Source organism: Aegilops tauschii, chromosome 5 (assembly GCF_002575655.3).
Source record: "Aegilops tauschii subsp. strangulata cultivar AL8/78 chromosome 5, Aet v6.0, whole genome shotgun sequence".
In the NCBI taxonomy this organism is placed as follows: Eukaryota; Viridiplantae; Streptophyta; class Magnoliopsida; order Poales; family Poaceae; genus Aegilops; species Aegilops tauschii.
The window spans coordinates 259,795,746-259,867,834 of NC_053039.3; positions in this window are offsets into that span (position 1 = coordinate 259,795,746).

Consider the following 72,089-nt stretch of genomic DNA (forward strand, 5'->3'; position numbering starts at 1 on the left):
AGGAGAGTCCCATCCGGACACGGGAAGAAGTCTTCTGTCTTGTATCTTCATAGCCCATTAGTCCGGCCCATGTTACATAGTTCGGACGCCCGAGGACCCCTTAATCCAGGACTCCCTCAGTAGCCCCTGAACCAGGCTTCAATGACGATGTGTCCGGCACGCAGTTTGTCTTCGGCATTGCAAGGCGGTTTCCTCCTCCGAATACTCCAAAATAGCCCTCGAACACAAAAAACGTGTCCGGCTCTACAAAACAAGTACCATACACACATGCAGAGAGTAATATTTCACGAGTCCAATCGACTGACAACTTTTGTAGCGTGACATCACAGCCCTGCCCGATCAATATTTCGAACCGTTTTTACCTCCCGCTCCATGTTTCAAGATGTGGTTTTATTGGAACGTCTTGTCGAAGCAGAGATCGTGTCCCCTTATTGCGGGATTCTCATCAATACGGGCGTGGGTAATCCAACCGCCCTATTGGCATGATTCCTTGGGAATAGGCAAGTGTAAGTGCATCTAGTGTCACCCCTAGTTGGTTTGGGAGTATTGACGACAAACCTGGTTGAGGGACTAATGTGTTTGTGAGAATTGCAAGATAACACAGGTAGTAGTCCCTAAAAATGTATGAAGACACTGAAGACAATGGTGGTATGGGAAGACAATCACATTGAAGATTATGACTCGAGAACACATTCACGTGAAGACTATGTAGTGCGAAGACATAGTTGTTTCGTAGTTTCCTTTTCTTCTTTGTTGAGTCATAGGAACCACCGTACTGTTAAGTGGGGTCCAAGTGAACAAAGTCAGAGTGACTGAAGTGATGCTCAACCAAATCCTATGTCTTCGAGCGAAGACAATGAGAGCAAATCTTATCCAAAGCTAGATGAGTCAGCTTTACTTGTAGCCCAAGTCAAGCTGCCGCGTGTGTTTGAAATCTGACCATTGGAACACGTGTCAGTTCCTTAGTGACCCAGGGTCATTTCGGACAAATCAGGTCGGGTTGCCTAGTGGCTATAAATAGCCCACCCCCTACACCATAAATTGGTGGTTGCTCAGAGTTAGTGGACGGCTTTGGTCGTTTGAGAGCAACCCACCTCAAAGCCTTTGAGAGAGAGAAATCCTTGCGAGGACAAAGCCCAAAACACCCAGAGCCAAAGAGTGTTAGGCATCACTAAAGTCTTTCTGTCTGCGTTGCCTAAAGACTTGTTACACTTGAGGACTATGAATCCTCCAGCCGGTTAGGCATCGCGTTCTGAGCATCCAAGAGTCATTGTGGATCGCCAGTGAATGAAGTCTGTGAAGGTTTGGAAGTCTACCTTGAAGACATACCACAGTGATTGGGCTGGGACTAAGTGTCCTTAGCTCAAGGGGAATAAGGTGAAGACGCAGTCTTCTGAGTTGAATCTCAGTCTCCCTAACCAGACGTACAGTTGTCACAACAACTGGAACTGGTCCAACAAATCATTGTCCTCACCCAGCAACTGGTTCTATCTCTTCCCTCACTTATTTACAGTTTGTCTTCGTGAAGTCATTTGCATGCTTGCCTGATCTGTTTGACTTCACTGTGTGACGATTATTGTGTTTGGCTTCATACTATCTTCCATCTTGATCCATACTACCTAGCTACCGATAGTCTTCGTGCTTTAGCTTCATTACTAGCTTGACTATGGCTTGTATAGTGTAGTCTACCTTTCGCTGCATATCAATAGGTTCATTTCTACTGTTTGTCTATGAAACTCTCATGTTTTTAAGACTTCCCTAAAAATCGCCTATTCACCCCCCCTCTAGTCGATAACTAGCACTTTCAATTGGTATCAGAGCGAGGTACTCCCTTGTTCTATGTGATTCGGTTTAACCACCTGGAGTTTTAGCTATGTCGACTGCAGGGATAATCAAAGTCTCCTCTGCGTGCCTTGTCTTCGATGGCACTGATTACCCCTACTGAAAGAATAAGATGCGCATGCATCTTGCAGCCATTGATGTCGACCTTTGGTATGTCGTCAAGAACGGCGTTCTCAAAGGCGGTGAAGGTGTCACCCCTGCTGATGTCAAGAAGTCCATTCAACTGGATTCTATTGCGAAGAACATCATCTGCGGTCATCTGACCAAAGGACAGTATTGCCATGTGAGTGCTCTGGAAACTTCAAAGCTAGTCTGGGACTGGCTCTCCAAGGTCAACGAAGGCGTCTCAACCCAGAGAGATCAGAGGATCAGTGTCCTTCGCAACCTCTTCAACTGCTTCAAGAGAAATGACAATGAGAATGTCCAGCTCACGTTTGATCGCCTCACTGATATCACCAATGAGCTTCATGCACTCGGCGCTACTGAGATCACCAAGCATGAAATCGTCAAGACACTCTTGAGATCCCTTGACAGCTCATTTGATACACTAGCCCTGATGATACAAGAACGCCCTGACTTCAAGACACTCGATCTGTCTGACATACTTGAGAGGCTCAACACACATGAGTTCGAACTATCTAAGAAAAGAGATATCTATGGTCCCAACTATGGACGTACTCGCTCTTTGAAGGCAAAAGCTGCTTCCTCATTTGAAGAAGAATCTGACTGTAGTTTTGGGGATCCTGAAGACATTGGAAAGGAGCTTCCTATGCTTGTGAAGAAGTTTCATAAATTCACCAAGAAGAAAGGCTTCATAAAGTCTTCAAGATCCAGCTCAAGAAATGATGAAGCTTCCACTCATGACCACAAGAAGAGAACATGCCACAAGTGCAAGAAACCTGGTCACTACATCTCTGAGTGCCCTCAATGGGACAATGAGAACAAGAAGGAGAAAAAGAGCAAGGAATATGATTCTGATGACAAGAAGAAGAAGAAATCCTCAAAGTATTCTTCCAAGTCCTCGTCCAAGTCTTCATCACATCAGTAGAGCTCATCTGGCTAGGCTCATGCTTTTGTTGGCAAGGAGATGGATTCAGAGGAGGAGCCTACTTCTAAGGAGGCAGAGGTGGAGTCTGAGGAGGAGTCTGACTCTGGTGTTGCAAGTCTGGCTCTAGCCACAGCCTACGTTGCCAAGTCCATCTTCAACACTGAAGACAATGGCACGTGGTGCCAAGGTAAACTCTTGTGATGCTTACTTTCAAACATCAAGTGAAGATGACTCTGACCGTGAATCGAAACCGAGCTACAAAACGCTTGCTAAAATTGTAACTGAACAACAGAAAGCTATGGAACATATTCAAAAACTGCTAGTCAAAAGCGATGACCTGTTGGACGCGGAAATGACCCGATCTCAGTCCTTAATTGAAGACATAAAAAATCTTCATGTTAAGTACGAGGAACTTGAAAGTCGTCATGAAACGCTCTCAACAACTCATGAAAAGCTTTCCTATGATTATCTTCAAAGGAAGCAAGAACTTGAGAAATTGAGAGCAGTTCATGAAGATCTTCAAAAAGAGAACGAGTCACTTTGCGCTCAACAGATCAGTTCCGCTCAGGAAGGATTTGAACCACCATGTCTAAAATGCCCTAAGCATGATAACGCTACTTCTGTTGCTGAATGTTCTACTGCTGCTACAGTCACAATATCTTCAACTGTTGATGCGGTAACTAACCCCTCTGCTGAGGATGCCACTAGTATTGCTCATGAAAATGCTAGGTTGAAGACATTGCTTGAGACTGGGATGTATAAAAGTCTCAAAGGGCATCAGACACTATGTGATGTCCTCAAAAAGCAGATTCTGAACTGAAACCCTAGAAAAGAGGGTGTTGGGTTCGAGATGAAAATGAATGTTGATGGTTCTTACTGGAAGCCTGAGCAGTACCCCAAAACCACATGGGTTGCTGCAAAGGGACCTTCAGTGGATCCATCCACATTATCTAGCTTCACTTGTGCTAACCCTATTATCATTGATGAATCCTTTGATGCAAACTATAAACTGTTTAAGAAACAGAATGGTGAAGTGTTTGCCAGGTATATTGGTACTAACTGCAGGAATGGACCACCTATGAAGAAGATCTGGGTGCCCAAAAGGTGTCTTGAGAATCTTCCTGTGAATGTCATCATGACACCACAAGGGAAGAAGACAAACCCCGAACCAAAGGCTTCTTATGGTCCAAAGGCTTCATACAGACAGAGGACTCAAAAGATTCACCCTAACGCCAATGTTTTGCAGGGAAATCATACTCAAACTTATGAATATGAGTGTGTATCCTCAAACCACTATGTTCATAAGACTAAGAACTACTCTGCCTATTCATATGAGTACTATCCACCTCCTGCAAGGCTATTTGCTAGGGTCCAAAGCCGAAGTAATCAGATGTTGCATTTAGACTCATTGCTTCTACGCCACCCCTGAAGATGTGGGTGGTTAAGAAAAATTAATTTTCTTTTGCAGGGAAAGGTCTCCAGCCAGAAATCAAAGGCGTCCGATGCTTATGCTGGGGACCTAAAACATCTTGTGGGGCGCAAGATAAAATGCTCAAATGCTAATACTATGTATTTTGTTCCTGTATCGCTTGCCAATCATCCTATCAATACTCACCTTGATCTGAGCTTTGATAATCCTCTTGTCCATCAAATGTTTATGCTTCACAATACTCTTGGTGAAGCCTATCCCCCTAACTGTACTGTAGGGTATGACACCTCATGCTTCAGAATGGATTATGGACAGTGCATGCACTAATCACATGACTGGTGATCGAAGTTACCTAATGGACTCAACCTTACGTCCATCTGACAAGAGTCACATCACATTTGCTGACACTGGTAAAAGCAAGGTATTGGGTCTAGGTAGAGTTGCAATCTCAAAGGATCAGCACATGGACAAAGTGATGCTTGTTGAATCCCTTGGTTTCAACTTAATGTCCGTTTCGATGCTTTGTGATTTAAACATGATTGTGATATTTGGGAAATATCGTTGCCTTGTTTTGATGGAATCTGACAAGTCTCTAGTATTTGAAGGATATCGGAAAGACGATCTGTATATGGTAGATTTCTCAGCAGGACCACAGTTGGCCGTATGTCTTCTAGCAAAAGCTTCAGAGTGCTGGCTCTGGCATCGGAGGCTAGGGCATGCTGGCATGAGGAACATGTACACTCTCGCGAAGAAGAAACATGTTGTAGGCATCGAGGGCGTCAAGTTCAAAAAAGATCATCTGTGTGGTGCCTGCGAAGCTGGGAAGATGACTAGGGCCAAGCATCCCTCGAAGACAATCATGACGACATCTCAACCCTTCGAGCTGCTACACATGGACTTATTTGGCCCTACTCACTACTCTACTCTTACTATCACTGCTTGCCTCTATGGCTTCGTCATTGTTGATGATTATTCTAGATATACATGGGTGCATATAATCCTCTACAAGAATGAAGTGCAGGATGTCTTCAGACGCTTCGCAAATCGTGCCATGACGAACTATGGCATCAAGATCAAGCACATTAGAAGTGAAAACGGCACAGAGTTCAAGAACACAGGCCTTGACACTTATCTTGATATGCTGGGTATCACTCATGAGTTCTCTGCTCCATAACACCTCAGCAGAATGGCATTGTGGAGCGCAAGAACAGGACACTCATTGAGATGGCTCGGACGATGCTTGATGAATACAAGACACCAAGGAAGTTCTGGCCTGAAGCCATTGATACTGCATGCCATGTCATCAACCGTGTTTATCTTCACAAGCTTCTGAAGAAGACATCCTATGAGCTCCTAAATGGTAAGAAGCCAAACGTCAGTTACTTCAGAGTATTTGGTGCTAGGTGCTGGATCAAGGATCCACATCACACTTCAAAGTTTGTACCGAAAGCACATGAAGGTTTTATGCTTGGTTACGGAAAGGATTCACACTCCTACAGAGTCTTCAACCTCTTTCACTATAAAGTGGTTGAAACTGTGGATGTGCGGTTCGATAAGACTAACGGCTCGCAAAGAGAGCACCTGCCAAATGTGTTAGATGAAGTTCCACGCAGTGAATCAATCAAGCTCATGGGAACTGGAGAAATTATACCGTCTGAAGCACATACTGAAGAGGAACTTATCATTTCTGCACCTAATCAACTTGAAGACAATGCTCAGCCTGAAGACAATGCTCAAAATGAAGAAAATAATCAGCAAGAGCAAAATCTTCATCCAGCTCATCCTCGTGTTGGAAATGAAGTACAGATTGAGAAGATCATTGATAGCATCAATGCACCTGGTCCACTCACTCGTTCAAGAGCCACGCAACTAGCAAATTTCTATGGGCAGTTTGCATTTGTCTCAATATCTGAACCCAAGAGAGTTGTTGAAGCCTTCATGGAACCTGAATGGATTCAAGCTATGCAAGAAGAGATTCAACAGTTCAAGCTGAACAATGTATGGGAATTGGTCAAGCGTCCTGATCCTCGTAAGCACAATATCATTGGCACGAAATGGATATATCGCAACAAACAAGATGAGCATGGTCAAGTTGTCAGAGACAAGCCTCGTCTTGTTGCTCAAGGATACACTCAAGTTGAAGGAATTGACTTCGATGAAACATTTGCTCCCGTGGCTAGGCTTGAAGCCATTCGCATACTCCTAGCCTATGCAAATCATCACAACATCCTTCTGTATCAAATGGATGTGAAAAGTGCTTTTCTCAATGGCAAGATTGAAGAAGTGTATGTTGCACAACCAACTGGCTTTGAAGATCCAAAACATCCTGATATGGTATACAAGCTAAACAAGGCACTGTATGGCCTCAAACAAGCCCCTCGCGCTTGGTATGACACACTCAAAGACTTCCTGAAGAGCAAAGGCTTCAAACCTGGTGTCGGTGTACAAAAGAAGGGGCGCACCTTTGTACCCCTTTACCTGTGCACGGACAGTCGGAGCCGCGCCCACGGCCGCACCAAGCAGAACAGGGGAGGTGAACCAAGGTAAAACTAAAGTACAAGACAGCCAAGGCAACGCCAAGGCCAAGAACACAAAGAAGCAGAAGGACGAAGCAGGCTCCCCCGGCAAGACCCTTGCCGGGGCAGCCTCAGCAGCCCCGACAAGACCCTTGCCGGGGTGGCTCGCCCACACCAGCGGAGTGAGCCACCCTCGAGCCCACGGGTTCCAACTCAACCAACCACGTTGGAACCAGGGCTCGGGAGGCACCTCCATGGTGGCATGCAGATCTTTGTCAAGACCAAGGAATATACATGATCAGATGAGGATTAAAAGACAACGGTCCTCGGCAAGATCCTTGCCGAGGAGAGCCGGAAGACCCCCGGCAAGATCCTTGCCGGGGACGACAGCGCGCCATGACAAGACCCTTGCTGGGCCACCCGGCAAGGCCCTCACCAAGGACGCCAGCAGGGCCACTGCCAGGCCCGCACCAGCCAAGTCTCCACCGCCGTTTGCATGCAGCTGCCAGCCCAACCAGCTGGGCTAGCACCTACGTGGCAACATGCAGCTTCCAGGCCAGACTGGCAAGCGCCTGCGTGGCGGCATCCAGATCTTCGTGAAGACCCTACCACCGTGCCACCTCAGCTGCCTGCCTGCCTACATGGCGCCGCACGCAGCACTGGCCAGGGTGCGTGTCGAAGCGAGGAGGAGCGGCGACGGACGGGACGGGCCTCGCTCCCGTCCCCGATAAAGCTAGGGGACACCTCAGCGGCGCATTAAATGCGCCTTGCCCTGTAATACGAGCAATAAGCTCGCGGCACTGTACGCCTTTCCACCTCCTGTGTGCCACTGTGGCAGCCCCTTTCGACTATAAAAGGAGGCCCGTGGCGTACTGGAGATGGATTCGGCTCTTTGGAACCACGCACCCACCATAGCTAGTTCAAGAGCTCAAGAACTCTCTGAAATACATCCACCAAAGCAGGACTAGGGTTTTACGCATCCTCGCGGCCCGAATCTGGGTAAACGATCCTTGTGCTGATTACTAATCCTGCTCTTCTCCCAACCCTGCGCCCCGGCAACCGTAGTAGGGATTCTTGTGATCCTATAGGTGTCGTTCCACACCGACATCTTTGGCGCGCCGGGTAGGGGAGCGCAATTGTGAGAATCTGGTCTAGTAGTTAGCCTAGCGTTTCTTCATCGCCATGGCTCCCAAGAAGAAGACGGACAGGAGAAAACGGCGCCGCGCGCGCGCACGAAGGGCGCCAGTGCGGCAACATAAAAGCTAAGTCATTCAGAGCCTTGAGTTATTTCCTCTTTTTTATATAAGGTTATCGTCCTCGGAGATCCTGCCTATGTATGGGAAACCTGCACGTAAAGGACCCCTCCCGCGATTGGCAACGCCCTTGTTCTGTTTCAGTCCGCTCAACAGCTCAAGCGGCCGCGTCGAGAGTGGCGGGGTAGCCTTCCGCACCTGGCAACGCTCTCGATTCTGACTCGAGTGAAGCTCGACAGTTCGGGCGGCCGCGTTAAGGGCGGTAAGGTGGTTCGCCCGGCAGCAAGCACACCCGGCAGGCCAATGGGGACCCGTCCTCAAGATGCCGCCCTGGGTTTATGCGCCGGCGAGCCTACCCGATAAACGTAGGGTGGACATACAGAGAAAGCTCGAACAGGAAAATAACATGCATGATATCAAAGTACTGCAGAGTTATGTTACATCAAATTGTTGCTGTGGTTCTAACTAAAGATAGAAATTGTCTTGGCCATGAACCTGCAGCGACGATAAGAAACGGGGTGCCTAATCCCGGCGCTGGCCCTCCACCCTCAGAATTCCGCCGACACCGCTGGTGATGGGCTTGATGCGCTCCCTGAGCGGCACGAGGGCAGTATCCTCCGGCAAGCTTTCCAGCGCGGCATCGAAGTCGAGGTACCAGTATGACACCTTGGTCATGGTGCCCTGGCAAAGCCTCCGGGCCTCGTCGGCCAGCGAGGCCGCCCGGTTGGCATGAAGCTACTCCAGGGCCCCAAGAACACACTTGAAGAACAGGGTCAGCTTGGCGTTGTTGGTCCCGATGTGCTCTGGGGCGTACCTCACGTTTGGCATCCCCATGGCGGCTAGCTGCGCGGTGATCCTGCCGGCGACGTCCTCGAGACGGCTGATCTAGCGGTTCACGCCCTCTGCGAAATCCTTGTGCTCGGCGGCCTCGTTCTTCCGCAGCTGCTTCTCGGTCTCCAGCTCTTTGGCCAGGGTCCCTTCCCGGGCCTTAGCCTCTGTGAGCATTCCCTCAAGGCCCTCCAGCTTCAGCTTGAGGTCCTTGATGGATTTGTTGGCCTCGGAGAGTTCCCCGGCCCTGCTGACGGCCGCGCCCTGCACCTCCGTCAGGGCGCCGTTGAGCGTGTCCTTCTCCTGGGTCAGCTTCAGGTCCTGGTCTCTCAGCCCTTCCCGCTCCACCTCCAGCTCCTTCACCTTGCCGGCGTGAACTAGACCTTGGGCATCGAGCGCCTCCCTGTGCCTCTGCACCAGCTCTTGGGTCTGCTGCTTGACAAGCTTCTCCACCTCCCTATCCTTGGCGCGGAGTTTGGCGTCGAGGTCCACCTCGCGCTTGGCGAGGTCCTCCTCCTGGGAGTTCAGCGTGGCCTGGTGCTGGGTCCAGGCGGCCTCGGCTGCTGCGGCCAAGCCCTCCGCCGTCTCCTGGGCCTTCTCGATGTCGGCCAGCTTCATGGTGAGCTCCACATCGCGCTTGGCCAGCTCACCCTGGGCGGTCTTCAACTCCTCGTGAGCCTGGCGGAACCAGTCCTGCGTCTCGGTGACGCGCTTCTGGAGGTCCGCCTCCGCCTTCTCTGCCACCGCCATCCTGGACTTAGCCTTGTCTAGGCGGGCGCGGTGGAGCGCCTGGAGCTTCCGGAAGCTGGCGTCCATGGCGTGGAGGAGCCACCCTTCCTGGGAGCCGTCGCCACCAGCGCTCGGCTCGTCAACGATCTCAAGCCCGGCGGCGGCGAGCACCTCGTCGTCAAACACCTCCCCCTCAACGGGAGCCCTGGTGCTCGACGCGCCTGGGAGGTGGACGAAGAGATCGTCGCTCACCTTCAGGTACCTGCCGGAGCCAGAGGCAATGGAGGAGGAAGGCCGGTCATCAACGACCTCCTCGGCAGCGGCCTTCCCAGCCTCTCCGGCAGGCCCCTTGCCGGCTTCCTCGGCGGTAGCCTTGCCGGCCTCCCCGGCAGGCCCTTTGGCGGCGTCCTCCGCTGCGCCCCTGGCGGCCTCCTCCGCGGCGATCTTCTCGGCCGCCGCCGCCGCGGCATCCTTGGCCACGTCCTCGATGACGGTGTCCAGGTCCTCCCGGTCCGCCGAGAGAGGATCTGGATATCAAGAAGAGAGTGGGGTAGAGCCAAGATCAAAGATTCAAAAAAAGGAGAAAAAGCAGGGACAAAAGGCCAGTGACTTACCATTTCTGGGCTGGGAAGCAGAAGTCCCCTCCCCGCCAGCATCTGGCACCAAGGTGAAGCCACCAGCACCCAAGTTCTCCTCCTCCTCCTCCATGTGCGTGGGCTCGGTGCTTGGCACCCTTGCCAGGGACGCCCCTCGGGGTGATGTGGTTGATGGGGGCGGCATGGTGGGAGTAGCCCTCTGTGGCTCCTCCCGCTGCTGCTCTCCTCCTGCATACGGGACAAGGTCAGCGCCAAAGTATCATACCCCTAACACATGTCGACAAGGAGTGAGCGGTGAACTTATGCTGGGGGCTGCGCCGGGGGCTGCTGTCCGGGCTGCTCAACACCACCAGTGGCGCCATTGAAGTACCAGCCGGGGGATGGCCGCCCGCCAAGGTCTTGGCCCTCTTCACCCTCTGGGCCAGTGTCTCCGCGTCCCTGCAAAGATGAAAACGAGTCAAGACAAGCGACACAGATTGAGGAGACAGAGATGACGGGAAAGAGCCAGATACTCACTCGTCGTCCACCCCCTCCTCTGTTGTTTTCCTCCTCGGGCTGAGGGATCCGAAGTCGAAGGTGACCCCCATGTTGGTGTCCGCTGGAGGAGGGGAGGAGGGCAGAGTCTGGGCGCGCTTGGGCGAAGAGGAGGCAGATGCTATCTTCTTCGCCGCCGCGGCCTTCACCACTTTCTTCGCCGCCGCGGACCTCGTCTGACGCGCGGACTCCTCCGGAGACTTTGGCCGCCGTGCGGCCCTGACGGGCCGTACCGGCTCGCCAGAAGTGGCCCGGCACAGGACTTGCCCTCTCCCCATGGCCGGAGGGTCAACAGCCCCGGCCTCCTCCTTCGACGACTCGTCGGCCGCATCCTCAACCAGAGGAGGCTCGGTGCCGGTGCTGCTGGCTTCCCCGGCGGCCGCCGCCCACCGGGCGAGCTCCTCCTCCTCCGCGGCCGTCGCGGCCTTGTCCTCCACACCACCAGCGCTGCCGGCCTCTTTGGCAAGCTGCGCCTCCCACGCCCTGGCGGCGATGTAGTCCAGTTCCGCCTGGGAGGTGTCCTGGACGAGCAGCCGCTCGGCGTCGGCGTTGATGTATCCCTCGTGCAGAGTGTCGAAGAACTGTTGCACCTGGATGTCCTCCGGCTCGACCCAGCTCGGGTCAGGGCCATGCGCGTTGCAGTCCGGCATCATGGCGATGATGTTGGTCCGGCGCGAATTATTGCACAGCAGGACCACTCCTGCCGGCAGCTTGAACAACGGCCCCTTGACGACCTTGCCGGCCTTCGCGGCAGCCCTCGCGACCTTGCCGGTCCGCTCGACCTCGCCGTCGCGGCCCACATCGAGCTGGAAGAGTCACTAGCAGAAATGGGCATGCCCCATCACTGTGAAATTGTGGTCGAGGCTAGGGCGAAGCCGCATGATGTCGGCGGGGTTCGTGAAGAGCCAGGCTGGCCCCCCCTTGTTGCGCAGTGGAGCGATCCGGCGGCGGATGAAGTCCGCCCCGATCATCTCAAGGGTGAGCCCGGCCTCGGTGAGCCGAAGGATCCTGGTGGTGGCAATCGAGAGCTTCTCGTCGTCGGCATCGACGTCGCTCCAATCGCTTCTGCGGATCGGCGGCGCCCGACGAACTTCGCAGAACGCCGGTGGGTCCTTCTCTTCGATCCAGCACCACCGGCTCCGCCACTCTTCTCACCTCTCCTTCATGGCGCCATCCGAGTACGCTCCCTTGGATCTTGGGATCTAGGTGACGCAACCGGAGATGGCGCCCCCCGTTTGGATCCAAGGGAGGAAGTAGTGGCGGAAAAGCGCCGTGTTGGGGTGCACCCCGGCGAAACCTTCGGAGAGGTGCGCGAAAAGGGCCATGCACGCCACCGCATTTGGGGTAAAATCCAAGAGGCGGAAGCCAAAGGTATGCATAATGTCACTAAAGAAATCGGAGAAGGGAGGACAAAGCCCGCAGGAGAAATAGTCGACAAAGAAAGGGTACCGATTCGGGGCAGCCTCGGCGCAGTTGGCGGGGATGACGCGTGTGGCTGGGTGCCCCGTCTTCTCTCCCCCCGTCCTCTCTCCCCCCGTCTTCACCCCCACAGGGGCTTGAAGGCTTCCCGGAGCTCGAACACATCAACCGTCGAGGGGAAGTAGGCGGACTGCGTCCGCTGCACCGCCAGTGTACTCTCCGGCGGCTCCGTCGCTCCGGCATCCTTGGCCACTCCCTTGCCCTTGGTGGATTTTGGCGCCATGGCGGCTGGGGGAAGGGGGCAAGAGGCAGAGGACGGTGGGAACGCGGCAGCGGCGAACAAGAGCGAAGCTTAGGGAAGAAGAGGAAGAAGAATGGAGGTTTCTGAGATTGGGATTGCGCGGAGGGTAAAAGGAACAGTGCGCTCGTGGTTATCCCTTTTTATGGGGAAGGTGCGGGTCGCGCTGCCCATTTACTGCAATGTGATGCATGCGTGTGGGAACCGCCCCACGCATGCCGCCCACGTCACGCGCACCCCTCCACGTCGCGCATTCAACGCGGGTCATGGGAAGCACTGCGCGCGAAAAGTTTTACCACGGTAAAAACCGCCCCTCCTGCCCGCGCACTGTTTTGGGCCTGGCCCAACAACGTGTCACGCTTATGTGTGGCCCAGCCCCGGGGGCTCCTGTCGGTGTACAAAAGAAGGGGCGCACCTCTGTACCCCTTTACCTGTGCACGGACAGTCGGAGCCGCGCCCACGGCCGCACCAAGCAGAACAGGGGAGGTGAACCAAGGTAAAACCAAAGTACAAGACAGCCAAGGCAACGCCAAGGCCAAGAACACAAAGAAGCAGAAGGACGAAGCAGGCTCCCCCGGCAAGACCCTTGTTGGGGCAGCCTCAGCAGCCCTGACAAGACCCTTGCCGGGGCGGCTCGCCCACACCAGCGGAGTGAGCCCCCCTCGAGCCCACGGGTTCCAACTCAACCAACCACGTTGGAACTAGGGCTCGGGAGGCACCTCCATGGTGGCATGCAGATCTTTGTCAAGACCAAGGAATATTCAAGATCAGATGAGGATTAAAAGACAACGGTCATCGGCAAGATCCTTGCCGAGGAGAGCCGCAAGACCCCCGGCAAGATCCTTGCCGGGGACGACAGCGCGCCACGGCAAGACCCTTGCCGGGCCACCCGGCAAGGCCCTCACCGAGAATGCCAGCAGGGCCACAGCAGGCCCGCACCAGCCAAGTCTCCACCGCCGCTCGCATGTAGCTGCCAGCCCAACCAGCTGGGCTGGCACCTGCGTGGCAACATGCAGCTTCCAGGCCAGACTAGCAAGCGCCTGCGTGGCGGCATCCAGATCTTCGTGAAGATCCTACCACCGCGCCACCTCAGCTGCCTGCCTGCCTACATGGCGCCGCACGCATCGCTGGCCAGGGCGCGTGTCGAAGCGATGAGGAGCGGCGACGGACGGGACGGGCCTCGCTCCCGTCCCCGATAAAGCTAGGGGACACCTCAGCGGCGCATTAAATGCACCTTGTCCTGTAATACGAGTGATAAACTCACGACACGGTACGGCTTTCCACCTCCTGTGTGCCACTGTGGCAGCCCCTTTCGACTATAAAAGGAGGCCCATGGCGTACTGGAGATGGATTCGGCTCTTTGGAACCACGCACCCACCATAGCTAGTTCGAGAGCTCAAGAACTCTCTGAAATACATCCACCAAAGCAGGACTAGGGTTTTACGCATCCTCGCGGTCCGAACCTGGGCAAACGATCCTTGTGCTGATTACTAACCCTGCTCTTCTCGCAACCCTGCGCCCCGGCAACCGTAGTAGGGATTCTTGTGATCCCATAGGTGTCGTTCCACACTGACACCTGGTTCCCTGGATCCCACACACTTCACGAAGACATATGATGGTGAACTGTTTGTGTGCCAAATCTATGTGGATGACATTATCTTCGGCTGCACTAACAAGAAATACAGTGATGAGTTTGGACACATGATGCAAGAGCAATATCAGATGTCCATGATGGGTGAGCTGAAGTTCTTTCTAGGTCTTCAAATTCGTCAGCAAAGCAACAGCATCTTCATATCTCAAGAGAAATACCTCAAAGACTGCCTGAAGAAGTTTGGAATGCAAGATTGCAAAGGTTACACGACGCCAATGCCAACCAAAAGTCATCTGGGTCCTGACGCCAATGGTAAAGAGTTTGATCAAAAAGTATATGTCAGGACCCCGATTCCAAGTCACATCGATCTAGCCGGTAACACCTCATGTCACTTTGCGGCCTCACGCACGGTATTCCCACGGGTGTCGCCTTACCATGGCCCGGGACCGTTTGCGTCTTTTGGCTCACGTATATGATAGTGTCGCTAGCATCCATATGACAGAGAACCCGGGCCGACATGACTAGTCGTGAACCCAAAGTGGCACTAACTTACGGGGACAGGCATACATGAATCAACATCGAGCATGTCGGTCAGCAGCGTGCGAATCCAGGCTGTAGCACTGGGCTAACAGGACTCCGGTGAACCGGGCTGTAGCAGGCTAGGCAGGACTCCGGATGTCACCGCGTGACATTTCCCCGAAGGGACAGACACAGGAACGAAGTGAATCACATGCCGGCCAGTCAAGTGTTCCGGAGCAGTAGTGCTGGGCTTGCAGGACTCCGGTGAACCGGGCTGTAGCGGACTACTATGGCTCATGGAAGCACAGGACTACATTTCCCCATAAGAGAGGCTACCAAGGATAAACAACTAGGTTGTCGGATCCCACACATACCAAGCATTTCAATCATACACACAATATGCTCGATATGTGCAAATACAACATGGCATCACAACAAGACTCTACGACTCAGAGTATTTATTCATTAGGCTCCGAAGAGCCAGATATTACAAACATGGGTCTCATGACCCAACATTCAGAGCATACAAGTCAAAGCACGTGCGGAAGCTTAACATGTCTGAGTACAGACATCTACAAATAAAAAAGGCTGAGAAGCCTGACTATCTACTAGATCCTGCCGAGGGCACAAGATCGTAGCTGAGGTATCAAGCTAAACGTCGAAGTCCACATGGAACTACTAGCGAGACTGACGTCTCTCTGCAAAACATAAAATAGGCAAACGTGAGTACAAATGTACCCAACAAGACTTACATCAGAACTAGCTACATATGCATCGGTATCAACAAAGGTGGTAGTGGAGTTTAACTGCAGCAAGCCAGCTTTGACTCAGTGGCTATCCTGAACTACGACTGCAAGTAACTCTTTTGAGGTGGCGCACATGAGTCCACATATTCACCATTCAATACACCACTATGGATCTGCTCCCGTCTACCTACGAGAACGCCATCCATAGCACTCACGCTTATCTTGCGAGTTTTAGAGTATCCACTTTCACTTGTCTATGAACTGTTATAGGCAACCCAGAAGTCCTTTACCGCGGACACGGCTATTCGAATAGATGATGTTAACCCTGCAGGGGTGTACTTCACACACGCTCTCGCCACTTACCACCATGTACACGTCGTGTATCTCGGCAACCTTCAAGCGGAAGCCTGGCGAGGGAGTCGGCCACGACCTGACTAACCACACAAGTCTCTAGTCTAGGTTTATCGCCTATTCGGGTTCCATCCGCAAGGAGATCCGGCCGGGGTGTCGCTCACGACCCCAAACGATGTGTACAGGGTTCCCATGCCCACCAAACGGGCGACGCTTGGTATACCCGGCCACGGTGCCTAGTCTGTCCCAAGCCCACCTGTACCGGGTGCCACTTGGTAGACTACTAACACTACCTACAAACACCAGAAACTAGTTGCAACTCCTGGACAAAGATCAGGTTGATTAATAAGTCGAGAGGGGCACTTAAGCATTCCAATGCGTGGTAGTAGCTGTTCATGGATCACAAACACAGAACTCGGTTCCTGAGGACGGTTTCAATGAGACAACCCACCATGTACTCCTACATGGCCTCTCACCGCTACCTTTACCAAATCATGTTCACACACTTAGCTCTCAACAGTAGGACATGTTCATCACCATTCCAACTCATCCCCGATGAATCAGACCCGACTCAACTCTAAGCAGTAGCAGGCATGACAAACAAGCATGAATGAGTAGGCACATCAGGGCTCAAACAACTCCTACTCATGCTAGTGGGTTTCATCTATTTACTGTGGCAATGACAGGTCATGCAGAGGAAAGGGGTTCAACTACCGCAGCATGTAACAGATGAATCGTTGTTGTCCTAATGCAATAAAAGAGAGCAGGAGCGAGAGAGTGGGATTGTATCGGAATGAACAAGGGGTTTTTGCTTGCCTGATGGAGTGGTAGTAGGATACTGCCCTTCAGTCAGATAATCGTGAATAACCTCGGAGGCAGAACCTACCACGAAGAATACATCGAAGCAAAATCAACACCAAGCATGTGCAACAATATGATGCATGCATGAGACATGGCAAAATGAATGTATTGGGCTAATGCAACTAAGACCAGATGGGTTTGGACCATTTTGAATCAAAGATTCAAATTCCAAGCTCATAAGTGGCTCTTATTAGTGCCTTGTCTAGTTCTGTACTAAACAGCAGGTTAATGTGCTTAAACATGCATGAAACCAGTGCAGATGGAAAGATTGGATTTTTTTGATTATTTTTCATATATAAATCTTTTCATTCTGAGCTATAGATTATTTTCTATGATTTTTTGAAGTTTGTGGTATTTTCTGGAATTTCCTGTATAAAAATAATTCTAGTAATTAAATTAATGCGTCAGCATTGCGTCAGGGTGACGTCAGCTGGTCAGCGGGGTCGTCTAGGTCAAACCTGACGTGTGGGGTCCACACGTTAGTGTCACTGTTAGGAAACTGACTAATTTAGAATTAATTAGAAGTTAATCCAGGTTAATTTGCAGGCGGGCCCCACTTGTCATTGACCTAGGGGAGTTCAAACCCCTGGTCAACTGGGCTGACGCGCCGGCGTTTAGCCGCCGGCGAGGCCAGACGCGGCGGTGGGGTGCGGGATCCGTGCTCTGGCGACCAAATGGGCGGCAGAGAGCATCTACACGCAGCTGGGAACGAGCTGCATCGATTGGTGGTGGTGGTGGAGCTCGGGGTCGCCGGAATCGACGCTGGCGACGAGCTATGCGGCTGCCGGGGTACGGGTGTAGTCGAACCCGTCGCTAGAGAGCACGGCGAGGGGCGTGCGATGGTGCTACGGGCTCCTGGAGATGCGGTGAAGCTAACGGCCATGGTGGTGCGACCGTTGGATGGCCGGAGCCTCGTCGGCGACGAGCTCGGCGGAGGCGCGTGCGGGTGAGCTACGTGCAGTTGCTACGGAGCTCGAGAGCGAGAACAAGAAGGGGGAGAAGGTAGTGGAGCTCACTGCGGTCACGTAGAAGCAAACAGCGCGGTCGGGGACGGGCTGACGACGTCGGGAGGTCGCCGGCGATCTCGGAGCAGAGGCGGCGAAGTCGAGGGTGCAGGGGGCGATGCAGGCCGTTCGGCGTTGCCTAACTCGGCTGAGAGGACGAGGGCGTCGACACGGAGCTGCTGGACAGCACGAGAAGGCGAGGGGAGCACGGTGGCTGCGAGGTTCACGCCGACGCGAGCTCAGCAGCGTCGGCCATGGCGGAGGCGAGGCGAGGGAGAGGTGCAGGGGGCGAATGGGGGTGTCGGGGCGGTCGAGCGGGCGACGGAGGTCGACCAGCGCATCCAGCGGCGCGGGCGGCAAGCAGGTGGCGCCGCGGCGAGCTCGCGCACGCCGGCGTCACCTCTCTGCCTGCTCTGGCAAGAGGAAGCAGCTGGCTGGCGCGAGCCAGCACAGTGCTGGGCCGGCCAGTGGGCTGCCAGGTAAGATTCTCTCCCTCTCTTTATTCTGTCTTGTTTTTCCTATTTTTTCTGTAACTGTGTGGCTTTATTAAAAATACTAAAACGTTTCCAAAAATCCTGCAAATAATTGTGGGCTTTGTTGGGATTATTCCTAACAGCCCTCACTTAAATCCAAAATTATTTGGGCATTTGAATTATTCTATAGCATTTAAATGCCCAAATGCAAATAGATAAAGAATTAATCTAGTGACCTTAGGATGTCCTAGAAATTTGTGCATCACTTTTGGCAGTGGTTTAAGACCAAGGCAGAGATGATGAACATTTTAGAAGGGCATTTCAGGTTCATTGAAATTATTTTTAGTAAACCCTAGTTGTTAACAGGGGGTGCTGGGGTTTCTGTCTTCCCCATTTCAAGTTTCTGGAAAAAAAGAAACATGATGCAACACTCTAATGCATGAACTAGCTAGGATGTGACAGTATACCGCTCCATGATTGGTTCTTTATTTTATTTATGTGCATCTAGGCCAGATATCATCCTTAGTGTTTGCATGTGTGCCCGATTCCAAGCGGCACCAAAGAAATCGCATCACTTAGCTGTGAAGCAAATTCTTCGATATTTGGCTTACACCCCAACACTAGGATTATGGTATCCAAAGGGCTCAGAGTTTGATCTAGTTGGATTCTCGGATGCTGATTATGCTGGTGATAAGGTGGATCGCAAGTCTACATCAGGGACATGTCACTTTCTAGGACGATCACTTGTCGGTTGGTCTTCAAAGAAGCAGAACTGTGTATCGCTCTCCACTGCTGAATCTGAATACATTGCTGCTGGATCTTGCTGCGCTCAACTTCTATGGATGAAGCAAACTCTCAAGGACTATGGCATCCATCTGAAGCAAGTACCACTCTACTGCGACAATGAAAGCGCCATCAAGATTGCCAACAACCCAGTTCAGCACTCGAAGACAAAGCACATTGAAATTTGTCATCACTTCCTCTGAGATCACGTTATGAAGGAAGATATTGACATCATTCATGTCAACACTGAAGAGCAATTGGTAGATATCTTCGCAAAGCCCATGGATGAGAAAAGGTTTTGCAAGTTGCGGTATGAGCTAAATATCTTGGAATCCTCAAATGTCCTGTGATTAGGCACACATCCTAACACTTATGCATATTGATGACTTAGATGTGCAACACACGAAGTAATGTATATCTTCAATCAATGAAGACATACACTCTAAGTATGAATACATTAATGCGGAATTTGACTTCGGAGCACCACGATAATTGTGCGCCGTGTCTGGGTCTAATACTTCCTATACGGTGGGTAACGCCACCACCAAACTTTTGTTTGAAGTGTTTCATTTGGCGTTACATTTGCTAAGTCTTCACATTTGATTTATCTTCAACATTGATTGTCTTCATGTTGATCTTCACTTTGATGATTTAGTCTTGCTCAAATAAATACATATATTTGTGTTCTATCCTCTACAGCATTCACTTATAGCTAAGTCTTCTCGTTTGAATCTTTTGGACTAAGTGAATTTGATCGGACCCTAACCTCTTCTATGCTTCTACCTCAAATTCTATCTATCCAAATCATATGCATTCTATTGAAACCGTCGAATATCTTCTCTGCATCCTTGTCAGCAGAAGATATAGAGACAAACATTGAATCTGTTTTAAATGCTAAATCCTTATTGCCTGAAACCCGGAGAAGCCGGAATAACCACCCAACAGTCCAGGCATGCGTGGGAACATGGAACAACTTCCAATGTGTTGCATGTTCGCCACGCGTCCCTCAGATGTGAACCGCCAGGGGCACCTGCATAATTGCGCTGTGTTGTCCCTTTCCTTATAAATACACATCTCATCGCGGTCAAAATACTTCTTCCACCTCTCCACCTCGCACAAACCCTAGCGCCACCGCTAGCTCCCGACAACGCCGGTGACGAAGCGCTTAGCTGCCGCGACCTCACCGACGCCGTCCTCACGCCAGCCGCGGACCTCGTCTTCTCCGCCGCCGCCGTAGATGTCCTCCATCGCTGAGTTAGGGCACGGAAGATCGAACTGCTCGGCCTCCTCTCTACTCCGTCTAGCAGTTCTTCGTGTGGTAATTAAAGCTTACTTTTACTGCCTTTTTGATCCGATAGATTCATCCTTCTCCACCAAAAGTGGTTTCTGTGGCTACAAATTTAGATCTATCATGTTCTGCATCTCATAACATGCCTAGTATATTCACTTATGCTTCACACATAGTTAGATTCCTCACTTGTACCTAGTCTTGGATTCGTACAAATCTGGAACCAACTCCCAACATATAAGTGAATGTCTTCGCGCTATGAGGTCAATGTCTTCAAAACTGATTTATCTTCAAAATCTTCTGAGAATGCATATGACCTCTTTACATTCCCTCGCATCTCTAATGTTATCATAGGTACATGTCCGTGGGAGAATCCCTTGGTTCTCATAGTCTGCATTCATTTGCAGAGTGCTTACAACATCACATCAATTCTCCCGAAGCCAGTTCTTGTCTGACCAGCATACGAAAGCCTTTGCAAGTTTTGAAGCCATTCAGTTTGAACTACATGGCCCCAGAAAAGTCAGCAAGAAAGGGAGGCAGATAGCACCATGGGGGCACTTCAAGGGATTTGCCACCAGATCTCTATGAGCTGTACAAGACAGATCCTGAAGAGGATTACCATCAGCGCAAAACTCGAATCCAATGGATTCGGAGATATTGGGCCGAACAATGGTTCAAATACAGGTTCGTGACCCAGGAGTATGCTGAGAAAAATGCCATCAAGTGTCCGTGGGGTGATATTCTCTTTCGAAATCTTCAACCCAAGAACAGAGCGGAAGCTATTACTCAGGGTTTCTATCCCTGTATGGTGTGTGGACCACAACCTGCCAATGCCGACCCATCGTCGTTGCTATTGTGTCGAGACGACAATCTTTTCAAGTGAAACTTCCAAACTGCAAAGGCATCGGCCAAAGAGAACAAGAAGTCACTGGGATTAGACTTCAACCCTGGTCCATCTGCTCCTCGGGCCGATGGCACATGTGATGCTGAACCTAATGTCGTCGGGCCCTTCTACAACCTTGAAGGTCTCATCACACACATTGTTGTTCAGGGGGGCAGCCGTGGAGCACTCTGCAGACGACGCTGATTCTGATGAAGCGCCTGCTCCACCCAAGCCACAGAAGCAGAAGAAACCAAAGGCTTCAAAGCCCTCTGCTGCACCTAAAGCTTCGCGTGCGAAGCCTTTGGCCACTGCACCTCCTGAAGCCAGTGTGCAGTTTGAAGATCTATCTCGCATCTCCAAGAAGACCGAGAAGAAGAAGCACTGACCCCTGTTGCCGTTCTGAGGAACGAGACTGAAGCCATTGATCTGTCAAGTGACAAAGATCTTGGTGATGACGCTCTTGAGCTGCTGATAAAGAGCAAGTAGGAGGCGGAGATCTTTAACGATCTACCCATCTTTGATGTGGACATCTTGAACAACTTCATTGATGAGTGGTTTGACAATCCGAGCCTCAGCATCGATGATCTTCAGCTTCCAATTGGCATCAGTGTCTCCTTCCATGGAGCCATTGCTCATGAGCTGGCTCTGGCTCAGAAGATTGTCGAACTGAAGAACAAAATTGACTATGAAAAGGCTCAGTTCAAGAAGCACATGGCCAAGCTCAGCGTGGCTGATGTTCAAAAATTCAAACAAATGCTGCATGATCTCAAGGAGGCGTTTCACAAGAAACGGGAAGAAGCCAAAGGTTCAAGAGAGAGAATGAAACACCTCGCTGCCAAATGTGTTCAAGCTCACAATGAAGCAGAAAAGCGCAAGGCTCTTGGGCGTCCAGGCATTGACCCCAAGATGGCTGCCAAGAAGAAGAAGCCTGCTGTGGCCCCAGCTGAAGCATCCAGGCGGGAAGGACCTCGCATTGTCTTCCCCGCCAGCATGACAGGCGTGAAGCCTAAGGTCCCCACAGTAGCTTCGGAACTTAAGAAAACAAGGGCAGCCGAAGCCGAAGCCCGAAAGCGCAAGAACAAGAACACCACTGACGATGCTCCACCGACCAAGAAGAGGAAGACAAAGAAGAAAGATCGGGCTGCTACCACAGAGCCCCTTGTCGTCGAGCCAATCTCAGTTGCTCGTCCTGCGTCCGAACACCGAGAGCGTCAGTTAATAGTTCATGAGCCTGCTACTACAGAGGCTCCTGAAGCTGAAGACATTCCAGCTGTTGACCCCACCGCAGCTGAAGACATTGGTCCCCAAGACAATGTAAATGATGATGAAGTCCTTCCTCGGATTGAGCTCCAAACGGTATCATCACCTGTTCTCACGAACAACGAACTCATCAGCATTGGTCGTCCTCTGACGCCAATTGCTCAGGATGATTCATGGGCTAATCACCCTCAAGACTCCCCCCGTCAAGAAGAATCACCACGTACTCCCCCAACTCAAGTCACCACTCCGGTGCTTGATGATGATGACTATGTGGCCCAGCCAACTCCCTCTCCAAAAGCGTCGCCCGCATTTCGTAGGCTTCGCAAAGGACCAAGGCCACAAGTCGCTCTGTCGAGCGTTACAGAAGGAGATGAGCACAACAACTCAGTGGCACGACAGGTATTTCTTGACGCCTCTCCGACTGTGAACGTCTCTGAGTCTGAAGCGAAAGCTGCTCAAGACATTCCGGCTGCATCAGCCGATGATCAAGAAGAACCCCGCCAAGAAGAAGAGTGTGTTGCCACACCCCCTACCAACCAAGAAACTGTTCTCGAGGAGAACGTGTCCGACCCTCCAGCTACTCAAGTGGAGGTTGATAATACTAGGGCGGCCACCAACACCAATACTAAAGCCAATGACGTTGTCATTGCTGAAGCTAATGTGGCGCCTGAAGTGAATATGGTGCCTGAAGCCAATGTTGCACCTGAAACCATTGTGCAACTTCAAGCCAATATCAATGCCGACGCTCCTGTACCACCTCCAAGGCCTCACACAATTGAGCTGGCATTTGATCACGGCCAACCTGTCATGGTTCGTTGGCCTATTCTGGTTCCTCCTCCTGCTCCCGGACCTCAATTTGATTATCATGTGGAGCACAGACCTCAGGTCCAGAAACCAAAGCCCAGGCTGCCAAGGTTTCCAGGTACGGCAACTTCACCAGGATCGTTTAATGTGAATGGCTTCATAGCACACAACACCTTCTTTGACAGCGCCAAGAACCCATATTCCAAGCCAAGAATATCATCTGATAGGTTCTGGAGTTATCAGCAGCGCAGTTACTATTCCTGCATACTATACAATCAGGGGCGCATTTTTCCCATATGTGTCTAGACTGCGAAGCCATTGCTGGCCTGCCTTGCTTGGAAGAAGCCCTCGACTGTTTCAGAGATGCATGCCTTCTATAGTTCGTGACAGACAAAGAACATTGGAATGGAGAGCTTTTGTTGCAATTCTATGCCACCCTCCACATTCGCGGCTACAACAGGGATCCGAAGACTTGGATCCTTGAGTGGATGGCAGGCAATGTACATCACGAAGCCAAAGCTCTTGATATCATTGAGCTCACTGCCCTGCCCACTCCAGGTGAACTATATGAACCTGGTTGTCAGCTTCACCGCAATGCTTTGGAGAGCATCTTCCAGAAGCCAGAGCCAAACATGAGCCAAATGCTGTGCATGATGAAGCCACTGCCACAAGACACTGAATATCCAAAGGAGTTCTTTGTTGAAGACCTAGAGTATCTGCCCCGCACTATTTATCATATCATCAGGCGAACTCTATGGCCTGTCAAGGGTCATTCTTCTGCAGCGAAGCTATAAGGCGCAATGAAGACATTGGTCTTCTATATCTTCAATGGCATCAGTTTCAATGCTCAAGACTTCTTCATCAGGCAATTGGCTGCATCTGGCTCTGATCTTTTTGGACTGAAGTTTTATGCTCCGTGGGTCATGCGCCTCATCAAGCTTCATTCTGCTGTCAACTATCAGCCTTCTGCGCGCAATTATCTCATATTCTTGCCAGAGGTTGATCTGTCTGTCGAAGCCATCTACCCAGAGCCTGCCAAGGAGCCAATTTATCTTCACAACGCCGATCACCAAAGCTTCACTCAACCCATTGAAGGAGTTCTTGCTGCTACTCGTGTTTATCCTTTGGCTGTCAATACACGTGCACCTCATCGTGCCCATACTGAAGCCACTGAAATGCACAATTGCTCCAAGGCCTCAGAAGCAATCTCGTGTTCTCAATGACCGAGAGCTTCTTGTTGCCCCGCATCAAAAACAGGATAAGCATCATGACTGGCTGAAGCGTCAGATGCAAAGCCTATTGGTGGATGTTAATCGCATTCGCAACCTTGCCACCAAGAATGCCTTTGTCACTCATGAAACCTTTCGGCGGTAGTGGAAGAGTCAGACACTGCTGAGCTCTGAAGATGATCTTCAACAGGATGGATTCACAGAGAGATTCAAGTTTGATTCCACTCCTCCCAGGAATGTTGTCTTGCATCGGACTCCCTCACTAGAAGACTCTGACTATTCTTCTTCAGCTGCAACTGTCAATGCCAGAGTCATTGATGATGAAGATGATGCTACTTCACCAGCTACAACTTCGCCTCGTATCGACACTGCGCCAAGTTCTTCTGCACCACCGGACCTCAACGACGACCCTGCTGCTTCACCTACTCCTCGTGGGAACGAGTAGAAGCTCTATGTCTTTAAACCTTTTTGGTCCTTACTGACAAAAGGGGGAGAAGCATATGAGTTGATAGTCTTTAAACGGGTCCATATGGGTGGTTGCTCTACTTTTTGCCAAGTACTTACAACTCTCGCTTTTGATACATTTGGTTCTTTGAGTTGTAACACTTAAACTTGATGGTCGTCTGCTATCTTTTCTGTCAACTATGTGATGCGATGATAAATTCCGCATGTGCGGCGATAAATTCCGCACGAAGTCATTTTGCAGACGTCCATTTCTCATTATGCATGTCATTATCTTCGTTATATCTCTTCATGCATGATGAATTGTCTTCTTAAGTTGAAGAGGATCTCCACAAGTACAACCTGCCATGTGCATTTGCATTCCAAAAGCAAAATACTTGTATGCACATCTTCAGGGGGAGCCTTTTGCTACTTATGAAGACAATACCTTAATCCTTTACAACTTCACATACTTTTATCCCCGTTGAAAACTTCAACCAGTTTGTCATTAATCACCAAAAAGGGGGAGATTGTAAGTGCATCTAGTGCCACCCCTAGTTGGTTTTGGAGTATTGACGACAAACCTGGTTGAGGGACTAATGTGTTTGTGAGAATTGCAGGATAACACATGTAGTAGTCCCTCATTGATTAGGTTTACCTACTGGAGATGACCCCTAAAAATGTATGAAGACATTGAAGACAATGGTGGTATGTGAAGACAATCACATCGAAGATTATGACTCGAGAAGACATTCACGTGAAGACTATGGAGTGCGAAGACATAGTTGTTTCGTAGTTTCCTTTTCTTCTTTGTTGAGTCATAGGAACCACCGTACTGTTAAGTGGGGTCCAAGTGAACAAAGTCAGAGTGACTGAAGTGATGCTCAACCAAATCGTATGTATTCGGGCAAAGACAATGAGAGCAAATCTTATCCAGAGCTGGATGAGTCAGCTTTACTTGTAGCTCAAGTCAAGCTGCCACGTGTGTTTGAAACCTGACCGTTGGAACACGTGTCAGTTCCTTAGTGACCCAGGATCATTTCGGACAAATTAGGTCGGGTTGCCTAGTGGCTATAAATAGCCCACCCCCTACACCATAAATTGGTGGCTGCTCAGAGTTAGTGCACGGCTTTTGTCGTTTGAGAGCAACCCACCTCGAAGCCTTTGAGAGAGAAATCCTTGTGAGGACAAAGCCCAAAACACCCAGAGCCAAAGAGTGTTAGGCATCACTAAAGTCTTTCTGTCTGCGTGACCTGAAGACTTGTTACACTTGAGGATTGTGAATCCTCCAGCCGGTTAGGCATCGCGTTCTGAGCATCCAAGAGTCATTGTGGATCGCCGGTGAACGAAGTCTGTGAAGGTTTGGAAGTCTACCTTGAAGACTTACCAGAGTGATTGGGTTGGGACTAGGTGTCCTTAGCTCAAGGGGAATAAGGTGAACATGCGGTCTTCTGAGTTGAATCTCAGCCTCCCTAACCAGACATACAGTTGTCACAGCAACTGGAACTGGTCCAACAAATCCTTGTCCTCTCCAAGAGACTGGTTCTATCTTCTCCCTCTCTTTACTTATAGTTTGTCTTCGTGAAGTCATTGCCTACTTGCACTATCTGTTTGACTTCACTGTGTAACTACTTGTTCTGATTGGCTTCATACTATCTTCCATCCTGATCCATACTGCCTAGCTGCTAATAGTCTTCGTGCTTTCACTTCATTGAATACTTGACTATGGCTTGTCTAGTGTAGTCTACCTTCCGCTGCATATTAATAGGTTCATTTCTATCGTTTGTCTTCTAAACTCCCATGTTTTGAAGACTTTCATAAAAATCGCCTATTCACCCCCCCTCTAGTCGATCACTAGCACTTTCAATCGGCACGTCCATCTCGGTTGGCACTGGGTCCCGACCCTGTTCTGGTTTGATCGGTGGACAACAACTGGTTCTATCTATTCCCTCACTTATTTACAGTTTGTCTTCGTGAAGTCATTTGCATGCTTGCCTGATCTGTTTGACTTCACTGTGTGACGACTAGTGAGTTTGGCTTCATACTATCTTCCATCTTAATCCATACTACCTAGCTGCTGATAGTCTTCGTGCTTTAGCTTCATTACTAGCTTGACTATGGCTTGTCTAGTGTAGTCTACCTTCCGCTGCATATCAATAGGTTCATTTCTACTGTTTGTCTTTGAAACTCTCATGTTTTTAAGACTTTCATAAAAATCGCCTATTCAACCCCCACCCTCTAGTCGATAACTAGCACTTTCAGCAAGTTTTAAGGCCCAAGAGGAGGCGTTCGATATTCATCGCCTTTATAAAGGGGCACGGACCCGTCCTTCTCCTCTACGCCTACCTCTTCCTAAACTTTTCCAACCTCGAGCTCCAGCACCCAGGTTTCAACTTAATCGCTCCTAGCCTCCCAGTCATGTCCGGACCCTGCTCTCAAGGCCGGTGGGTGGCCTCCTCTGTCACGGAGGAGGATATCGCGAGGCTCCGGGCGGCAAGGTATCTGACCGCGGAAATTCTCCACAGGCTTCCTGCTAAAGGGGAGGTTATTCCTACACCCAGATCCGGTGAGAGGGTTGTATTCATCTCCCACTTCCTCCGGGGACTAGGGTTCGCTCTCCACCCCTTTGTTCGTGGCCTCATGTTCTATTACGGGCTAGATTTTCACGATCTAGCTCCGGATTCCTTTCTTCACATCTCGGCGTTCATTATCATGTACGAGGCCTTTCTCCGCATTCCCCCACACATCGGCTTATGGCTCAAGACCTTTAATGTGAAGCCGAAGGTAGTCGACGGGGAGCAAGTGGAGTGTGGCGGTGCTACGGTGAGCAAGCTCGCCAATACTTTTTGGCCAAAGGGCTCCTTCACGGAAACTTCCAACCTATGGCAGCGGGAGTGGTTTTATATCACTGAACCCTGCGGTACCAAGTGGACAGCTACACCTGCGTTCCGATCTGGCCCTCCATTACGACTTGCATCATGGATTAATAAGGGGCTGGACTGGGGATCAATTGACGAAGTGCAGATGCTACAAAGCCGTATCTGGAGCCTTCTTGAAAAGGGCACCGGCCTCATCGACATGATCCAGGTAATGCTAGTCCGCCGGGTCCTACCGTGTCAGCGGTGACCTCTCTGCATGTGGGAGTTCAATCCGGAAGGACCACGAACCCTTCAGCACTTCTTGGGCACAACGCACAAAGGGATGTGGAAGTTATTCTTTGGGACCTGAAAGCAGTGGCCGGACACAACCGAGGACATCGGCCTCGACTGCAACCATCCGGATACCTCAGTAAGCACTTGATTCCTGAACACAGCTTCGCTGATTATCCCGTACCAATATACTGAGAAACCTGTCTTCAACCAGGGATGGATAAAGAAAGCGGAACGAATTAGGTGTTCGGCTCCACTTCCCGAACACTCAGCTGATCCTGTGTTGGCAAGGATGCTGACCCCGGTGCCGTATCAGGTGCCGGTGAAGGAGGACAAAGAGGAGAGCAAAAAGGCCCAAGGTGGCCTCCACTCTAAAGGTACACCGAACGCTATGTCCGGGGAGTCCGGAACTCCCTCTTCTGAAGACGAAGGGGAAGAAAAAGCTAATATCCCTTCTCCCGACGAGAAGAAAAGGACCGCCTCCGAAGACTAGGAGGTGGAGGCTCCCAAGAGAGGGAAGATGTCCCTGTCAGATGGTTCGGGTTCGGAAGGCGACGTCGCCGCACAGTTCCTCCGTAAGGACAAGCCTTTCACCGAATCGTAAGTGAACAAGGGTATTCTAGATATATCCTGTTCTTTTCAGGTTACAAGGGTAACACCTTTAATATATGTTTGCAGTTCGGCCCGCAGCCTTCCTCAACAGTCCTCCTCCTCGAGTGACCTGCTTCCGGAGATGATGGAAAGCGAGACACCTCCACATGCTTCCTCGCCCCTTAGGGTGGACGACTTCGCGGTGTCGTCCCGGAGGGTCTCTCCCGATCATCAAGTGGTGCGAGGGGCAATGAAGGCAGCGCCCGAAGGTGATACTTCGGTCGTCAAGGGTCCGGCGTGTGCAGCCCCTACAGGAACCAACAATAAAGGCCCCGGACTATCCGGTTTACAGCCGAAGACGACTCTAGGGTCGAGTGAACATATCCCTTCGAAGGGAGTACGTACCGCAGCCGCTTCCAGGAATCCGGAGGCGCTGGATACGTTGATGGACATGCTGCAAAATGCGTCTATCTCAGAGGAACGTCATACCTTAATGGGTACGGTAGTTGAGAGGATTCTGTCCGCAAGAAGCGGATTGAATGAAGCCTTGACGGGCCTACTAAGAGGCTTTGAGGTATGTAATGCAATATCTTAACCATGCTTTACATGCATAATGCGCCTGTGTATAGATAGTAGTCCCTGAGACTCTGGTCGGCTTCCACAAGGAGGCGATCAGATGATCAAAAAGATATGCTCAGGAAATGACATAATTAACTTGAAAACAGTCTGTTACGTCAATGACGACTGCCCACGCTACGGAAGTTGCAGATTTAAAGCAGAAACTAGAGTCAGCGGATGAGGACATTACTCTTGTTAACAGGTGGCTCGACAAGGCACAAGGTATGTTTTGGGGCAGTCAGTTTATACATGTATAATAATATGAGCACGAAGCTGAGAATTATATACTGGGGCATGCATAATTGCAGATGGTGCTGCTCCAGTTGAGACCCTTCGGGCTGAACTTGCCCGGGCCAAGGAGCAAGCCAGAGTGAGCAATGCGGCTGTCAAGAAGGCAGCTGCTGAGTTAAAGGTCGAACAAGCCGCTCGGCGCCAGTGTGAGGAGAGAATATCTACCATGGAGCGAGAGCTGAAGGATGCCACTGGCCAATGTGAATTACTCGAGAAGGATAACAAAGCCAAGGTAGCCGAACTCAGCAAGGCTTTGCAAAAGGCACGAGAGGCATGGTTCGAGTCTAGAGCAGCTCGGGAGGAGCTCCAGCAAGCTGGGGAGATAGCGGCTGGTAAGCCCTTTCTATTACAGACTAAATTTGGCGACCCGAAGTATGCCCTGCTTAATCAACTGTGGAGTTCTCTAGACTCATTTTTGGACCTGCCGAAGAGTGCCGCCGATGCGGCGCAGTTTTACCAAGCGCAAGACGGACGTGCAGTGGAGAAGCTTTTCTGGTCACGGTTCAAAGTGCCAGAGCGTCCGTCGTTGCTGAACGAACAAATGGCCCAGTGGGCCGAGCTCCACAAGGTGTCTGGAGCTTCCATGAAGGAAGTCGTGGTCTGGCTGTGGCCAACTGAGCCAATTCCGAACAGTTATTTCGGTTTGGTGCAGCGACTTGTTGATGCGATGCCGCGTATCGACGCCGTTAAGCGGTCGGCGTGCATTGAAGGTGCACGGATGGCCTTTGCCCGCGTCAAGACGTACTGGGCAAAAATGAAGGCCGCCGATGTTGCAGCAAAGAGCCCACCCGGGGGCAAGGACCATCGCACGCTAGTGCAATATTTTGGGGATGTCCTAGAGGGCGCCCGCTTGATAGAGGGTCGGTGCTCGAAAGATATTATGTTCGAGTGAATGTATTGGAATTGTGATAACAATATTACGATATATTAAGGCTATGTTGTATTTATGCCTTTTGCCTGAAAGGTATTTCCTCCTGTGCGGCCGTTTATCTGTAATCTGAAAGTTTGCCAGTCGTCGGCTTCAGCCCCCTCGCATATAATGTGGGGGTGTTCGGAATAGCAACTGACTACACTTGACCCAACTTCTTGGTCCGTGAAGGAGGTGTCAGTGCGGCAAACTAGGCAATCGGACTATAGGGCTTTAACACCTTCACTTAGCCATAGGAGTTTGATGGTGGGTCTACGATATAGCCCCTTGTATGTGCACGTTTATCCGAATACTGCTGCGCTACATAGGTGACCGAAAAATGGTCCTTTGTGTTACACGGAAAAAATCGCAAAATATTTTAATAAGTTGCCGAGTGGTTGACCAGCTCTCGCCGCATCATGATAGTCAGTTTTTGGCTTTCTCTACTGAGGTGTTTAACCAGGTGAACCAGAAACACAATCGCAGTAGTTCTCCCTTTACTACCCTAGCCGATAGAGCAGAATGTAAGGTAGTAAGCACAGGAGCCGGGCAACCCAACTATTGACCAAAGACATGATTCGGAGCTGATGCATATAATGCCGAACTCGTGACGCCGAAGTATGTTGTAGAGCTGTTCGGACTTGTTAACAATTTTATATGTTGCCGTATCGAGCCCCTTGCGATTAGTGCTGAGGTGTGTATGTGAAACCACCGGTAGAGGTAAAATACAGTTCTATGAGGAAAAGTAAGTACTGAAGATGGATTATGTTCACTGGAATCTGATTGATACGTCAAACGCAATCTTACATATTATAACACCCCTACCCAGGTCATTTTACATGCCAGGGGTCGAAGACTGAGGGAAAGGGCTATATCCAGGTTTTAAATATAGTGTTTGGTCTAAGAAATCTTTTGGACCTCCTGTCGCACGTCTGCGCAGCCTTTGCCTTAGCGAAGAGGATTCCTTAAAAGGAGCAATCTCTGGTTGCCTGAAATTGGGCTCCAAAAGAGTCCTTACAGGTCCATAGGACGAACAGGTTTTGATTCATCTGTGACAAAAGATTAAAAAATAGTTAAAAGGAAAGGGGGAAAGCTGTAGGGGGACGAACCATGCTGTAGGCCCATCTGCATTGTGCCTCCGCCGATGACCACGGTATTTTAAGTGCATAATGATGCACGCGCGATGTGAACTTCGCGGGTATATGCGGCGAACGATGAAGGCGGAACTGTTAATCCAGCTATAAAATTGACCGGTCTTGTGTAGTAGAGGTCGGTGGCTTAATGGTCGATGAGGTATGCGGTTTAACGAGTCTGCTTTGTACTTCGGTTGTGATGGCCGTGGTATACTCCTCGGAACGGAGGGGGTGTTCCGTGTTTCCATTGATCGTTATGACGCTGCGTGGACCGGGCATCTTAAGCTTTAGATAGGCGTAGTGTGGGACCGCATTGAAACGAGCAAACGCGGTCCGCCCAAGCAGTACATGGTATCCACAGCAGAACGGAACAATATCAAAGATTAAGACTTCGCTTCGAAAGTTGTCCGGCGAACAGAAGACGACTTCCAATGTGATTGAGCCCGTACAATGAGCTTCTTCGCCAGGTATTACACCTTTGAAGGTAGTTGCGGTGGGTTTGATCCTTGAGGGATCAACACCCATTTTGCGAATAGTGTCTTGATAGAGCAAATTAAGGCTACTGCAGCTATCCAGAAGGACTCGTGTGAGATGGAATCCATCAATGATTGGGTCGAGGACCAGAGCTGCCGAACCTTTGTGACGGACACCTGTTGGGTGGTCATTGCGATCAAAAGTGATCGGACAGGCTGCCGATGGGTTAAATTTTGGTACGACCGGCTTTATGGCATAGTCGTCTCGTGGTGCGCGCTTGCACTCCCTTGTAGGGATGTACATCACAGACATCATGTTCACTATTTTTACTTTCGGGGGAAATTGCTTTTGACCCCCGGTGTTTGGCTGGTGAGTCTCCTCGTCTTTGCTGTCACTAGGCGGCCCCTTCCCTTTGTGTTCGGCGTTGAGCTTGCGTGCTTGTTTGAAAACCCAACAATTTCTGTTGGTATGGTTGGTGGGTTTGTCAGGGCTGCCATGAATTTGACAGGGCCGATCCAGTATCTTGTCTAAACTGGATGGACCATCTTTGTTTGCATTGAATGGCTTCTTCCGTTGACCGGGTTTGGAACCACTGAATCCGGCGTTGACCGCCGTGTCTTGGGTTCTGATACGTCTCCAACGTATCTATAATTTTTGATTGCTCCATGCTATATTATCTACTGTTTTGGACATTATTGGGCTTTATTATTCACTTTTATATTATTTTTGGGACTAACCTATTAACCGGAGGCCCAGCCCAGAATTGTTGTTTTTGCCTATTTCAGAGTTTCGCAGAAAAGGAATATCAAACGGAGTCCAAACGGAATGAATCCTTCGGGAACATGATTTTTAGGAAGAATATGATCCAGGAGACTTGGACCCTACGTCAACAAAACAAAGGAGGAGGCCACGAGGTAGGGGGGAGCGCCTACCCCCCAGGGCGCGCCCTCCACCCTCGTGGGCCCCTGTTGCTCCCCCGACGTACTCCTTCCTCCTATATATACCTACGTACCCCCAAACGATCAGATACGGAGCCAAAAACCTAATTCCACCGCCGCAACCTTCTATACCCACGAGATCCCATCTTGGGGCCTGTTCCGGAGCTCCGCCGGAGGGGGCATCCATCACGGTGGGCTTCTACATCAACACCATAGCCTCTCCGATGAAGTGTGAGTAGTTTACTTCAGACCTTCGGGTCCATAGTTAGTAGCTAGATGGCTTCTTCTCTCTTTTTGGATCTCAATACAATGTTCTCCCCCTCTCTCGTGGAGATCTATTCGATGTAATCTTATTTTGCGGTGTGTTTGTTGAGACCGATGAATTGTGGGTTTATGATCAAGTTTATCTATGAACAATATTTGAATCTTCTCTGGATTCTTTTGTGTATGATTGGTTATCTTTGCAAGTCTCTTCGAATTATCAGTTTGGTTTGGCCTACTAGATTGATCTTTCTTGCAATGGGAGAAGTGCTTAGCTTTGGGTTCAATCTTGCGGTGTCCTTTCCCAGTGACAGTAGGGGCAGCAAGGCACGTATTGTATTGTTTCCATCGAGGATAACAAGATGGGGTTTTTATCATATTGCATGAATTTATCCCTCTACATCATGTCATCTTGCTTAAGGCGTTATTCTGTTTTCATGAACTTAATACTCTAGATGCATGCTGGATAGCGGTCGATGAGTGGAGTAATAGTAGTAGATGGAGGCAGGAATCGGTCTACTTGTCTTGAACGTGATGCCTATATACATGATCATACCTAGATATTCTCATAACTATGCTCAATTCTGTCAATTGCTCAACAGTAATTCGTTCACCCACCGTAAAATACTTATGCTCTCGAGAGAAGCCACTAGTGAAACCTATGGCACCCAGGTCTATCTTCATCATATTAATCTTCCAACACTTAGTTATTTCCTTTTCTTTTACCTTGCTTTTATTTTACTTTGCATCTTTATCACAAAAATACCAAAAATATTATCCTATCATATCTATCAGATCTCACTCTCGTAAGTGACCGTGAAGGGATTGACAACCCCTTATCACGTTGGTTTCGAGGATTTATTTGTTTTGTGTAGGTGCGAGGGACTCGCGCGTAGCCTCCTACTGGATTGATACCTTGGTTCTCAAAAACTGAGGGAAATACTTACGCTACTTTGCTGCATCACCCTTTCCTCTTCAAGGGAAAACCAACGCAGTGCTCAAGAGGTAGCAAGAAGGATTTCTGGCGCCGTTGCCGGGGAGGTCTACGCAAAATTCAACATACCAAGTACCCATCACAATCCCTTATCTCCCGCATTACATTATTTCCCATTTGCCTCTCGTTTTCCTCTCCCCCACTTCACCCTTGCCGTTTTATCCGCCCTCTCTTTTCCGTTCGCCTTGTTCTTTTTTGCCCCTCGCTCTCTCTGTCGTTATGTCTAAAATTGGGGAAATTATTGCCGATATGGACAATAATAATATGATAGAAAATTCTGATGCTCCTGCTGAAGAACCCCCTACCTTGCATACAAAAAGATTTCGAATTGGTAGTGGTAATATTATTGGAAAAGGAGTTATTCAAGATTTTTTTACTTGTGTTGGTGCTTTGCCTTCTATGGGTGGTTCTATTCTTCATAGAACTAGTAGTCTTGCGGACGCTATTGCCATGCTTATAGTTGAACTTGAAAGGCAATTTATGCACATGCATCCTTGCATACAAAGAATTTTCCTAGAATTCTCTAATATTGAGCATTCTTCTGTTAAGCGTGCCGCCACTATCTTTTTGGCTCATGAGTTTAGATTCATAGTAAAAGAGGCCAAAGAAATTCTTTGCGCATTATAGGGTAGATGCTAGTCATCCTCCCATTGAAGCTATCCTTTTTAATCAAGAAGACATGATGCGTTTACAATCTTTGGATCATATTGCTTATAATGAAAATCTTAGGAAAAAGGTTCCAGCTGATATTCTAGTTGATAGAATTTCCGAGCTTAATGATGATTTTGATATTAAGAATAATGGAATAGGTTTTCCTCTTGAACAAAGGCTTGTGACTTTTTGCCAAAAGAATGCTTGTAATGATGAATTGGTTGTGCAATACAAAGGGCCTAGGGAGGAACCCATACCTCCCGAGATTGATCTTGGGGACTTTTGTCCCATTAAATTTAGCCCTTTTGATTATTTTTGCTTGCCTCAAAGAAAACTTGCTGCTGAACGTAGAGAATATGAGAAAAAATTTCATGACTTACCATACCACTATTATGGCAATACCTAGATCTATCCTTGCTTTTATGCCTAGCTAGGGGCGTTAAACGATAGCGCTTGTTGGGAGGCAACACAATTTTATTTTTATTTTTTTGCTTTTTATTCTGTTTAGGAATAAATATTTGTTCTAGCTTCTGGTTAGATGTGTTTTTATGTTTTAATTAGTGTTTGTGCCAAGTTAAACCTATAGGATCTTCTTGGATGATAGTTATTTGATCTTGCAGAAATTTCCAGAAACTTTCTGTTCACGAAAATAATTGTTAAAAATCACGAGAACGTCATAAAATAGTGATTCCAATTTCTGCTGATCAATAAACAAATTGTCTAGGTCGTCCTATTTTGGCTGATTTTTTGGAGTTCCATAAGTTTGCGTTAGTTACAGATTTCTACAGACTGTTCTGTTTTTGACAGATTCTGTTTTTCGTGTGTTGTTTGCTTATTTTGATGAATCTATGGCTAGTAAAATAGTTTATAAACCATAGAGAAGTTGGAATACAGTAGGTTTAACACCAATATAAATAAAGAATGAGTTCATTATAGTACGTTGAAGTGGTCTTTTGTTTTCTTTCGCTAACGGAGCTCACGAGATTTTCTGTTAAGTTTTGTGTTGTGAAGTTTTCAAGTTTTGGGTGAAAGATTTGATGGATTATGGAACAAGGAGTGGCAAGAGCCTAAGCTTGGGGATGCCCATGGCACCCCTAAGATAATCTAAGGACACCATAAAGCCAAAGCTTGGGGATTCCCCGTAAGGCATCCCCTCTTTCGTCTACTTCCATCGGTAACTTTACTTGGAGCTATATTTTTTATTCACCACATGATATGTGTTTTTCTTGGAGCGTCTTGTATGATTTGAGTCTTTGCTTTTTAGTTTACCACAATCATCCTTACTGTACACACCTTTTGAGAGAACCATACATGATTTGGAATTTGTTAGAATACTCTATGTGCTTCGCTTATATATCTTTTGAGTTATATAGTTTTGCTCTAGTGCTTCACTTATATATTTTAGAGCACGGTGGTGGATTTGTTTTATAGAAACTATTGATCTCTCATGCTTCACTTAGATTATTTTTAGAGTCTTGAATAGCATGGTAATTGCTTGAATAATCCTAATATGCTTGGTATTCAAGAATAGTAAAAATTCTTATGAGTGTGTTGAATACTATGAAAAGCTTGATGCTTGATAATTGTTTTGAGATATAAATATGGTGATATTAGAGTCATGCTAGTTGAGTATTTGTGAATATGAGAGATACTTGTGTTAAAGTTTGTGATTACCGCAGCATGCACGTATGGTGAACCGTTATGTGATGAAGTCGGAGCATGATTTATTTATTGATTGTCTTCCTTATGAGTGGCGGTCGGGGAAGAGCGATGGTCTTTTCCTACCAATCTATCCCCCTAGGAGCATGCGCGTAATACTTTGCTTTGATAAGTTATAGATTTTTGCAATAAGTATATGAGTTCTTTATGACTAATGTTGAGTCCATGGACTATACACACTCTTCTTCCTTCCACCATTGCTAGCCTCTCTAATACCGCGCACTTTTCACCGGTATCATACACCCACCATCAACCTTCCTCAAAACAGCCACCATACCTACCTATCATGTCATTTCCATAGCCATTCCAAGATATATTGCCATGCAACTTTCCACCATTCCGTTTATTATGACACGCTCCATCATTGTCATATTGCTTTGCATGATCATGTAGTTGACATCGTATTTGTGGCAACGCCACCATTCATAATTCTTTCATACATGTCACTCTTGATTCATTGCATATCCCGGTACACCGCCGGAGGCATTCATATAGAGTCATATTTTGTTCTAAGTATCGAGTTGTAATTGTTGAGTTGTAAGAAAATAAAAGTGTGATGATCATCATTTTTAGAGCATTGTCCCAAGTGAGGAAAGGATGATGGAGACTATGATTCCCCCACAAGTCGGGATGAGACTCCGGACGAAAAAAAGAGGCCATAAAAAATGAGAGAAAAACAGAGAAGGGACAATGTTACTATCCTTTTACCACACTTGTGCTTCAAAGTAGCACCATGATCTTCATGATAGAGAGTCTCTCATTTTGTCACTTTCATATACTAGTGGGAAATTTTCATTATAGAACTTGGCTTGTATATTCCAATGATGGGCTTCCTCAAAATGCCCTAGGTCTTTGTGAGCAAGCGAGTTGGATGCACACCCACTTAGTTTCTTTTGTTGAGCTTTCATATACTTATAGCTCTAGTGCATCCGTTGCATGGCAATCCCTACTCACTCACATTGATATCTATTGATGGGCATCTCCATAGCCCGTTGATACGCCTAGTTGATGTGATACTATCTTCTCCCTTTTTGTCTTCTCCACAACCACCATTCTATTCCACATATAGTGCTATGTCCATGGCTCACGCTCATGTATTGCGTGAAGACTGAAAAAGTTTGAGAACGTCAAAAGTATGAAACAATTGCTTGGCTTATCATCGGGGTTGTGCATGATTTAAATACTTTGTGTGGTGAAGATAGAGCATAGCCAGACTATATGATTTTGTAGGGATAACTTTCTTTGGCCATGTTATTTTGAGAAAACATGATTTCTTTGTTAGTATGCTTGAAGTATTATTATTTTTATGTCAATATTAAACTTTTGTCTTGAATCTTTCGGATCTGAATATTCATACCACAATTAAGAAGAATTACATTGCAATTATGCCAAGTAGCACTCCGCATCAAAAAATCTGTTTTTATCATTTACCTACTCGAGGACGAGCAGGAATTAAGCTTGGGGATGCTTGATATGCCTCCAACGTATCTATAATTTTTGATTGCTCCATGCTATATTATCTACTGTTTTGGACATTATTGGGCTTTATTATTCACTTTTATATTATTTTTGGGACTAACCTATTAACCGGAGGCCCAGCCCAGAATTGTTGTTTTTTGCCTATTTCAGAGTTTCGCAGAAAAGGAATATCAAACGGAGTCCAAACGGAATGAAACCTTCGGGAACATGATTTTTAGGACGAATATGATCCAGGAGACTTGGACCCTACGTCAAGAAACAAAGGAGGAGGCCACGAGGTAGGGGGGCGCGCCTACGCCCCCAGGGCGCACCCTCCACCCTTGTGGGGCCCCTGTTGCTCCACCGACATACTCCTTCCTCCTATATATACCTACGTACCCCCAAACGATCAGATACGGAGCCAAAAACCTAATTCCACCGCCGCAACCTTCTGTACCTACGAGATCCCATCTTGGGGCCTGTTCCGGAGCTCCGCCAGAGGGGGTATCCATCACGGAGGGCTTCTACATCAACACCATAGCCTCTCCGATGAAGTGTGAGTAGTTTACTTCAGACCTTCAGGTCCATAGTTAGTAGCTAGATGGCTTCTTCTCTCTTTTTGGATCTCAATACAATGTTCTCCCCCTCTCTCATGGAGATCTATTCGATGTAATCTTCTTTTGTGGTGTGTTTGTTGAGACTGATGAATTGTGGGTTTATGATCAAGTCTATCTATGAACAATATTTGAATCTTCTCTGAATTCTTTTGTGTATGATTGGTTATCTTTGCAAGTCTCTTCGAATTATCAGTTTGGTTTGGCCTACTAGATTGATCTTTCTTGCAATGGGAGAAGTGCTTAGCTTTGGGTTCAATCTTGCGGTGTCCTTTCCCAGTGACAGTAGGGGCAGCAAGGCACATATTGTATTGTTGCCATCGAGGATAACAAGATGGGGTTTTTATCATATTGCATGAATTTATCCCTCTACATCATGTCATCTTGCTTAAGGCGTTACTCTGTTTTCATGAACTTAATACTCTAGATGCATGCTGGATAGCCGTCGATGAGTGGAGTAATAGTAGTAGATGCAGGCAGGAGTCGGTCTACTTGTCTTGGACGTGATGCCTATATACATGATCATACCTAGATATTCTCATAACTATGCTCAATTCTGTCAATTGCTCAACAGTAATTCGTTCACCCACCGTAAAATACTTATGCTCTCGAGAGAAGCCACTAGTGAAACCTATGGCCCCCGGGTCTATCTTCATCGTATTAATCTTCCAACACTTAGTTATTTCCTTTGCTTTTACTTTGCTTTTATTTTACTTTGCATCTTTATCACAAAAATACCAAAATTTTATCCTATCATATCTATCAGATCTCACTCTCGTAAGTGACCGTGAAGGGATTGACAACCCCTTATCGTGTTGGTTGCGAGGATTTATTTGTTTTGTGTAGGTGCGAGGGACTCGCGCATAGCCTCCTACTGGATTGATACCTTGGTTCTAAAAAACTGAGGGAAATACTTACGCTACTTTGTTGCATCACCCTTTCCTCTTCAAGGGAAAACCAACGCAGTGCTCAAGAGGTAGCATGTTCCTACATTGTTGTTTAGACGCTTGTTTTTATTGCGTCGAGGCTTGCCATTGCCGTCCCTGACCTCAGAGGTGCCAGGATTGCTGGTGCTATTATTTCGTCGAGCCAGCCAACTATCTTCTCCCGCGCAGAAGCGGGTCATCAGTGCAGTAAGAGCTGCCATAGACTTTGGCTTTTCTTAGGTGAGGTGACGGGCCAGCCATTCATCTCGGACGCTATGTTTAAAGGCCGCTAGGGCTTCGGCGTGCGGACAATCGACGATTTGGTTCTTTTTAATTAAGAACCTGGTCCGGAGCTTCCTCGCTGACTCTCCGGGTTGTTGGATGATGTGTCTGAGGTCATCGGCGTCCGGAGGCCGGACATATGTACCTTGGAAGTTGTCATGAAAGGCGTCCTCCAGGTCTTCCCAGTTGCCAATAGAGTTTTCAGGGAGGCTATTTAGCCAGTGCCGGGCTGGTCCCTTTAATTTTAGTGGGAGGTATTTGATGGCATGTAGATCATCGCCACGGGCCGTGTGGATATGGAGAAGGAACTCTTCAATCCATACTGCGGGGTCGGTTGTTCCATCATATGATTCGATATGCATAAGTTTGAACCCTTCTGGAAATTCATGCTCCATTACTTCATCTGTGAAGCAGAGGGGGTGTGCGGCGCCTCTATATCGGGCCAAGTCGCGACGTAGCTCGGATTGAGTCCGTCTGCGGTTTTTGGCCCGGGCGTGATTATGCTTGTCACGTCCGGCTAGATAGTCGTCGTCGCGCGTCGGGGCACGCCCCCGCGATCAGATCGATCTAGTCTGACCTGTTCTACTGTCCAGGTCTTGCCGCAAGTCATATGCATGTCCCGGAGCTGTTATATCTCTACCTTTACGGCCAGGTAGTATGGGCTGGTGTTCGGCTTGAGTTGCCGTTTTGTCCCGGCCACGAGGTGGTCGGTCAGCCGCATTACGTGCTGATGGTGCAGGCTTGAGGGCCTCGTTGTCAAATTGGGGTAGCAGTTTACGCTTCGGGTAACTTTTGGTTGGGCGCTCGAGGCCGTGTTCCTCGGCTGCCAGGACATTAGTCCACCTATCGTTGAGCAGATCTTGATTAGCTTGAAGCTGCTGTTGTTTCTTTTTCAGGCTCCTTGCAGTGGCAATTAGCCGGCGTTTGAAGCGCTCCTGCTCGAGAGGTTCCTCAGGCACGATAAAGTCTTCGTCACCGAGGCTCACCTCATCCTCGGAGAGAGGAAGATAATTGCTATCCTTCGAGTCTTCATTTTCAGCCTGTTCATCGGGGCTAACTTGCCCATCTTCTCAGTCGTCCTGTTGGAAAGTTAGCTCGACGGGGTCTACTTTATCTTCGGCATCATCCGGAGTGTTGTTGTCTCTTGCGCCGGTATTGCTTTCTTCTCCACGGCATGATTTAGAGCGGTGCTGCTGACGTGGGCGCTTTGGCTGTGTCTCAGGAGGTTTATCCTCGACTGGATCTTATTTATCATCGCCGTTGCCATCTTTAGGTGTGTCCACCATGTACACATCATACGAGGAGGTAGCCGTCCAGCGTCCGGTAAATGGCGGGTTTTCGGCCTGATCCTCTCCGGCATCGTCGTCCATACCGTCGATGTCTTCGAAGCCGTAGTCGAGCATGTCAGTTAAGTCTTCGACAGTGGCTATGAAGTGGGTGGTGGGTCGGACGTAAAATTCCCTGCTCTCAGCCCTTAGTCCGGGCTGGGCGTAGTTCGGACATTTCTCCTCTGTAATGACGAGGGATCGCATCAAGTCCAGAGTCTCGCTTAAAGGCACAGGGAGAAAAAGATCCATGGAGTACGGCGGAAAGAAACTCCTTGGCTGAACTCACACGATGCTGACTCTGAAGGTTTGGAGAGAGCGTCCCGAGAAGAGTCCGGCTTCATGACGGTTGCCATTGACACTACTTCCTCCGGCTCTCCCGAACCTGGTTTAGTGGCCGCAAATAGTCAGGCAGGGTTAGGAATCCCGTCTTCGGACATGGCGACGCGCTCCGGATCCAGAGCCAGGGCGGAGGTTGGAGCCGTGAACCCTTGGAAGATCAAGTCTCCTCGAATATCAGCGGCATAGTCCAGGTTTCCAAAACTAATCTGGTGACCTGGGGCATAGCTGTCAATCTGCTCTAGATGGCCAAGCGAGTTGGCCCGCAGTGCGAAGCCGCCGAACACAAAGATCTGACCGGGGAGGACAACCTCCCCCAGGGCAGCATTGTTGTAGATGATTGATGGAGCCATCGGACCTTCTAGTGATGACGCAGCGGAACTCTCAATGAAAGCACCAATGTCGGTGTCAAAACCAGCGGATCTCGGGTAGGGGGTCCCGAACTGTGCGTCTAGGTTCGATGGTAACAGGAGACGGGGGACACGATGTTTACCCGGGTTTGGGCCCTCTTGATGGAGGTAATACCCTACTTCCTGCTTGATTCATCTTGATGAATATGAGGATTACAAGAGTTGATCTACCACGAGATCGTAATGGCTAAACCCTAGATGTCTAGCCTGTATGATTGTGATTGCCTCTACGGACTAAACCCTCCGGTTTATATAGATACTGGAGGGGCCTAGGGTTGTACAGAGTCGGTTTACAAAGGAAGGAATCTACATATCTGAAGGCCAAGCTTGCCATTCACGCAAAGGAGAGTCCCATCCGGACATGGGAAGAAGTCTTCTGTCTTGTATCTTCATAGTCCATTAGTCCGGCCCATGTTACATAGTCTGGACGCCCGAGGACCCCTTAATCCAGGACTCCCTAAGTCATATCGTTGCCGTGCTTAGGTGAAGCCCTACGCCGATAGCGTCATCATCACTGTCATCACGCCGTCGTGCTGACGAAGCTCTCCCTCGACACTCAGTTGGATCGAGAGTTCGTGGGACATCACCGAGCCGAACGTGTGCAGATCGCGGGGGTGCCGTACTTTCGGTACTAGGATCAGTCGGATCGTGAAGACGTACGACTACATCAACCGCGTTGTCATAACACTTCCACTTACGGTCTACGAGGGTACGTGGACTACACTCTCCCCTCTCGTTGCTATGCATCACCATGATAGATCTTGCGTGTGCGTAGGAAAATTTTGAAATTACTGCATTCCCAAACAGTGGCATCCGAGCCAGGTCTATGCGTAGATGTTATATGCGCGAGTAGAACATAAAGAGTTGTGGGCGATAAAAGTCATATCGCTTACCAGCATGTCATACTTTGATTCGGCGGTATTGTTGGATGAAGTAGCTCAGACCGACATTACGTGTACGCTTACGCAAGACTGGTTCTACCGAGGTGCTTCGCACACAGGTGGCTAGTGGGTGTCTGTTTCTCCAACTCTAGTTGAATCTAGTGTGACTACGCCCGGTCCTTGTTGAAGGTTAAAACAACAAACTTGATGAAAAATCATTGCAGTTTTTGATGCGTCGGTAAGAACGGTTCTTGCTAAGCCCGTAGCAGCCACGTAAAACTTGCAACAAAAAAGTAGAGGACGTCTAACTTGTTTTTGCAGGGCTTGTTGTGATGTGATATGGTCAAGACGTGATGAGATATAAATTTTTGTATGAGATGATCATGTTTTGTTAAAGTTATTGGCAACTGGCAGGAGCCTTATGATTGTCTCTTTATTGCATAAGATGCAAGCGCCATATAATTGCTTTACTTTATTGCTATGCGATAGCAATAGTTGCAAAAGCAATAGTTGGCAAGACGACCATGTGACGACACGTTGATAGAGATCAAGATGATGGAGATCATGGTGTCATGCCGGTGACGATGGAGATCATGACGGTGTTTTGGAAATGGAGATCAAAGGCACAAGATGATGATGGCCATATCATATCACATATTTTGATTGCATATGATGTTTATCTTTTATGCATCTTATTTTGCTTAGTACGACGGTAGCATTATGAGATGATCCCTTGCTAAAATTTCAAGGTATAAGTGTTCTCCCTGAGTATGCACCGTTGCGACAGTTCTTCGTGCTGAGACACCACGTGATGATCGGGTGTGATAAGCTCTACGTTCACATACAACGGGTGCAAGCCAGTTTTGCACATGCAGAATACTCGGGTTAAACTTGACGAGCCTAGCATATGCAGATATGGCCTCGGAACACTGAGACCGGAAGATCGAGCATGAATCACATAGTAGATACGATCAACATAGTGATGTTCACCATTGAAAACTACTCCATCTCACGTGATGATCGGACAAGGTTTAGTTGATATGGATCACGTGATCACTTAGATGATTAGAGGGATATCTATCTAAGTGGGAGTTCTTAAGTAATATGATTAATTGAACTTTAATTTATCATGAACTTAGTCCTGGTAGTATTTGCATAACTATGTTGTAGATCAAAAACTCGCGATATAGATCCCCATTTTTTTATATGTTCCTAGAGAAATATAAGTTAAAAGATGATAGTAGCAATGATGCGGAGTTGGTCCGTGATCTGAGGATTTTCCTCATTGCTGCACAGAAAAATTATGTCCTTGATGCACCGCTAGGTGACAGAACTATTGTAGGAGCAGATGCAGATGTTATGAACATTTTTGACAAGCTCGGTATGATGATTACTTGATAGTTTAGTGCACCATGCTTTATGGCTTAGAACCGGGACTTCAAAAATGTTTTGAACGCCACGGAGCATATAAGATGTTCCAAGAGTTGAAATTGGTATTTCATACTCATGCTCGTGTCAAGAGGTATGAGACCTCTGACAGTACTTTGCCTACAAGATGGAGGAGAATAGCTCAACCAGTGAGCATGTGCTCAGATTGTCTGGGTACTACAATTGCTTGAATCAAGTGGGAGTTGATCTTCCAGATAAGATAGTAATTGACAAAGTTCTCTAGTCACTATCACCAAGTTACTAGAACTTCGTGATGAACTATAATATGCAAGGGATAACGAAAACAATTCCCAAGCTCTTCGCGATGCTAAAATCGGCGAAGGTAGAAATCAATAAAAGCATCAAGTGTTGATGGTTAACAAGACCACTAGTTTCAAGAAAAGGGCAAAGGGATAGAAAGGGAACTTCAAGAAGAAGGACAAACAAGTTGTCATCCCCGTGAAGAAGCCCAAAGCTAGAACCAAGCCTGAAACTGAGTGCTTCTACTGCAAATGAAACGGTCACTGGAAGTGGAACTGCCCTAGATACTTGGAGGATAATAAGGATGGCAAAGTGAACAAAGGTATATTTGATATACATGTTATTGATGTGTACTTTACTAGTGTTTATAGCAACCCCTCGGTATTTGATACTGGTTCTGTTGCTAAGAGTAGTAACTCGAAACGGGAGTTGCAAAATAAACAGAGACTAGTTAAGGGCGACGTGATGATGTGTGTTGGAAGTGATTCCAAGGTTGATAAGATCACCATCGCACACTCCTTTTACCTTCAGGATTAGTGTTGAACCTAAAACAAATGTTATTTGGTGTTTGCGTTGAGCATGAATATGATTGGATCATATTTATTGCAATACAATTATTCATTTAAGTCAAAGAATAATTGTTGTTCTATTTAAATGAATAAAACCTTCTATGGTCATACACTCAATATAGATGGTTTATTGAATCTCGATTGTAGTGATACACATATTCATAATATTGAAGCCAAAAGATTCAAAGTTAATAATGACAGTGCAACTTATTTGTGTCACTGCCGTTTAGGTCATATTGGTGTAAAGCGCATCAAGAAACTCCATGCTAATGGGCTTTTGGAATCACTTGATTATGAATCACTTGATGCTTGCGAACCATGCCTCATGGGCAAGATGACTAAGACTCCGTTCTCCGGAACAGTGGAGCGAGCAACTGACTTATTGGAAATAATACATACTGATGTATGCGGTCCGATGAGCGTTGAGGCTCGCGGCAGGTATCGTTATTTTCTGACCTTCACAGATGATTTATCTACTTGATGAAACATAAGTCTGAAACATTTGAAAAGTTCAAAGAATTTCAGAGTGAAGTGGGAAATCATCATAACAAGAAAATAAAATTTCTGCGATCTGATCGTGGAGGAGAATATTTGAGTTACGAGTTTGGTCTTCATTTGAAACAATGTGGAATAGTTTTGCAACTCATGCCACCTGGAACACCACATCGTTATGGCGTGTCCGAACGTCGTAATCGTACTTTATTAGATATGGTGCGATCTATGATGTATCTTACCGATTTACCACTATCGTTTTGGCGTTATGCATTAGAGACAGCTGCATTCATGTTAAATAGGGCACCATCTAAATCCGTTGAGACGACACCATATGAACTGTGGTTTGGCAAGAAACCCAAGTTGTCATTTCTTAAAGTTTGGGGCTGCGATGCTTATGTGAAAAAGCTTCAACCTGATAAGCTCGAACCCAAATCGGAGAAATGTGTCTTCATAGGATACCCAAAGGAGACTATTGGGTACACCTTCTATCACAGATCTGAAGGCAAGATATTCATTGCTAAGAATGGATCCTTTCTAGCGAAGGAGTTTCTCTCGAAAGAAGTGAGTGGGAGGAAAGTAGAACTTGATGAGGTAACAGTTCCTGCTCCCTTATTGGAAAGTAGTTCATCACAGAAATCAGTTCCGGTGATTCCTAAACCAGTAAGTGAGGAAGATAATGATGATGATCATGAAACTTCTGATCAAGTTACTACCGAACCTCGTAGGTCAACCAGAGTAAGATCCGCACCAGAGTGGTACGGTAATCCTGTTCTAGAAGTCATGTTACTTGACCATGACGAACCTACGAACTATGAGGAAGCGATGATGAGCCCAGATTCCGCAAAATGGCTTGAGGCCATGAAATCTGAGATGGGATCCATGTATGAGAACAAAGTATGGACTTCGGTTGACTTGCCCGATGATCGGCAAGCCATAGAGAATAAATGCATCTTCAAGAAGAAGACTGACGCTGACGGTAATGTTACTGTCTACAAAGCTCGACTTGTTGCAAAAGGTTTTCAACAAGTTCAAGGAGTTGACTACGATGAGACCTTCTCACCCGTAGCGATGCTTAAGTCTGTCCGAATCATGTTAGCAATTGCCGCATTTTATGATTATGAAATTTGGCAAATGGATGTCAAAACTGCATTCCTTAATGGATACCTTAAAGAAGAGTTGTATATGATGCAACCAGAAGGTTTTGTCGATCCAAAAGGTGCTAACAAAGTGTGCAAGCTCCAACGATCCATTTATGGGCTGGTGCAAGCCTCTCGGAGTTGGAATATACGCTTTGATAGTGTGATCAAAGCATATGGATTTATACAGACTTTTGGAGAAGCCTGTATTTACAAGAAAGTGAGTGGGAGCACTACAACATTTCTGATAAGTATATGTGAATGACATATTGTTGATCAGAAATAATGTAGAATTTTTCTGGAAAGCATAAAGGAGTGTTTGAAAGGAGTTTTTTCAAAGAAAGACCTTGGTGAAGCTGCTTACACATTGAGCATGAAGATCTATAGAGATAGATCAAGACGCTTGATAAGTTTTTTCAATAAGTACATACCTTGACAAGATTTTTAAGTAGTTCAAAATGGAACAGTCGAAGAAGGAGTTCTTGCCATTGTTGCAAGGTGTGAAGTTGAGTCAGACTAAATTCCCGACCACTGCAGAAAATAGAAAGAGAATGAAAATTCATTCCCTATGCTTCAGTCACAGGTTCTATAAAGTATGCCATGCTGCATACCAGACCTATTGTGAACCTCACCATGAGTTTGGCAAGAGGGTACAATAGTGATCCAGGAGTGGATCACTAGACAGCGGTCAAAATTATCCTTAGTGAAATAAGGAGATATTTCTCGGTTATGGAGGTGATAAAGAGTTTGTCGTAAAGTGTTACGCCGATGCAAGCTTTGACACTGATCCGGATGACTATAAGTCTCAATCTGGACACATATTGAAAGTGGGAGCAATTAGCTAGAGTAGCTCCGTGCAGAGCATTGTAGACATAGAAATTTGCAAAATACATACGGCTATGAATGTGACAGACCCATTGGCTAAGCATCTCTCACAAGCAAAACATGGTCACACCTTAGTACTCTTTGGGTGTTAATCACATAGCGATGTGAACTAGATTATTGACTCTAGTAAAACCCTTTGGGTATTAGTCACCTGGCGACGTGAACTAATCACATGGTGATGTTAACTATTGGTGTTAAATCACATGGCGATGTGAACTAGATTATTGACTCTACTACAAGTGGGAGACTGAAGGAAATATGCCCTAGAGGCAATAATAAAGTTGTTTTTTATATTTCCTTATATCATGATAAATGTTTATTGTTCATACTAGAATTATATTAGCCGGAAACTTAGTACATGTGTGAATTCATAGACAAACAGAGTGTCACTAGTATGCCTCTACTTGACTAGCTTGTTAATCAAAGATGGTTAAATTTCCTAGCCATGGACAAAGAGTTGTCATTTGATGAACGGGATCACATCATTAGAGAATGATGTGATTGACTTGACCCTCCGTTAGCTTTGCACTATGATCGTTTAGTTTATTGCTATTGCTTCTTCATAACTTATACATGTTCCTATGACTATGAGATTATGCAACTCCCGAATACCGGAGGAACACTTAGTGTGCTATCAAATGTCACAACGTAACTGGGTGATTATAAAGATGCTCTACAGGTGTCTCCGATGGTGTTTGTTCAGTTGGCATAGATCGAGATTAGGATTTGTCACTCCGATTGTCGGAGAGGTATCTCTGGGCCCTCTCGGTAATGCACATCACTATAAGCCTTGCAAGCAATGTGACTAATGAGTTAGTTGCGGAATGATGCATTACGGAACGAGTAAAGAGACTTGCCGGTAACGAGATTGAACTAGGTATTGAGATACCGACGATCGAATCTTGGGCAAGTAACATACTGATGACAAAGGGAACAACGTATGTTGTTATGCGGTTTGACCGATAAAGATCTTCGTAGAATAGGTAGGAACCAATATGAGCATCCAGGTTCCGCTATTGGTTATTGACCGGAGATGAGTCTCGGCCTTGTCTACATAGTTCTCGAACCCGTAGGGTCCGCACGCTTAATGTTCGGTGATGATCGGTATTACGAGTTTATGTGTTTTGATGTACCGAAGGTAGTTCGGAGTCCCGGATATGATCACGGACATGACGAGGAGTCTCGAAATGGTAGAGACATAAAGATCGATATAGTGGATGACTATGTTTGGACATCGGAATGGTTTCGCGTGAGTTCGTGCATTTACCGGAGTACCGGGGGGTTACCCGAACCCCCCGGGGAGTATATGGGTGTTATTCGGCCTTAGTGGGAGAGAGGAGGAGGCGGCCTAGGAGCCCCCCCAAGCCCAATCCGAATTGGGAAGGCCCCCCCTTTCCTTCCTCCCTCTCTCCTCCTTCCTTCCTCTCCTACTCCAACTAGGGAAGGGGGGATCCTACTCCCGGTGGGAGTAGGACTCCCCTAGGGCGCGCCACAGAGAGGGCCGGCCCCTCCCCTCCTCCACTCCTTTATATACGGGGGAGGGGTGATACGTCCATTTTGCATCAGGCTTTTATATCGATATTTATTGCATTATGGGCTGTTATTACACATTAGGTCACAATACTTATGCCGATTCTCTCTTATTTTACAAGGTTTACATAAGGAGGGAGAATGCCGGCAGCTGGAATTCTGGGCTGGACAAGGAGCAAATATTAGAGACCTATTCTGCACAACTCCAAAAGTCCTGAAACTCCACGAAAGTCATTTTTGGAAATAATAAAAAATACTGAACGGAAGAAATACGTCAGGGGGGCCACCACCTGCCCACGAGGGTGGGGGCGCGCCCCCTGCCTCGTGGGCCCCTGTTGGCTCTCCGGTGGCCATCTTCTGCTATATGAAGTCTTTCGTCGAGGAAAAAATCATAAGCAACCTTTCGGGACGAGACTCCGCCGCCACGAGGCGGAACCTTGGCGGAACCAATCTAGGGCTCCGGCAGAGCTGTTCTGCCGGGGACACTTCCCTCCGGGAGGGGGAAATCATCACCATCGTCATCACCAACGCTCCTCTCATCGGGAGAGGGCAATCTCCATCAACATCTTCACCAGCACCATCTCCTCTCAAAACCCTAGTTCATCTCTTGTATCCAACTCTTGTCTCAAAGTCCGGGATTGGTACTAGTAGGTTGCTAGTAGTGTTGATTACTCCTTGTAGTTGATGCTAGTTGGTTTATTTGGTGGAAGATCATATGTTCAGATCCTATATGCATATAAATACCCCTCTGATTATGAACATGAATATTCTTTGTGAGTAGTTACATTTGTTCCTGAGGACATGGGAGAAGTCTTGCTATTAGTAGTCATGTGAATTTGGTATTCGTTCGATATTTTGATGAGATGTATGTTGTCTATCCTCTAGTGGTGTTATGTGAACATCGACGACATAACACTTCACCATTATTCGGGCCTAGAGGAAGGCATTGGGAAGTAATAAGTAGATGATGGGTTGCTAGAGTGATAGAAGCTTAAACCCTAGTTTATGCGTTGCTTCGTAAGGGGCTTATTTGGATCCATATGTTTCATGCTATGGTTAGGTTTACCTTAATACTTTTGTTGTAGTTGCGGATGCTTGCAATAGAGGTTAATCATAAGTGGGATGCTTGTTCAAGTAAGAACAGCACCCAAGCACCGGTCCACCCACATATCAAATTATCAAAGTACCGAACGTGAATCATATGAACGTGATGAAAACTAGCTTGACGATAATTCCCATGTGTCCTCGGGAGTGCTTTTCTCTATATAAGAGTTTATCCAGGCTTGTCCTTTGCTACAAAAATGATTGGGCCACCTTGCTGCACTTTATTTACTTTTGTTACTTGTTGCTCGTTACAAATTATCCTATCACAAAACTATCTGTTACCACTTATTTCAGTACTTGCAGAGAATACCTTGCTGAAAACCGCTTATCATTTCCTTCTGCTCCTCGTTGGGTTCGACACTCTTACTTATCAAAAGGACTGTGATAGATCCCCTACACTTGTGGGTCATCAAGACTCTTTTCTAGCGCCATTTCCGGGGAGTGAAGCGCCCTTGGTAGGTGGATTTGGTAAGGAAAAATTTATATAGTGTGCTGAAATTTACTGTCACTTGTTACTATGGAAAGTTATCCTCTGAGGGGCTTGTTCGGGGTATCTTCACCCCGACCAGTAGAGCATAGAGTTGCTCCTCAACCTACTGAACCTACTGAGAATGAAAATGAAAATGAAAATGTCCACTTTGAGATTCCTTCGGGTATGTTAGAAAAACTGCTAGCTAATCCTTTTGTAGGAGATGGAACAAAGCATCCTGATGAGCACCTAATATATGTGGATGAAGTTTGTGGATTATTTAAGCTTGCAGGTATACTCGGTGATGTTGTTAAGAGGAAGGTCTTCCCTTTATCTTTGAAGGGAGATGCATCGACATGGTATAGGCTATGTGATGATACGGGGTCATGGAACTATGAACGATTGAAATTGGAATTTCATCCGAAATTTTATCCTATGCATCTTGTCCATTGTGATCGCAATTATATATATAATTTTTGGCCTCGCGAAGGAGAAAGCATCGCTCAAGCTTGGGGGAGGCTTAAATCAATGTTATATTCATGCCCCAATCATGAGCTCTCAAGAGAAATAATTATTCAAAGTTTTTATGCTCGGCTTTCTGATAACAATCGCACCATGCTCGATACTTCTTGTGCTGGCTCTTTTATGATGAAGACTATTGAATTCAAATGGAATTTATTGGATAGAATTAAACGCAACTCTGAAGATTGGGATCTCGACGAAGGTAAGGAGTCAGGTATGACACCTAAGTTTGATTGTGTTAAATCTTTATGGATACCGATGATTTCCGTAAATTTAGCACTAAATATGGACTTGACTCTGAGATAGTAGCTTCATTCTGTGAATCTTTTGCTACTTATGTTGATCTCCCCAAGGAGAAGTGGTTTAAATATCATCCTCCCATAGAAGTAAAAGTAGCTGCACCTATTAAAGTTGAAGAAAAGACTATCACTTATAATGATCCTGTTGTTCCTACTTCTTATGTTGAGAAACCACCTTTCCCTGTTAGGATAAAGGATCATGCTAAAGCTTCAACTGTGGTTCGTAAAAGCAATATTAGAACTTATACACCTCCTGAGCAAATTAAAGTTGAACCTAATATTGCTATTGTTAAAGATCTCTTGTCTGATAATATTGATGGGCATGTTATTCATTTCTGTGATGAAACTGCTAGAATTGCCAAACCTATTGCTAAAGATAAACATAGACCTGTGGTAGGCATGCCTGTTATTTCTGTTAAAATAGGAGATCATTGTTATCATGGCTTATGTGATATGGGTGCTAGTGCTAGTGCCATACCTATTGACTTATACAAAGAAATTAAGCATGATATTGCACATGCTGAGTTAGAAGATATTGATGTTACAATTAAACTTGCCAATAGAGATACTATTTCACCAATGGGAATTGTTAGAGATGTTGAAGTCTTGTGTGGGAAAACTAAATATCCTGTTGATTTTCTTGTTCTTGGTTCCCCACAAGATAGCTTTTGTCCCATTATATTTGGTAGACCCTTCTTGAACACCGTTAATGCTAAGATAGACTGCAAAAAGGATGTTGTTACTATTGGTTTGGGTGATATGTCTCATGAGTTTAATTTCTCTAAATTTCGTAGACAACACCGTGAAGAGGAATTACCTAGTAAGGATGAAATTATTGGTCTTGCTTCTATTGTCGTACCTCCTAGTGATCCTTTAGAACAATATTTGCTAGACCATGAAAATGATATGTTTATGAATGAAAGAAGGGAAATAGATGAAGTGTTCTTTAAACAGGAACCTATCCCGAAACACAATTTGCCTGTTGAAATCCTAGGGGATCCTCCTCCAACCAAGGGTGATCCCGTGTTTGAGCTCAAACCTTTACCTGATACTCTTAAATATGCTTATCTCAATGAGAAAAAGATATATCATGTTATTATTAGTGCTAACCTTTCAGAGCATGAAGAAGAAAGACTATTGAAAACTCTGAAGAAGCACCGTGCTGCTATTGGATATACTCTTGATGATCTTAAGGGCATTAGTCCCACTCTATGTCAACATAAAATAAATTTGGAAGAAGATGCCAAACCAGTCCGTGATCATCAACGAAGGCCGAATCCTAAGATGAAAGAAGTGGTAAGAAAAGAAATACTAAAGCTCCTTGAGGCAGGTATAATTTATCCCGTTGCTGATAGTCAGTGGGTAAGTCCTGTCCATTGTGTCCCTAAGAAGGGAGGTATTACTGTCGTTCCTAATGATAAAGATGAACTGATTCCGCAAAGAATTATTACAGGTTATAGGATGGTAATTGATTTCCTCAAATTAAATAAAGCTACTAAGAAAGATCATTACCCCTTACCTTTTATCGATCAAATGCTAGAAAGATTATCCAAACATACACATTTTTGCTTTCTAGATGGTTATTCTGGTTTCTCTCAAATACCTGTTTCAGCCAACGATCAATCTAAAACTACTTTTACTTGCCCTTTTGGTACTTTTGCTTATAGACGTATGCCTTTTGGTTTATGTAATGCACCTGCTACCTTTCAAAGATGCATGATGGCTATATTCTCTGACTTTTGTGAAAAGATTTATGAGGTTTTCATGGACGACTTCTCCGTCTATGGATCCTCTTTTGATGATTGCTTGAGCAACCTTGATCGAGTTTTGCAGAGATGTGAAGAAACTAATCTTGTCTTGAATTGGGAAAAGTGCCACTTTATGGTTAATGAAGGTATTGTCTTGGGCATAAAGTTTCTGAAAGAGGTATTGAGGTTGATAAAGCCAAGGTTGATGCTATTGAAAAGATGCCATGTCCCAAGGACATCAAAGGTATAAGAAGTTTCCTTGGTCACGCCGGATTTTATAGGAGGTTCATTAAGGACTTCTCAAAAATTTCTCGGCCTCTGACTAATTTATTACAAAAAGATATACCATTTGTCTTTGATGATGATTGTGTAGAAGCATTTGAAATACTTAAGAAAGCATTGATCTCTGCACCTATTGTTCAGCCACCTGATTGGAATTTACCCTTTGAAATTATGTGTGATGCTAGTGATTATGCTGTAGGTGCTTTTCTAGGGCAAAGAGTTGATAAGAAATTAAATGTTATTCAATATGCTCGTAAAACTCTAGACAATGCTCAAAGAAATTATGCTACTACTGAAAAAGAATTCTTAGCAGTTGTATTTGCTTGTGATAAGTTCAGACCTTATATTGTTGATTCTAAAGTAACTATTCACATGGATCATGCTGCTATTAAAAATCTTGTGGAAAAGAAAGATGCTAAACCTAGACTTATTAGATGGGTTCTCCTACTACAAGAATTTGATTTGCATATTGTTGATAGAAAGGGAGCTGAGAACCCCGTTGCAGACAACTTGTCTAGGTTAGAAAATGTTCTTGATGACCCACTACCTATTGATGATAGCTTTCCTGATGAGCAATTAAATGTTATAAATGCCTCTCGTAATACTCTGTGGTATGCTGACTATGCTAATTATATCGTGGCTAAATTTATACCACCTAGTTTCACATACCAGCAAAAGAAAAAGTTTTTCTATGATTTGAGACATTACTTTTGGGATGACCCACATCTTTATAAAGGAGTACATGGTGTTATTAGACGTTGTGTACCTGAGCATGAACAGGAACAGATCCTACGCAAGTGTCACTCCGAGGCTTATGGAGGACACCACGCTGGAGATAGAACTGCACATAAGGTATTGCAATCTGGTTTTTATTGGCCTACTCTCTTGAAGGATGCCCGTAAGTTTGTCTTATCTTGTGATGAATGCCAAAGAATTGGTAACATTAGTAGACGTCAAGAAATGCCTATGAATTATTCACTTGTTATTGAACCATTTGATGTTTGGGGCTTTGATTATATGGGACCTTTTCCTGCCTCTAATGGTTATACACATATTTTAGTTGCTGTTGATTACGTTACTAAGTGGGTAGAAGCTATTCCAACTAGTAGTGCTGATCATAACACTTCTATTAAAATGCTTAAAGAAGTTATTTTTCCGAGGTTTGGAGTCCCTAGATATTTAATGACTGATGGTGGTTCACATTTTATTCATGGTGCTTTTCGTAAAATGCTTGCTAAGTATGATGTTAACCATAGAATTGCATCTCCTTATCACCCGCAGTCTAGTGGTCAAGTAGAATTGAGTAATAGAGAGCTCAAATTAATTTTGCAAAAGACTGTTAATAGATCTAGGAAGAATTGGTCCAAGAAACTTGATGATGCATTATGGGCCTATAGAACTGCATATAAAAATCCTATGGGTATGTCTCCGTATAAAATGGTTTATGGAAAAACATGTCACTTACCTCTCGAACTAGAACATAAGGCTTATTGGGCTATTAAAGAGCTCAACTATGATTTCAAACTTGCCGGTGAGAAAAGGTTATTTGACATTAGCTCACTTGATGAATGGAGAACCCAAGCTTATGAAAATGCCAAATTGTTTAAAGAAAAAGTTAAAAGATGGCATGACAAAATGATACAAAAGCGTGAGTTTAACGTAGGTGATTATGTATTGCTGTACAACTCTTGTTTAAGATTTTTTGCAGGAAAACTTCTCTCTAAATGGGAAGGCCCTTACGTTATCGAGGAGGTCTATCGTTCCGGTGCCATAAAAATCAACAACTTCGAAGGCACAAATCCGAAGGTGGTGAACGGTCAAAGAATCAAACATTATATCTCACGTAATCCCATAAATGTTGAAACCAATGTTATTGAAACCGTAACCCCGGAGGAATACATAAGGGACACTTTCCGGAACGTTTCAGACTCCGAAAAGGAATAGGTATGTGGTACGGTAAGTAAACCGACTCCAAGATAATTTTTATCGCAATATTTCTCCGTTTTGGAATATTTAGAAAAATAGAAAAATGAGAAGCAGTCCGGGAAGGACATGAGGGCCCCACGAGGATGGAGGGCGCGCCCTACCCCCTGGGCGCGCCCCCCTACCTCGTGGGCACCTCGTGTGCTCTTCGGACTCCGTTTTCTTGCACGTTGCGTATTTTGGTCAGTAAAAATTCATTATATAATCTCCCAAAGGTTTTGACCACCGTATCACGCAAATATCCTCTGCCCTTGTTTCGAGCTGTTTTTCTGACAGATTTAGATTATCAGGACGTCTCCGAGTGCCCCCAAGGACAAGTTCTTCGAGAAGGTCATCAATCCTTACCTCGCAGAGGTGCTGCGACACCCTCAAACCATTGAGATGCGTGATGGGTTGCTGCACATCCGCGATGTTGAGGGACCGAAGGGGACCGGAAGCATGGAGACGAGGCTCGAAGCAATGGAGCAACAAGTTTTCAAGTGCCAGGGGATGGTGGAACATGGACTCAACTCCAACCACATGATGATCGCGGAGTTCACCAACAACCACAAAATGGATGCCAACAACATTGGGGAGACCATCTTCAAGCTTCACGAGAAGATCGAGCACCTTCAAGCCCAAATCTATGACCTGCAAAACCAAAATTGTGAGTATGAATATAGATTCAAAAGGATGAGTTTGGCTGCAGATTTGAGGATCCCGGAGACTCGATCATCCTTCTATGATGGTGAGCCTATGCCTTGGAAGATGGACGACAAACCCGCATCACCAACAACTCCACCTTCTTCACCAACAAAGGAGACATAATCAAATGGGTATGGGCACTCCCCTTGGCAACTGCCAAGCTTGGGGGAGGTGCCCCTGTATCGTATCACCATCACACTCCTATCTTTACCGCTTTCTTAGTTCGATCCTATTAGTAGTATCTTGATCTAGAGAATAAAGTTTATGGCATGGTCCAATTTTGAGTTTTGCTTTATGATCTCTCTATGTAATCGAGTCCGTGAGCTATATAATAAAGATTAGTGTTGAGTCAAGGGCTTGATTATCTTGCTATGATCTTGAGTGAATAAAAAAAGAGAAAAGGAATAAAAAGAAACAAAGAGATCATATTGATCTTATTGGGAGTAATGACTTCACATAGAAAGAGTATGATGATTAAAAATTGTTGAGAGTTGACAAGCATAGCTTTGGTCATCGTTGCAATTAATAGGAAGTAATAAAGAAAGAGAGGTTTCACATATAAATATACTATCTTGGACATCTTTTATGATTGGGAGCACTCATTAAATATGACATGCTAAAGAGTTGATGTTGGACAAGGAAGACAACGTAATGAGTTATGTTTTCTTATATCTGAGATAAAGTATATTGTCATGGATCATCCAACATGTTGAGCTTGCCTTTCCCCCTCATGCTAGCCAAATTCTTTGCACCAAGTAGAGATACTACTTGTGCTTCCAAAAACCCTTAAACCAGTTTTGCATGAGAGTCCACCATATCTACCTATGGATTGAGTAAGATCCTTCAAGTAAGTTGTCATCGGTGCAAGCAATAAAAATTGCTCTCTAAATATGTATGATTGATTGGTGTGGAGGAAATAAGCTTTATACGATCTTGTGATGTGGAAGAAATAAAAGCGACGGACTGCATAATAAAGGTTCATATCACAAGTGGCAATATAAAGTGACGTTCTTTCGCATTAAGATTTTGTGCATCCAACCCTGAAAGCGCATGGCAACCTCTGCTTCCCTCTGCGAAGGGCCTATCTTTTATTATTATCTTCTTCCTTATGCAAGAGTCATGGTGATCTTCACATTTCCTTTTTACATTTTATCCTTTGGCAAGCACAGGGTGTTTGAAAGATCCTGATAGATATATCTAATTGGATGTAAATAAGCATGAATTATTATTGTTGACATTACCCTTGAGGTAAAAGGTTGGGAGGCGAAACTATAAGCCCCTATCTTTCTCTGTGTCCGATTAAAACTCCGTAACCACAAGTATTGCGTGAGTGTTAGCAATTATGAAAGACTAAATGATAGTTGAGTATGTGGACTTGCTAGAAAGCTCTGACATAGACTCTTTCTGATGTTATGATAAATTGCAATTGCTTCAATGACTGAGATTATAGTTTGTTAGTTCTCAATAAAGTTTCTGATTCATACTTGGCATTGTGAATAGATTATTACTTGAGCATAAGAAATCATATGACAATATTCATATATGTTGCTCTTATGAGAATAATCATGATGCCCTCATGTCCGTATTTTATTTTATCGACGCCTCTACTTCTAAACATGTGGACATATTTATCGTTATCGGCTTTCGCTTGAGGACAAGCGAGGTCTAAGCTTGGGGGAGTTGATACGTCCATTTTGCATCATGCTTTTATATCGATATTTATTGCATTACGGGTTGTTATTACACATTATGTCACAATACTTATGCCTATTCTCTCTTATTTTACAAGGTTTACATAAGGAGGGAGAATGCCGGCAGCTGGAATTCTGGGCTGGACAAGGAGCAAATATTAGAGACCTATTCTGCACAACTCCAAACGTCCTGAAACTCCACGAAAGTCATTTTTGGAAATAATAAAAAATACTGAATGGAAGAAATACGTCAGGGGGGCCACCACCTGCCAACGAGTGTGGGGGCGCGCCCTACCCCCCAGGGCGCGCTCCCTGCCTCGTGGGCCCCCTGTTGGCTCTCCGGTGGCCATCTTCTGCTATATGAAGTCTTTCGTCGAGGAAAAAATCATAAGCAACCTTTCGGGACGAGACTCCGCCGCCACGAGGCGGAACCTTGGCGGAACCAATCTAGGGCTCCGGCAGAGCTGTTCTGCCGGGGACACTTCCCTCCGGGAGGGGGAAATCATCGCCATCGTCATCACCAACGCTCCTCTCATCGGGAGAGGGCAATCTCCATCAACATCTTCACCAGCACCATCTCCTCTCAAAACCCTAGTTCATCTCTTGTATCCAATTCTTATCTCCAAGTCCGGGATTGGTACTAGTAGGTTGCTAGTAGTGTTGATTACTCCTTGTAGTTGATGCTAGTTGGTTTATTTGGTGGAAGATCATATGTTCAGATCCTATATGCATATTAATACCCCTCTGATTATGAACATGAATATGCTTTGTGAGTAGTTATGTTTGTTCCTGAGGACATGGGAGAAGTCTTGCTATTAGTAGTCATGTGAATTTGGTATTCGTTCGATATTTTGATGAGATGTATGTTGTCTATCCTCTAGTGGTGTTATGTGAACGTCGACTACATGACACTTCACCATTATTCGGGCCTAGAGGAAGGCATTGGGAAGTAATAAGTAGATGATGGGTTGCTAGAGTGACAGAAGCTTAAAGCCTAGTTTATGCGTTGCTTCGTAAGGGGCTTATTTGGATCCATATGTTTCATGCTATGGTTAGGTTTACCTTAATACTTTTGTTGTAGTTGCGGATGCTTGCAATAGAGGTTAATCATAAGTGGGATGCTTGTTCAAGTAAGAACAGCACCCAAGCACCGGTCCACCCACATATCAAATTATCAAAGTACCGAACGCGAATCATATGAACGTGATGTAAACTAGCTTGACGATAATTCCCATGTGTCCTCGGGAGCGCTTTTCTCTATATAAGAGTTTGTCCAGGCTTTTCCTTTGCTACAAAAAGGATTGGGCCACCTTGCTGCACTTTATTGACTTTTGTTACTTGTTGCTCGTTACAAATTATCCTATCACAAAACTATCTGTTACCACTTATTTCAGTACTTGCAGAGAATACCTTGCTGAAAACCGCTTATCATTTCCTTCTGCTCCTCGTTGGGTTCGACACTCTTACTTATCGAAAGGACTGCGATAGATCCCCTACACTTGTGGGTCATCAAGGGGGGCACCCCATAGACACACAAGTTGATCTCTTAGCCGTGTGCGGTGCCCCCTCCACCATAATCCACCTCGGTCATATCGTTGCAGTGCTTAGGCGAAGCCCTGCGCCGGTAGCTTCATCATCACCGTCATCATGCCGTCGTGCTGACGAAGCTCTCCCTCGACACTCAGCTGGATCGAGAGTTCGTGTGACGTCACCGAGCCGAACGTGTGCAGATCGCGGAGGTGCCGTACTTTCGGTACTAGGATCGGTCGGATCGTGAAGACGTACGACTACATCAACCGCGTTGTCATCATGCTTCCGCTTACGGTCTACGAGGCTACATGGACTACACTCTCCCCTCTTGTTGCTATGCATCACCATGATAGATCTTGCGTGTGCGTAGGAAAATTTTGAAATTACTGCGTTCCCCAACATCGATGCCCATCTTCCTAACCATTTCCTCATAGATCAAATTGAAGCTGCTTCCTCCATCAATAAGGACACGCATCAGATGGAAGTCGTTGACAATTGGGTCTAGGACGAGTGCAGCTGATCCGCCATGCCTGATGCTGGTCAGATGGTCATGCTTCTCAAATGTGATCGGGTAAGCCGACCACGGGTTAAATTCGGGGCAACTGGCTCTAGCGCGTAGATGTCTCAAAGTACACGCTTCCTCTCCCTTTTGGATGTGGGCAACATAGATCATATTGACTTCCTTTACCTCATTAGGAAACTTCTTTTGGCCTCCAGTGTTGGGCCGCTGAGGTTCATCCTCGTCTTCGTTGTGATTTGGGGTTTTACTTTGACCCTCCGTCGCTACCTTGTGAGTCTGTTTGAAGACCCAACAATTCCTATTAGTGCGGGTTGCTGGTTTGTCCTAAGTGCCATGGATTTGGCACGGCCGATCCAGGATCCTGTCTAGTTGGCTAGTTCCATCCTTGTTCCCTTTAAAGGGTTTCCTTTTCTGTCCGGATCTAGGTCCGGTGAATCCTGCATTGACCGCAGCGTCCTCTGTGTCGCTCCCACCATTTTTATGCATGTGCTTGTTTTTATTGTGCTTAGGCTTCCCATTGGTGTCGCGTGTTTCCGAGGTGCCTGCTTCACCATTATGAGTACTACGGGCGAGCCAGCTGTCTTCTCCCATGCAAAATCGGGTCATGAGGGAAGTGAGGGCTGCCATGGTCCTCGACTTGTCTTGCCCGAGCTGGTGGGCAAGCCACTCATCTTGGATGTTATTCTTGAATTTCGTGATGGCTTCGGCACCGGATTAGTCTATGATCTGGTTCTTTTTAGTTAGGAACCTGTTCTAGAACTTCTGAGTTGATTCACCTGGATACTAGGTGACACAGCTGAGGTCGTCAGCGTCCAGAGGTCGGATGTAAGTGCCTTGGAAATTTGCCCGAAAAGCGTCTTCAAGGGCTTCACAACTACCAATAGAATGAGGAGGCAGGCTATTGAGCCAATGCCTAGCCGACCCCTTTAGCTTGAGCGGCAAGTATTTGATAGCGTGGTGGTCATCTCCGTTGGCCATATGTATGTGGAGAAGGAAATCTTCAATCCACATTGTTGGGTCCGTGGTAACATCGTATGATTCTATATTGATGGGTTTAAACCCATCTAGAAACTGATGTTCCATGACCCTATCTGTGAAACAGATGGGGTGAGCTGGACCTCGGAATCGGGTGGTATCCTGTCAGAGGTCAGGGGAGAGCCGTGTGTAGGCTTGATCTCGGGCGCGGCCGTTCCTGTCCATCCAGGCGTCGTAGCCGCCCGTCCCAGCGGGCGCGCGTCCTCTTGATCCGTAGATGGGCCTAGGAGGTGCCCTGTTTGCCTCAATGTCACGTCGAACGTCATGAGGGTCTAGGTAGTCCACGGGGTCCTTGCCATAACGGCGTGGAGCCAGTCGAGTGTTGAGATTTTCCTGCATTGGCCTGTCCCGACCTCTAGGGCGTCAGTCAGGCTCATTGGCGGCTAGCTCTTCCTCGAACTCCGGCCACAGACGCCTTTGTGGGTATGATTTCGGTGCACTACGGTGTCGGTCTTTGAGATCTTGTTCGGCCGGGAGTACTTCGACCCACTTTTCGTTCAGTGCATCTGTGTTAGCGTGCAGCTGCTCCTCCTTGAGTTTCATACTTGGAGCAGTGGCGACGAGGCACCGTCAGAAGCGCTCTTGTCCAAAAGGGTCTCCGACGACAATGTAGTCCTCGGTACCAAGGCTCTCATCTTCCTAGGACTTCGGCATGTAATTATCGTCAGCCCCTTCGAAGAGGCTGTCGGGATCTAAGTCCTTGGGGTTTCCTCCAGGACTGCCGTTCTACACTAGGGAGGCTTGAAAGTCCTCGTCAAGGTTATCGGCGTCACCGGTTGCTGCGTCGCCATCGTCAGCGGTGATGTTATTGCCGTTGGGTTCCCCGTTGTTGCCCCTCTTGCGTCTGCGCCGATGCCTTGGAGGGGGGATCTGGGAGTGTGAACCTTGTAGACATCATAGATGGATGTCGCAATCCACCTGCCAGTGTTTACCAGAGGTGAGGTGTTTTTTGTGGGGCCATCGGCATCTTCATCCATGTCCGAGGCCTCTCCGTAGTCCTGCACGTCAGTTAGGTCATCGATTGTGGCGACTAGGTGGGTGGTGTGTGGGATGTAAATTTCCCGATCGTCGGCCTTAAGTCCGATTTGATCGTAAACCGAAGTCTTGTGGTCTGAGATAGACGTGCTCTGGATATGGTCAAGCATCTCATTGAGGTGGGATAGCCCTTCGGAATTTATTGCTTGGTTATAGGCAGGGCTGACTCAAAGTGTGCCCGACGTATTGCTTGAGGTGTTTTCAACGGGAAGGGGATCCGAAGGTGATCCTAGATCCTGCGCCGGGGTCGGCTCTAAGCCTGATGTAGCTTTAGAGGCAGGATCCGGGTCTATGTCCGGGCTAGAGATTGAGAGGGGACCATCTGAAATCATTGCGTCAAGGCTCTCTGGTGACGCTGAGGGTCCTGGCCCGTTGTGCTCGAAGGAGCTCGGCTCCAAAGTCGAGCCTTCGAAATTGGGCAGGTTCGATCCGGCCGAGCGTCCAACCTGACAGAACGAGTTCACCGCGGGAATCTGCGGTGTACTCGAGGCCGCCGAAGGTCACGATCCAACCTAGGGCGTAGTTTTTGATGGAGGCCATATGGCCCATTGAGTCGGCGCAGAAGATCATGCTGCCGAACACAAAAAACTGGATGGGGGCGTAAATGCTCCCGCGGCCATTGCCGCAGTTGATCTGCGAATGAGCCATCGATGTTGGGGAACGTAGTAATAATTCGAAAATTTTCCTATGTGTCACCAAGATCAATCTAGGAGATGCTAGCAACGAGAGGGAGGGAGTGCATCTTCATACCCTTGAAGATTGCTAAGCGGAAGCGCTACAAGAACGCGGTTGATGGAGTCGTACTCGCGGCGATTCAAATCACAGAAGATCCGATCAAGTGCCGAACGGACGACGCCTCCGCGTTCAACACACGTACAGCCCGGGGACGTCTCCTCCTTCTTGATCCAGCAAGGAGGAGAGGAGAAGTTGAGGGAGAACTCCGACAGCACGACGGCGTGGTGGTGGTGGAGCTGGTGGTTCTCCGGCAGGGCTTCGCCAAGCACTGCGGAGGAGGAGGAGAAGGTGTTGGAGAGGGGGAGGGCTGCGCCAGGGGAAGGGTGCGGCTGACCTCCCACCCCCCACTATATATAGGGGCAAGGGAGAGGGGCCGGGCCCCCCTAGATGCATCTAGAGGGGGGGCGGCCAAGGGAGAAGGCTTGCCCCCCCCCCAAGCTAGGTCGGGGCGCCCCCTCTAGGGTTTCCCCCAACCCTAGGCGCATGGGCCCTAGGGGGGAGTTGGCGCCCAGCCCACCTAGGGGCTGGTTCCCCTCCATATTCAGCCCATAGGGCCCTCCGGGGCAAGTGGACCCTCCCGGTGGACCCCTGGAACCCCTTGGGTGGTCCCGGTACAATACCGGTAACCCCCTGAACACTTCCGGGGACCAAATAAGGACTTCCCTTATATAAATCTTCATCTCCGGACCATTACAAAGCTCCTCGTGACGTCCGGGATCTCATTCAGGACTCCGAACAACCCTCGGTAACCACATACTATTTCCCATAACAACTCTAGCGTCACCGAACCTTAAGTGTGTAGACCCTACGGGTTCGGGAACCATGCAGACATGACCGAGACATCTCTACGGCCAATAACCAACAGCGGGATCTGGATACCCATGTTGGCCCCTACATGTTCCACGATGATCTCATCAGATGAACCACGATGTTGGGGATTCAGTCAATCCCGTATACAATTCCCTTTGTCCATCGGTATGTTACTTGCCTGAGATTCGATCGTCGGTATCCCCATACCTCGTTCAATCTCGTTACCAGCAAGTCTCTTTACTTGTTCCGCAACGCATGATCCCATGGGTAACTCATTAGTCACATCGAGCTCATTATGATGATGCATTGCCGAGTGGGCCCAGAGATACCTCTCCGTCAAACAGAGTGACAAATCCCAGTCTCGATTCGTGCCAACCCAACAGACACTTTCAGAGATACATGTAGTGTACCTTTATAGCCACCCAGTTACGTTGTGAAGTTTGGTACACCTGAAGCATTCCTACGGTATCCGGCAGTTGCACAATCTCATGGTCTAAGGAAACGATACTTGACATTAGAAAAGCTCTAGCAAAACGAACTACACGATCTTGTGCTATGCTTACGATTGGGTCTTGTCCATCACATCATTCTCCTAATGATGTGATCCCGTTATCAACGACATCCAATGTCCATGGTCAGGAAACCATGACCATCTATTGATCAACGAGCTAGTCAACTAGAGGCTTACTAGGGACATATTACGATCTATGTATTCACACATGTATTACAATTTCCGGTTAATACAACTATAGCATGAACAATAGACAATCATCATGAACAAGGAAATATAATAATAACCAATTTATTATTGCCTCTAGGGCATATTTCCAACAGTCTCCCACTTGCACTAGAGTCAATAATCTAGTTACATTGTGATGAATCGAACACCCATAGAGTTCTGGTGTTGATCATGTTTCCTCGTGGAAGAGGTTTAGTCAACGGATCTGCGACATTCAGATCCGTATGCACTTTACAAATATCTATGTCTCCATCTGGAATATATTCACGAATGGAGTTGAAGCGACGCTTGATATGCCTGGTCTTCTTGTGAAACCTGGGCTCCTTGGCAAGGGCAATAGCTCCAGTGTTGTCACAGAAGAGAGTCATCGGGCCCGACGCATTGGGAATAACTCCTAGGTCGGTGATGAACTCCTTCATCCAGACTGCTTCCTGTGCTGCCTCCGAGGCTGCTATGTACTCCACTTCACATGTAGATCCCGCCACGATGTTTTGCTTGCAACTGCACCAGCTGACTACCCCACCATTCAAAATGTACACGTATCCGGTTTGTGACTTGGAGTCATCCAGATCTATGTCGAAGCTAGCACTACGTAACCCTTTACGACGAGCTCTTCGTCATCTCCATAAACGAGAAACATATCCTTAGTCCTTTTCAGGTACTTCAGGATATTCTTGACCGTTGTCCAGTGTTCCATGCCGGGATTACTTTGCTACCTCCCTACCAAACTTACGACAAGGTTCACATCAGGTCTGGTACACAGCATGGCATACATAATAGACCCTATGGCTAAGGCATAGGGGATGACACTCATCTTTTCTCTATTTTCTGCCGAGGTCGGGCATTGAACCGTGCTCAATCTCACACCTTGCAATATCAGGCAAGAACCCTTTCTTGGACTGATCCATATTGAACTTCTTCAATATCTTGTCAAGGTATGTGCTTTGCGAAAGACCAATGAGGCGTCTCGATCTATCTCTATAGATCTTGATGCCGAATATGTAAACAGCTTCTCCAAGGTCCTTCATTGAAAAACACTTATTCAAGTAGGCCTTTATGCTTTCCAAAAGTTCTATATCATTTCCCATCAATAGTATGTCATCCACATATAATATGAGAAATGCCACAGAGCTCCCACTCACTTTCTTGTAAACACAGGCTTCTCCATAAGTCTGCATAAACCCAAACGCTTTGATCATTTCATCAAAGCGAATGTTCCAACTCCAAGATGCTTGCACCAGCCCATAGATGGAGCACTGGAGCTTGCATACCTTGTCAGCATTCTTAGGATCGACAAAACCTTCCGGCTGCATCATATATAATTCTTCCTTAAGGAAACCATTAAGGAATGCCGTTTTGACGTCCATTTGCCATATCTCATAATCGTAGAATGCGGCAATTGCTAACATGATTCGGACGGACTTCAGCTTCGCTACGGATGAGAAGGTCTCATCGTAGTCAACCCCTTGAACTTGTCGATAACCCTTAGCGACAGGCCGAGCCTTATAGATGGTCACATTACCATCTGCGTCAGTCTTCTTCTTAAAGATACATTTATTCTCTATGGCTTGCCGATCATCGGGCAAGTCTGTCAAAGTCCATACTTTGTTTTCATACATGGATCCTATCTCGGATTTCATGGCTTCAAGCCATTTGTTGGAATCCGGGCCCGCCATCGCTTCTTCATAGTTTGAAGGTTCACCATTGTCTAACAACATGATTTCCAGGACAGGGTTACCGTACCACTCTGGTGCGGAACATGTCCTCGTGGACCTACGAAGTTCAGTAGTACCTTGATCCGAAGTTTGATGATCATCATCATTAACTTCCTCTCTAGTCGGTGCAGGCACCACAGAAACATCTTCCTGAGTTGCGCTACTTTCTGGTTCAAGAGGCAGTACCTCATCAAGTTCTACTTTCCTCCCACTTACTTCTTTCGAGAGAAACTCTTTCTCTAGAAAGGATCCATTCTTGGAAACAAAGATCTTGCCTTCGGATCTGAGGTAGAAGGTATACCCAATAGTTTCCTTAGGGTATCCTATGAAGACGCATTTTTCCGACTTCAGTTCGAGCTTTTCTGGTTGAAGTTTCTTAACATAAGCATCGCATCCCCAAACTTTCAGAAACGACAGCTTAGGTTTCTTCCCAAACCATAATTCATATGGTGTCGTCTCAACGGATTTCGACGGAGCCCTATTTAAAGTGAATGCGGTAGTCTCTAAAGCATAACCCCAAAATGATAGCGGTAGATCGGTAAGAGACATCATAGATTGCACCATATCCAATAGAGTGCGATTACAACTTTCAGACACACCATTACACTAAGGTGTTCCAGGCGGCGTGAGTTGTGAAACAACTCCACATTTCCTTAAGTGTGTGCCAAAATCGTGACTCAAATGTTCCCCTCCACGATCTGATCGTAAGAACTTTATTTTCCTGTCACGTTGATTCTCAACCTCACTCTGAAATTCTTTGAACTTTTCAAAGGTCTCAGACTTGTGTTTCATTTAGTAGACATACCCATATCTACTTAAGTCATCAGTGAGGGTGAGAACATAACGATAACCACCGCGAGCCTCAACGCTCATTGGACCGCACACATCAGTATGTATGATTCCAATAAGTTGGTTGCTCGCTCCATTGTTCCGGAGGACGGAGTCTTGGTCATTTTGCCCATGAGGCATGGTCTGCATGCATCAAATGATTCATAATCAAGAGACTCCAAAAGTCCATCTGCATGGAGCTTCTTCATGCGTTTGACACCAATGTGACCAAGATGGCAGTGCCACAAGTATGTGGGACTATCATTATCAACCTTACATCTTTTGGCATTCACACTATGAATATGTGTAACATCACGTTCGAGATTCAATAAAAATAAACCATTGACCGGCGCGACATGACCATAAAACATATCTCTCATATAAATAGAACAACCATTGTTCTTAGATTTAAATGAGTAGCCATCTCGCATTAAACAAGATCCAGATACGATGTTCATGCTCAAAGCTGGCACTAAATAACAATTTTGAGGTTTAAAACTAATACCTTAGGTAAATGTAGAGGTAGCGTGCCGACGGCGATCACATCGACCTTGGAACCATTCCCGACGCGCATCGTCACCTCATCCTTCGTCAGTCTCCGCTTATTCCGCAGCTCCTGTTTTGAGTTACAAATATGAGAAACCGCACCGGTATCAAATACCCAGGAGCTACTACGAGCGCTGGTAAGGTACACATCAATAACATGTATATCACATATACCTTTGGCGTCGCCGGCCTTCTTATCCGCTAAGTACTTGGGGCAGTTCCGCTTCCAGTGACCATTTCCCTTGCAATAAAAGCACTGAGTTTCGGGCTTGGGTCCATTCTTTGGCTTCTTCCCGACAACTGATTTACCGGGCGCGGCAACCCCCTTGCCGTCCTTCTTGAAGTTCTTCTTACCCTTGCCTTTCTTGAAACTAGTGGTCTTATTCACCATCAACACTTGATGTTCCTTTTTTATCTCCACCTCCGTTGATTTCAGCATTGAAAATAACTCAGGAATGGTCTTTTCCATCCCTTCCATATTGTAGTTTATCACAAAGCTCTTGTAGCTAGGTGGAAGCGACTGGAGGATTCTGTCAATGACCGAGTCATCTGGAAGATTAACTCCCAGCTGAGACAAGTGGTTGTGCAACCCAGACATCTTGAGTATATGCTCGCTGACAGAACTGTTTTCCTCCATCTTACAACTGTAGAACATGTCGGAGACTTCATATCTCTCGACCCGGGCATGATCTTGGAAAACCATTTTCAGCTCTTCGAACAACTCATATGCTCCGTGCTGCTCAAAACGCTTTTGGAGCCCTGGTTGTAAGTTGTAAAGCATGCCGCACTGAACCAGGGAGTAATCATCACTACGCGACTGCTAGGCGTTCATAACGTCTTGAGTTGCTGGGAAAATGGGTGCTTCACATAGCGGTGCTTCAAGGACATATGCTTTCTTCGCAGCTATGAGGATGATCCTCAAGTTACGGACCCAGTCCGTATAGTTGCTACCATCGTCTTTCAGCTTGGTTTTCTCTAGGAACACGTTGAAGTTGAGGGCAACATTAGCGTGGGCCATTTGATCTACAAGACATATTGTAAAGATATTTTAGACTAAGTTCATGATAATTAAGTTCATCTAATCAAATTATTTAATGAACTCCCACTCAGACATACATCCCTCTAGTCATCTAAGTGATACATGATCCGAATCGACTAGGCCGTGTCCGATCATCACGTGAGACGGACTAGTCATCAACGGTGAACATCTCCATGTTGATCGTATCTACTATACAACTCATGTTCGACCTTTCAGTCTCTCGTGTTCCGAGGCCATGTCTGTACATGCTAGGCTCGTCAAGTCAACCTAAGTGTTTTGCATGTGTAAATCTGGCTTACACCCGTTGTATGCGAACGTTAGAATCTATCACACCCGATCATCACGTGGTGCTTCGAAACAACGAACCTTCGCAACGGTGAACAGTTAGGGGGAACACTTTTCTTGAAATTTTAGTGAGGGATCATCTTATTTATGCTATCGTCGTTCTAAGCAAATAAGATGTAAACATGACAAACATCACATGCAAATCATAAAGTGACATGATATGGCCATTATCATCTTGCGCCTTTGATCTCCATCTTCGAGGCGCGGGATGATCAACTTCGTCACCGGAATGACACCATAATCTCCATCATAATGATCCCCATCATAATGATTTCCATCATCGTGTCTTCATGAAGTTGTCTCGCCAACTATTACTTCTACTACTATGGCTAACGGTTAGCAATAAAGTAAAGTAATTACATGGCGTTTTCAATGACACGCAGGTCATACAATAAATTAAGACAACTCCTATGGCTCCTGCCAGTTGTCATACTCATCGACATGCAAGTCGTGATTCCTATTACAAGAACATGATCAATCGCATACATCATATCCTTTTGGCCATATCACATCACATAGCATACCCTGCAAAAACAAGTTAGACGTCCTCTAATTGTTGTTGCATGTTTTACGTGGCTGCTATGGGTTTCTAGCAAGAACATTTCTTACCTACGCAAAAGCCACAACGGTGATATGCCAATTGTTATTTACCCTTCATAAGGACCCTTTTCATCGAATCCGATCCAACTAAAGTGGGAGAGACAGACACCCGCTAGCCACCTTATGCATCAAGTGCATGTCGGTCGGTGGAACTAGTCTCACGTAAGCGTACGTGTAAGGTCGATCCGGGCCGCTTCATCCCACAATGCCGCCGAATCAAGATAAGACTAGTAACGGTAAGCAAATTGAACAAATCATTGCCCACAACTACTTTGTGTTCTACTCGTGCATAGAATCTACGCATAGACCTAGCTCATGATGCCACTGTTGGGGAACGTAGTAATAATCCGAAAATTTTCCTACGTGTCACCAAGATCAATCTAGGAGATGCTAGCAACGAGAGAGAGGGAGTGCATCTTCATACCCTTGAAGATCGCTAAGCGGAAGCGTTACAAGAACGCGGTTGATGGAGTCGTACTCGCGTTGATTCAAATCGCGGAAGATCCGATCAAGTGCCGAACGGACGGCGCCTCCGCGTTCAACACACGTACAGCCCGGGGACGTCTCCTCCTTCTTGATCCAGCAAGGGGGAGAGGAGAAGTTGAGGGAGAACTCTGACAGCACGACGGCATGGTGGTGGTGGAGCTCGTGGTTCTCCCGCAGGGCTTCGCTAAGCACTACGGAGGAGGAGGTGTTGGAGAGGGGGAAGGCTGCGCCAGGGGAAGGGTGCGGCTGCCCTCCCACCCCCCACTATATATAGTGGCAAGGGAGAGGGGGCCGGCCCCCCTAGATGCATCTAGAGGGGGGGCGGCCAAGGGGGAAGGCTTGCCCCCCAAGCTAGGTGGGGCACCCCCTCTAGGGTTTCCCCCAACCCTAGGAACATGGGCCCTAGGGGGGAGTTGGCGCCCAATCCACCTAGGGGCTGGTTCCCCTCCATATTCAGCTCATAGGGCCCTCCGGGGCAGGTGGACCCTCCCGGTGGACCCCCGGAACCCCTTCGGTGGTCCCGGTACAATACCGGTAACCCCCCGAACACTTCCGGCGACCGAATAAGGACTCCCCATATATAAATCTTCATCTCCGGACCATTCCGAAACTCCTCGTGACGTCCGGGATCTCATCCGGGACTCCGAACAACCTTCGGTAACCACATACTATTTCCCATAACAACTCTAGCGTCACCGAACCTTAAGTGTGTAGGCCCTACGGGTTCGGGAACCATGCAGACATGACCGAGACATCTCTCCGGCCAATAACCAACAGCGGGATCTGGATACCCATGTTGGCCCCTAGATGTTCCACGATGATCTCATCGGATGAACCACGATGTCGGGGATTCAATCAATCCCGTATACAATACCCTTTGTCCATCGGTATGTTACTTGCCCGAGATTCGATAGTCGGTATCCCCATACCTCGTTCAATCTCGTTACCAGCAAGTCTCTTTACTCATTCCGCAACGCATGATCCCGTGGCTAACTCATTAGTCACATCGAGCTCATTATGATGATGCATTGCCGAGTGGGCCCAAAGATACCTCTCCGTCAAACGGAGTGACAAATCCCAGTCTCGATTCGTGCCAACCCAACAGACACTTTCGGAGATACCTGTAGTGTACCTTTATAGCCACCCAGTTACGTTGTGACGTTTGGTACACCCAAAGCATTCCTACAGTATCTGGGAGTTGCACAATCTCATGGTCTAAGGAAACGATACTTGACATTAGAAAAGCTCTAGCAAAACGAACTACACGATCTTGTGCTATGCTTACGATTGGGTCTTGTCCATCACATCATTCTCCTAATGATGTGATGTGATGTGATCCCGTTATCAACAACATCCAATGTCCATGGTCAGGAAACCATGACCATCTATTGATCAACGAGCTAGTCAACTAGAGGCTTACTAGGGACATATTACGATCTATGTATTCACACATGTATTACGGTTTCCGGTTAATACAACTGTAGCATGAACAATAGACAATCATCATGAACAAGGAAATATAATAATAACCAATTTATTATTGCCTCTAGGGCATATTTCCAACAGTCTCCCACTTGCACTAGAGTCAATAATCTAGTTACATTGTGATGAATCGAACACCCATAGAGTTCTGGTGTTGATCATGTTTCCTCGTGGAAGAGGTTTAGTCAACGGATCTGCGACATTCAGATCTGTATGCACTTTACAAATATCTATGTCTCCATCTGGAATATATTCACGAATGGAGTTGAAGCGACGCTTGATATGCATGGTCTTCTTGTGAAACCTGGGCTCCTTGGCAAGGGCAATAGCTCCAGTGTTGTCACAGAAGAGAGTCATCGGGCCCGACGCATTGGGAATAACTCCTAGGTCGGTGATGAACTCCTTCATCCAGACTGCTTCCTGTGCTGCCTCCGAGGCTGCTATGTACTCCGCTTCACATGTAGATCCCGCCACGATGTTTTGCTTGCAACTGCACCAGCTGACTACCCCACCATTCAAAATGTACACGTATCCGGTTTGTGACTTGGATTCATCCAGATCTATGTCGAAGCTAGCACTACGTAACCCTTTACGACGAGCTCTTCGTCATCTCCATAAACGAGAAACATATCCTTAGTCCTTTTCAGGTACTTCAGGATATTCTTGACCGTTGTCCAGTGTTCCATGCCGGGATTACTTTGCTACCTCCCTACCAAACTTACGACAAGGTTCACATCAGGTCTGGTACACAGCATGGCATACATAATAGACCCTATGGCTAAGGCATAGGGGATGACACTCATCTTTTCTCTATTTTCTGCCGAGGTCGGGCATTGAACCGTGCTCAATCTCACACCTTGCAATATCAGGCC